This window comes from Pelophylax lessonae, assembly GCF_965119305.1.
Source record: "Pelophylax lessonae genome assembly, chromosome: 2".
Taxonomy (NCBI): domain Eukaryota; kingdom Metazoa; phylum Chordata; class Amphibia; order Anura; family Ranidae; genus Pelophylax; species Pelophylax lessonae.
Window position 1 is genome coordinate 152,344,811 of NC_138769.1, and position 72,089 is coordinate 152,416,899.

Below are 72,089 nucleotides of genomic sequence, written 5' to 3' on the forward strand. Positions count from 1 at the left end.
GAGAGTAAATGAAAGCGATCCAGCAGGCCCAAAACCTGTTTGATAAGGTCGACTGACTGCGGCGGGAAAGGGTAGGATCTTCCATACATTAAACGTGATCCACATTGTGTAGCCAACGCTGGATTATAGACTGATCATTTAGTTGCCAGTGGACAAACATACAAAATCAGCAGGGGATCAAATACTTTTTTCCCCCTCACTGTACACAGCTTAACTCCAACTTGTGGGCTTGGTGGGTTGCAGGAGTATTGTAACAAAAAGGATTTTTCTTAACCTCCATCAAGGGATGGGCCTTCCCAGACTGTGCCTTAAGCCTCTTTAGCTGAAGATGGGTGCTGTAGCCACTAGTGGCATACTTGATAATGGGATCCAAAGAGGCTTCTCAAAGGCCATGCAGAGCAGGAGCTTCTTAGACATGGGTTCTGCAGTCTAATGCCCCGTACACACGTGCAGATTGTCGGCCGAAAAGATTTGGCCGACGACCGATCGGCCGATTGTAGGCTTGTTAGTATGATGCTTCCGACAGCGCACTTTCGGCCGAACAGAATCTGTCGTGCAAGCATTAAAATTTTTGTATGCCGACACCAGAACGGCCGATTGTTCGCCAGTCAGTACAGATTTCGGCCGACAGACAGTAGATTTGCAAGACTGGGCATGCTCAGAAAAGAAAAAACACAGGGAAAGTTAACCATCACATGACATCACTTCTGCAGTCGGCTGTTGTTGGCCGACAAAATTCGTGTGCAGTCTTTTGCACTTTTCAACAGACACGACAGCCCTCGGACAAAAGACGTCCGATCGGTACGTGTGTAAGAGGCATAACACTTAAAGTGTGCCCTGCATGTGTGCTGACAGGAGACCCATTTGGAACACAATTTGGAAACCTCCAGCAGGCCATCCCAACTCTAATGTAAACGATTTGCTACAAATGTTCAGGACAAAGGGATCCATCACAGTAGTAACAAGATCACATCAAACGAAGTTTATTTTGCCAAACTTTACTCAGTCACAGCTCTAGAAAGCTTCCAACATTTTATGATTGGGTCCTTAAAGACAGCTGCATCCACGATTGGGCGCTTTTCTAAGGCAGGGCACTTCTGGATCCATTGTGGGGGCATATTACTTCTTAGAAGGGTCCTCTTCAAAATAGGCACAAGGCTAATAAGTGCTTGGGAGAACAAAGTTCTTGTCAGGGAGTTTCCAGCCTCAGTAGAGGAAGGCTAGAACAGGAGTGCGAGGAAAGGTTTTATGGTTTTAGGGGTTCTAAATGACCCAAGAGTGGAAAGAGCGCTGGTAAAAATAACAAACAGGTTGATTTTCTACTTTCAGCCTTTCACACTTGCTGCGGCCGCAGCTCATAGAAGGGGGTCTGGTGTGTCCCTGTACACCGATTCAGTTGCAAATCAGGTCCCCGATTCGAAGCCAAAGAGGCAATGGACGCTTATTAAGTGCGACCCACGGCCACCCTGAAGGTGTGTGAAAAGGCTCAATTGAGAGCCGGTCACACTCTCCTCTCATGCGAACTGGATGCAGGGAAACCTTTAAAGATTTCAGCACAGAGAGCAACAGGAGCTGACGAAGGAGCTAAGGAAGCCATTAAGGAGGACTCTAGAATTCAAAGGGCAAAGGGAAAGATTCCGGTATCGACTGCAAGCTGCACTGAATTTGCTAAGGACATCCAGTACAGCTAGATTGTCACGGATGCAAGCTCAGGGCACAAGACCAGGCTTCAGATACTCTCAAAACCTAAACAACTGGTAGCAAGTGAGGGCTGGGTGGCCAGAGGTGACCACAGTCACTGTAGGTAGGCAGCAGGAACAGACCGAAGATTGGAGTTTCAAGTGGCACTTTAATACAGGAGCAGGGAGAGGATACTACTTCAACATTGAATAGTGGGAAAGACAGCATGACACTCCACCCAGCAGATATTCAGCCAGATCAGCTCACCCACAGAGTGAGTTTTCATAGACAGGATAGGTAGCAAAACAGGTTCTGAAAAGCACCTTACGCAGAAGCCAATGCCCGAAGGTCACTTCCATGCTATTACTGCAATGTCCAAAGGCAGCACTCCAAAAACCATGTGGAGGAAAGACTGTTGGATAGCTCCAGTCGCATGCAGCCACTGTGAAACCCCCCCCCCCCCACCCCAAATCCTTCCCCAAGGCTTCTGTGATTAAATAGAGGGGAAGGATGGGCAGAGATGCTGTATGTGAGAAGACAGCACCTCTCTAATCAAAGCACCGGGAGTGTAGTGATAGCTGTGGTCCCAGCACCCCCGTAAAGCCATCAGTTGGAAATATAAGTAATAAGTCCATGAGGCGGCATGCACCTCGTTAAACTTCACTCATAGCAAGTCCGCATATTCTACAAACTGGCTGAATTCCTGGAGGTCAGTTTTAAAAAGAAAGCAAAAAAGGAGACATTTAGATAAGTTAAAAAACATTTATTAGAGCAACATTGTTACTAGTTCCAACAATACCTTTTAAGATATTGAAAATAAAGACATTGCATACAATTTTTCTATACAGCTGCAGTCAGAAAAAAAATTGGGGGGAAAAAATAAAAAATAATGAAACTGGACAAACCACAGCAACAAAAACAACTGTGGAGATGTGAAATTCTGGGCTCATGCTTATAATTCTTATGTTGAATATCAACAGTGATCCAAGTTCCACAATTTTTTTTGCACAAACTATGAATACAGGTCTTCACGGTCAGCAGAGTACACCTCACCCTCCTGCAACAAGGCGAAATTCAAGAAGTGTGAGGGGCGGTGGACTTCATGGTAAAATTCCTTGGGGTTAGCCAGTTGCAACTCATATTTCATGTTTGGATCATGCCTGACACCTAGAAGAACAAAAGGCAAAGATGAAGAAAAACAAGAAGCTCTCCATTAATCAGCACTTTAGGAATTCCTGCAGCTAGTGGGAAACACTTGTAACGGTACTAAACCAAAAACTTAAAAAAAAAAAAAAAAAAGTAAGGACATATTGAAGCTTGCCAGTCCCCCCCATTTTCACCTGGTTATCTGGCCATCCTGTATTACAATGCCCCTACTTTGGATGAAGAAACACAGAGGCAGCTCTGGACAGCAGCATTGTCAGTCTGGGAGGGAGGGTGTTAAAATGTACTAGAACATTTACATACACTAACAAACTGAAGCCAAACTCCAGCTCACACTGCAGTTAGAGCAACAGTTTCTTCCTTTTGAGATAAAGGTTTTACACCAAATAAAAGCTAATCGTTATAAGAACATCTGTCAGTTGTAAATGGTTTGTCTCAACCCTCTAATTGCTACATTTGCAGGACAGCTTGTTCTGTTGAAAAACAAACTTACTGGCTGCATCACTAGATGAGAATAATGGAAAGAAAATCTAAGATTTGGTAAGCTACAATAAAAGGTTTGTTTTTGGGTTTAATACCACTTTAACAGCATAAGCACACTGTTTTCATCAGCTCTTCTCTCTGGAACTCCCTAGAGCCCTAATCATATGCCTATGCAAACAGCATTTTTTCTCAGAACTAGTAATTGCATAGCCATAATCATCTTAATCATTGGGGTTATCAATTCGCTAAAAGGCAACTCTGCACTGCTGTTCTCTTCAGATATTAGTGACAGACCCATTCAACTCCATATAGGAGACAATACATACCCATGAAGTTGTAGTTCCAAGATGCTTGCGCAGGCACCATGAAGAATCCCAAGAAGCGATCAGATAACAGCATCTGGACTCTTTCGTAATGAGATGGCAGGTAGCCTTTTGGGTTGTTCCCTTTATCTGTGTTCTGTCTTCCCCATTCGTATCCGCTGGGGGTCAGTTTATAAGCAGTCAATGTACATGAACCTGGGGTGAAGCTGCAGGGATTAAAAATACCAGTGAGCGTAAACACCATATTTTAGTTATAAACTATGTAAAAAAAACAAAATAATACAAACCTATTTTATATATATATATATTTACATTTACAAACCAACCCAGTACTCACCTGCAGGTAATAATAATAGTTTTTTCTCCATCCCAGGCTGGGTTGTCTGCCATGACTTTCGCATGAGTGGTGACATCTTGTGGAGACAGCTGGGGAGACTCATTTGGCTGTGTGTGAACCCATCCCAGTGGTTCCATTTCCTAAAAAAGGTAGAAGAAAATAGAATCACAATGAAAAGCAGAATAAGAATACATGGAAAGAATGATGTAGCATACATCTAAGTAAACACAGGTTTACTATAGTTATGGTTGACAGAACCAATTGGAATTTTAGATGTTCTAATAAAACTAAGACTATCCGGTGTTTTGGGAACTGGTGCACACGTTTAAGCACACTTTGAAAATGTTTGTTATGTGAGGGTGGAGGCCATTTAGATGAGAAAAGTTTGGAGAAAGTGTTCTGCATTTTGTATCAGTAATGCAGCATCCATATGCTTTAACAAGCATGGGCTTTTGATCCCAATAACATCAGGTGGTGGATTCTGGTTACTTACTAAAGTAGGTGCTGCTAAACACTGCTAGGTGATGTTTCCCACAACAAATACACAAACTAAAATGTATTCTAAAACTGACCTTCAAATACTCATGCTGCGGCAGCTGATTAGGCAAGTGAACCGTTTGGTGAGTTCCCCACTGTGGAACCATCACAATGCAACGGATCTCCTTCACTTGTGGGTTATCTGGTGGACTCACTCCGTACAAGTAGCCTGCGATCTAGACACAAAATGTAAAATTAAGAACATAAATAAAATATCATGCCATATCTCCCCATTAAATTTAAAGTATAATGAGCAATAAAATGCATAAATCTTAACCAAATCTGTACAGGATTACAAGTTTACAGGAGCCATCCTTTTAGCGTTTATGTTGGTTACAAGATAATGCTGTGAGAAAATTCACAGCTTTGGTGATGATTTAATGAGCGTGAACATTTTTCTGAGCACAAAAACACTTAAGATAACTTAACCGGTTGCCGGCTGCGCACAGTATATTTACTGCGGCAGTCAGCCCCGGCCAGGCAGAGTGACGTAGATCTACGTCGCTCGCCTGTCACTCCTTTTAGAGCCAATAGCGGGCGAGCGCGCGCCCGCTGAGGCTCGTTCACAGAGGAGTGCGGGCGTGTGACCGGCGGACCCGATGTCCGCCGGTCACACTACGATCGGAGGTACAGCGGGAGAAAGACAGAGCGGCTTATGTAAACAAGCCGCCTGTCATTCTCCCCTGTGTAAAAATGCTTTTTGCAATTTTTTTTACCAAACATATGTAGCGTAAAACAATTTTTACATTTTTTTTGGGGGGAATTTCATATAAAAAAAAAGTGAAAAATATTGTTATTTTTGCAAAAATTACGCTCTTTTTTTGTTTATAGCGCATGATCAAAAAAAATCGCACAGGTGATCAAATACCACCAAAAGAAAGTTCTGTTTGTGGGAAAAAAAGGACGTGAAATTCGTTTAGGTACAACGTTGCACGACCGCGCAATTGTCCGTTAAAGTCACGCAGTAAAAATCGCAAAAAACCCCCTGGTCAGGAAGGGGGTAAAATCTTCCGGGGCTTAAGTGGTTAACCAAAGCCTCCGAGTTTTTGAACTATTAAACAAAACTATATTTAAGACTGCAATATGCACTCATGTCGTTTAATTATTAACAGCGACATTATGTAATGTGCAGTTATGTAAATTGTAGTAATGATGACATAATGCTTCATCCTCTAAAAACACAAGGAAAGGACCCACTAGAAACTGTAGGTCACTACATTAAACTGCTGGCACTCACAGAGAGCAAGCTGACTGATTCTGAAGTTACCAACAAATATGGCAAAAGATATTGAATGGCTGTGTTGAGTATCAGATCGATGTGTATGCTTCCATTTTCCCATGTAGTCTAAAAATGAACATCCTTGGCATTGGCTTAATCTGCTACAGGATGGGCTGCCCAAACCCAAGACTAAAGCTGGCCATCTACTTTTCAATCCTACTAAACTGAATCCGATCTACTATTCAGTTTAACACCTTGACGATGAGGGTTAACCACTTGCCGACTGCCGCACGACTATTTACTGCGGCAGTCTGGCTCTCCTGGGCAAACCGACGTAGGGCTACGTCGCTCGCCCAGGAGCCTCTAGGGGGGCGATCGCGCGCCGCAGGAGGCGGGATCCCGCCCCTGCTCGTTCCAGCACATCCCCGCGCGAGTGACCGGCGGCTCCGATGTTTGCCGGTCACTTGCGATCTCCCGGTGGAGAGGGAGAAAGGCAGGCGGCTAATGTAAACAAAGCCGCCTGTCATTCTCCCTGATGTAACTTCAGAGACTACACGATCCTGCTATATAGGATCGTATGTCTCTGTTACATCACTAGCCACGCCCCTTTACAGTTAGAATCACACCCCTAGGGACACACTTAACCCCTTGATCACTAATAAAGTTAACCCCTTCCCTGCCAGTGTCATTTTTACAGTAACAGTGCATATGTATAGCACTGATTACTGTAGTAATGTCATTGGTACTCCCAGAAGTGTCAAAAAGGTTAGTCAGGGGTCCGATCTGTCCACCGCAATGTCGCAGTCCCGCAAAAAAAAAAAAAAAAAAAAAAAAAAAAATCGCAGATCGCCATTACCAGTTAAAAAAAAATTAATAAAAAATGACATAAATCTTTCCCTTAGTTAGTAAACGCAATAACTTTTGCGCAAACCAATCAAAATATGCTTATTGCGATTTTTTGTTGTTACCAAAAATATGTAGCAGAAAACAAATTGGCCTAAAATGTTAAAAAATTTAGATTTTTACATTTGGGGGGGGGGGGGGGGGGAGGGGGTTGAATTTCATGTCAAAAAATGTGAAAAATATTGTTATTTTTAAATTTAAGCAATTTTATTTGTTTATAGCACAGAAAATAAAAATTGCACAGGTTATAAAAAAAAAAAAAAAAAAAAAAAAAAAAAAAACACAAAAAGAAAGCTCTGTTTGTGGGAAAAAAAGGACATCAATTTAATTTGGGTACAGCGTCGCACGACCGCGCAATAGTCCGTTAAAGTCACGCAGTGCCAAATCACCAATTTAAAAAATAGTTCTTTTTTTTTTTTTTTTGAATCCTACCCAAAATACACAGACCCTGATCTAGCAATTCGATCTTTATTTTCACACACTTGTTTGCATCTTTTTCTCCCTGCCAAAAAAAAATGTAATACCTTTCTCTACATTCAGAGAAGAAAAACAAAAAATAAAAATACAGGGGTCGACTGAACAGTAACTGATCATGGTGATAGCTAGAGACTTCAGGCCTCCTGGCTCCCGATCGTCGGGCTCACGCCGAGGGCTCCGGGTCTCCTGTTATCAATGCTGGGAATTCGCTGAGCAGCTTACTCCCTGCACAAATACAGGGATGCATACATGTTGCCTCAAGCAAGAAGACCCACTTCAGTGGTTAGGGGACTACCTAAACAATACAATAATCATCCTCCCTAAAGTGTTTACCCCAACATTTCCTATTCTTGATATGTGCCTGCTGTACCATGTACTTTTGTAACAAATTTTCCGGTTGTTTTTGTACTGCTTCCCTTGCTTGAAATCCCTGGTGTTTTTGTTAGGCCCTCTGCTTTCCTATTAGAAATGGACCAAGCCAAGCTGGATAACACACTGTGGTCAGTTCTCTAGCTGTGCTGGGAATTCAGCCTGCCCTCCACCAAAGATCAGACTTGACCTGGCCTCCACCCCCCCCCCCCCTGCAAAGCCCTTCACTGGGAAGATCAGTGTGCCGTTGCTTCTCCTCCCCCCAGCTCTTATGCAGCTTAGAACAGAGGGAATGTGATCACTTACAAAAAAGAGGGAGGGGGAGAAAAGTTAATAATGTTTTTTATTTTATACTTCTTATAATAAGGGAGAAAGTTGGTACAATACAACTAAGTACCAGAGGATTCGGATGACCCTGCTCAGAGGGAGCTTACATCCTAAGAGGGGCAAATGCTACAAAAAGGTAATACCTGAAGGATTAGGATAGAGAAAGTGGAAGTACAGATTTTAGGTGGAGGCGAGGTAGACTTCCCTGAAGAGAGGAGTTTTCAGGGATCACCCTAGAAGTAGACAGTAGGAGATAACTGTACAGATTGGGGTATGGAGTTAGAGGATGAAAGAGGCTCTGAAGGAATCCTGGAGGAATTACTAAAACTGATATCAGGCAGGCCTTAGAACTACATAGTTCCTGGTAATTCTGGAAGGGGATTGTAATGTCTGGGGTGAAGCTTAGATTTGGTCTTTTTAAACAGCAAAATGAGAATATATATATATATATATATATATATATATATATATATATATATATATATATATATATAAAGTAGGCTCTAGGACCACATAGTTATTAAAAAATAGGTAGGCATGTGATCTGTTTATCGATATACATTTTCTTCCAGGATATTAGATTATGGCAGCTCATCTGAGTACCCTCTTGTGTCTAAGGGTTGCAGATCACTCTATTTAGTAGGCCCGCAGAGCTAAACATGAAAGTTTATGTTAGTGGAAAATGGGTGAAAAGACTCCAGAAGGAGAGACAGATGTTCTTGGGTTAGAACAGATAATGGGACAATTTTTCCTAACCCACCTTCTCATTAGCATAAATAAGACCCATAGAGGATAGCCCTGTTCTGGACAAAAATAGCCATCTCATGTAGAGGAGTAACTTATTGCCATATATAAATCTCTGCCTAAAACCAATGTTGAAATTAGTATTGCTATGCAAAAAACATGAGCAATATGTTGAAATGTGGCTGCCTAGTGGTAGGGTAGACATAGCACAGCGTTTCTATCCCATTTACACATACCTGAGCTCGCAGATCTGAAATGCAAATAAATTTCTTTAGTACGTTCTTAGGCAGGATGTACGTGTAACCAGTTTCCTTAATATCATCAGATGACACATAGATGTGGTTGGTTCGCAGGTGAAGATTAGCAGCAGATATAGCTCTGCAAAATAAAAAGGAAAATTTTATAGGACACACACACACACTGCTGCTATTCAGTCACACAAACAGCAGCATCGTGATTTCTAATGTTAAAACCATGCTTCTATATTTTCAGACAAAATCTGAGTCAATAAGCATGTGATGCCAGAACACTCGTATTTTTAAGTGTGACTAAACAAAGAAGCCACATGAAAACAAAGATGAGACATAAAAAAAAAAAAAAAACACGATTGACAAGTCAATTCTGAACTGCTAGAGGTTGTACCTGACACGCCATTCTGTCTTTGAGGAGAAGGTCTGCGTCTCGTAGTTACTTGTGGTTGAAGTGATAATCTCATCTCCATGTTTGTTAACCGTGCGTGTCTGGGTAGCAGTGAGCTGCGACTGTTCCTTCGTTTGCTTCTCAATCTCAGCAATCTGTTGCCTCTGCTGGGATGGTGCAGAGATTTCCATACCCAAAATGATATCCCTGATTTCAGACTGCGTTAGGGATGCAACATTTACACTGAAAACAAAAGAGTCCTATGTTTAGGTTACACAATACAAACAGTCTGTTTTGCTGACATAAATATATACATTGTCCAGGATGTTATATTTAAAGAAATATATATAACGGACAAGTTAAACAGTAAGAATGTAAATATAATAGAGTATGGAGGAAGAATTGGAGACCGGTGGCTCCATTCCTAATTCTCTCTTGCACACTGCAGCTTGAAAAAGCTCTGTACAGCGTTTTTTTTTTTTCTTTACCTGATCTAAAAAGGCAGCCTGTTTACAATGTGTCTGTATGCACAGCATGTAAACAAGCGCTGCGTATTCTTGAGAAAAAACACCACAGAAAAATCTGCTTTACCAGTCAGTATTTTGTACGGGTATGCTCAAATGAGCATAAATATTAATGAATTTTCTCTAGGAATATATTGTGCATGCAAACACACATATACGCACAAATAAAGGGCCTGAAATTACATCCAAAAAAAAAATAAAGTAGATGCTCAAACATCCGTACCGTGTGCAAGTGGACTTTGTGCCAAGCTCCCTTGAGGTGGAACCTTCAACTACATGTACCCTTTCCCTGCATCTCGTTTACATGTTTTATGGAAACCGATATGGTGGAAAATAGGCTTACAATATTAAAGTTATATCTTACTTGTTTTTCTTTCCATAGTCAGCCAAGATCAGATCCTTTAGCTGAACTTCTACCTTGATCCATTCCTCATCAGTCAGTGTGGGCCAGATATGATGAGGTTCAGTGATTGTCGTCTTGTCTGGCTTTAGGATGACCTTTGCACGGTCATTGTTGACATGCAATGCTCTCAGAATTAGAATCAGTCGAGAGAATGCCTGCAAGGCAGATTATAGTCAATTTTAGGTAAAATTACCAAACTAATATCAGATGCCCCATTAGCAGTCTTGAAAAGTATTATGATGGTCCTTAAATACTCCACTGTTGTACATAACCCATTCTAAAACAGTCATTCCAGTTTTAAACATTTTACACATGATAATACCAGAATCACATACTGTGTATGAAGAAATGGTCTTCAGCCAGTCATCATAGAGATTGAAGAGCACCATCTGGGGCTCTGTAGCTTTAAGAATTAGATCTCCAAACTTTTCCACCTTCAGACAGGCCTGGAAAGGGAGCTGCAACTCTGAGCCTTTGATCACAATGTTTGGGAAATCAAGCAAGTGCACCTGAAATTTACACAGGAGGAAAATTAATATGCAATGATAGAAAACACCATTGAAGGAAGTTCACATGGAGGTTAAAAAACCACATTTTACCTCAAGAGGATCCAACATGCCCTTCCTGGTGACAATGATTTGTTTCGGCTGTTCCTCCACTGGCAAGGATCTAATCAAAGCAGCAACTTCTTCTGCAGTCTTCCACTTGGCCAGCTACAAAGGGGTAATTAATTGTACATGGTAAAAACATAGAACGAGCCGCATCAGCTTTATTGGAAAATTTTCACAAGGAGTCCAGCAAAGATAGAGCACGCAGTTCTTTCATTACAGGTTTACTTAAGGCAGAACTTCTCCCAAAGAGGGAAGTTCTGCTTCTTTGCCTCCTCCCCCCTCCTCTAACTTTTGGAACTTTATTTTTGCTGGATCCATTAACAGCCAAAAAAATGTCCTATTACTAAAAGTCAGCAGCTACATAGTATTTGTAGCAGACTTCATTTTTTGGTTTCAGACTGAAGAACTGCTCTAAAGTGAAACTAAACTATATCCTTATTCTCCAAAAATATTCCATACACATCCACTATTTAACAGCCCTGTAATCTTTTTATAAAAATAGTTCCCAAATATGCATTTTTATCTCCTTGTAACATCCTCTGCACTCTTAAACCGCTTCTTTTCCCCCTTACTTCTGTTTATTTGGAACAAAGAGAAAGTGCATTGTGGTCATGAGCACTCTTCTATGCAAACTACAAATCCCACAATCCATCTCAGGAACAAGCAAGATAAGGTGGCTATGTTCTGTATACAGAGGGACCATGGAGAATGAATGTTGCCACCCTTTAAAAGGATACAGATCACTGCATCGCAAAAAACACACACACACAAACAAAATGTAGAGATTTGTGGGGAGGCCGAAAGCAATGGAACGTACTTTGTTTAAAATTATAGATATCGGAACAGAGATTGGGGGGGGGGGGGGGGTCACTAAATAAACTAGCATTTGAATGCAATAGCATGCCCTCCTGTAGACTGCAGTGATGTTCAGCTGAAGATTTGTTTTGCCATCTCCTGCAACCCTATATGGTTTATTACCTTTTGTAACCTTCAATACCAAGCTACCTGGAAAGTGGGGTGTTTGAAGAAGGCATACATACCTCTGACTGGAATTAAAATATTTACTGCACATAGCATACTTCAGGTTTTAGGGCCCTCTAAAATAAGCTGTAGATCCCTGGCATGCTACTACACTGATTTACCAGTACAGTTTAACCCTTTTGCCGCCAGTGTCTTTTTTTGCACTTTCCACACATGATAAAATGGACATTTTAGGCCTGGAAAATTAAACGGCTGTAGTTCCAATTTTTTTGGTCACATTAGCTCAACAGTTTATCAGATGTATATTTTTTGGTAAACCATACACTAAAGTTAATTTAAGTTCACATAATGGTCACATATGAGCTATTTTTTAATAAATACAAGAGGGAAATTACACCAAGCAGATAAATACCCAATATGTCATACCTTAAAATTGCCTGCAACCGTGAAATTGAGTCAAACGGATACACAATACTATCCATGAATGACTGAACCCCCCCCCACCTACTAAAATCTTTATTGCCATCACACAGAGGGCTGACAATTTGTATTGTTTACAGACATAGGAGTATGTATACCCCTTATGTAAAGCCTTGGGTCTGTGGCAGCCAGAGGGTTAACTAAAACCTATGCTAAAAAAGACACAGGGGTAACATTTATGACTCCCTGAAAATACAAGTGGCACGCAAATCAGGAGGCATAGCTTCTGATCCACATACTGTGCAAAAATTTGACGCACTGTCAAACATAATAGTCAGAGCCCTACTATTTATATTTTTCTGACACTTGTTGTTTGCAAGTTAAAAATCAGTATTTTTTGCTAGTAAACTACTTAGAACCCCCAAACATTATATATCTAGATCTATCTAGAGAATAAAATTGCAGTCGTTGCAATATTTTTTGTCACATAGTATTTGCACAAGTGTCTTTCAAATGCATTTTTTTTTTTTTTTTTCTTTTTAGGAAAAAATACATTTCACAGCATTTAAAAAAAAAAAACCTAAACCATAACTTTAGCCCTAATATTATGCAGAGTAAATAGATACCAAACATGTCATGCTTGAAAACTGCGCACGCTCATGGAATGGCGATAAACATTGGTACTTAAAAATCTCCATAGGCGATACTTTAAAAATTTCTGGGGCTAGAATTATTGCTCTCGCTCTAACAATCGTGGCGATATCTCACATGTGTATTTGAACACCGTTTACAAATGTGGGCGTGAATTGCATATGCTTTCGCTTCTACGTGCGACCTCAGAGGAACTTATTACAAACCTGTCCGTTGATCCCTACTGAGCAGACAGATCGCTTATGCAGAGGGAACACAGACAGCCTGCTCTCCTTAATGGGCAGCCAGATGAAAACGAACCACCTGCCCGTTTACACCCAACTGCCACCTGATCCGATCGACAGATGGGGGATCGAAACCAATTCGTCTGTTTTGGTGGGACAGGATCGGATGTCAATGAACACATGTCCGTTGACACCTGCCACCCCATGGAGGAGACTGGAGGGTCCGAAAAACTGACAGGCAGTCCCAATCAGTCCGCCTGTGTGAAAGAGCACTAAAACATAGTTCAAAAGCAGATGCTCATCTAGATAATCTGAAATTTTAGGCTTATTTCAAACATACCTGACCCAATCGCTTCTGTCCTGCCCAAACAGAGGTATGAATAATCTTCAAGAAAAGCTGCCCAGTCCTGGGGTTGAAGATGAAAATAGCCCCATTTATGGGTTTGGTTGTTAAGTTACCTTCAAAGGTCTAAAAATGAAGAAAAAAAAAAAAAGAAATAAAACGTCATTTGTCTGATATATAAAAATGTTTTATCACTGCATTTGTGACATATGTGCTGTACCTTGTGGATTGTTACTCTGTACACATTCGTGTCATCCACAAACCAAATAATCTGATTGGAGAAGAGCTCGCCATAGTTCTGAGAAGACAGATAAGGCTCAGTGGGCTCTGATGAGTACAGCTGTAGTCCCTTACGGATGCGCTCACGCAGCACATAAAGAGCGGGGTTAGCCTTCATTATCTTGGCCATTGCTTGCTGAATAAGTGGTTTTCCACCAGGAAACCAATTCCCATAAGCACTGAAAAAAAAGAGAAGGAAAATTGTTGCTCACATAACGTACAAATTTACTAGTTCCAGCAAAAACTTCTGGGATGTGTGAATATCTATGAAGGCAACATTTGCTCACCTGTGGAGGTTATAGGCCAAGTCTATGGCAATCAGCACACCAGTAGGTGATGGGTAGATACTCATGTTATCAGTGGTATAGTCCAGAAACTTTGCACGGGCATATCGCTCAATGTCATGAGAGTCATAGTCTCCCCATCTCAACTGGATATCAATCCAGTACTTCTGTGTGGTGGTGCTGTCCATGACATCCCTAAATGAAGAACATAAAAAAAACACTAGCTGACTTTCCACATAGTAGTTTGCTAAAATCGGTATCTTATAAAAAGCAAGTAAAACAAATATGCAAAAAAAATATAACATACTTGGAGTCTGCCAATAGAGAAGGACGAGAGACATTCCACTTATAGGAAGCGAATAGCAAGATATCAGCACAAGATGAATTCATCTTATAAGACTTTCTAGGGTGGATGGTCTCCTTCTGGACAGTCTCAATCTCTAGTGCATCCAGCTCTTGGTCAAACACCTGAACCACAAAAATAGCAGAAATAAATTTAATGTCAGAAGTAATATAATAGCAATATTAATAAATCGGCACAAACAAAATTAAAAATGACTCACCTGGCACAGATCCATTACAATGCTCTCATGGATCTTTTGCCACAAGTGAGCTCTGAAAATCTGAATCAAAGAGATCTTTAATGTGGGAATTTTGCCGTGCATGAAAATGCCAGTCAAATCCAGCTGCACCTGGAAACCAACATACACCTACAAAACAAATATTTGGGGTTGTTAAAGATAAAAAAACAAACAAACACACAAACAGCAAGTTCTATATCTAATAACATACATTGGCTCGGTTGATTGTAGGGGACCACCAGAGAGTGAACCTTCTATTGGGGATCTGATTCAAACCAGACCTCTGAGCATTGGTTAGTTTTTTCCATTTCATTGACTCCTCAAAGCCGCTGGCTTTTTCCCTGGTAAAAATAAAGAAATAAATGATTAACAAACAAGCATTAAATGTATGTAACAAACAAGATCTGAATAGCACATGAAAAGGTTTTAACATAAGCTAGGGGAGGAAAAAACAGCAACAAAATGATCTTCTCAGTGAAATCTGTGCTGATCATTGGAGGAGAACATACAGAGTTCCCAGCATAGCTAGAGAACTGACCACACTGCTGTTCTACTGCTTATTGTGGTCAGTTTTTAATAGAAAAGCAGAGGGACCGGCAGGAGCCCCAGGAATTTCACACAAAGGAAGCAAAAGAACTGGATACTTTTTCATGGGTGCTCACAACCTGTGGCCCTCCAGTTGCCCTCCTCCAGCTACAATTCCCACCATGCTTCTGCCTTTGGGAGTCATGCTTGTAACTGTCAGCCTTGCAATGCCTCGTGGGACTTGTGGTCCTGGAACAGCTGGTGGGCCACAGGTTGAGCACCCATGAAGTATATGCTACAGCAGGCATGAACCAGGAATAATAAATGTTGGGTTTACATATGAACAAAAATTTTCCACAAAAACTTCTGTTGCAATGCAAAATTTAAATGCCTCTTTATTAACTTGTCAAATCTGCAATTTTTCTTCTAATTAAAAATCTACCACTGCCAACTGCAAGACTTGCTGCTGAAGCTGGCCATGCACTGTTAATTTCTTTCATCCACGCAAACGTAGATGGAGAAATCCTTTCCCCTGCCAGGACATTTAATCTGACAGCAGGATATAAATTTTGACCAGTGTACAGCCAGCTCTATAGTTTACTAGCCAGTGGGAAAAATATTTAAAGAGGTTGTAAACTCAATTGTTTTTTTTTTTCACCCTGAAAGAGAAACAGATAATGAGCTAGTATGCATCGCATACTAGCTCATTATGCAATACTTACCTTAGAACGAGCCTCCGCCGTGCCTCCCGGTCACCTCTATGACGGGCGACATGTTCAGTCGCCCGTCTTCCGGGATCGCGGGATACAGCCATCTGATTGGCTGGAGCCGCGGGGACGTCACTCCCGCGGGAGCCGACGGTCACGGCACGGGACTCTGAAGGAACGGCACCAGCGGCTGTTCCTTCAGAGTGCATGCGCCAGTGACGTCACTGGCTGCATATAAGGTAAATATCTCCTAAACGGTACATGTTTAGGAGATATTTACAGTACCTATTAGGTAAGCCTCATCATAGGCTTACCTATAGGTACAACTTGCAGAGGAGGGTTTATTTCCTCTTTAAAAACAGCAGCTTTAATAGATACTGTTAAAGAAAAAAAATGTAGATCTTCTTACCAGAATAGACCTTCCCATGTGGGGAAGTATGTGCCTTTGAACAATGTGTGCTCCAAAATCCCCTCCACTCCTCCAAGTGCCTGGATCATATCTGTACGGTAGTTATTCAAATTCCAAAGCTTTCCATCATGGCGTTGATGTGTCCACCAGAAAGGATTCTGTTTCAGTACCTGGGGGGGAAAAAAGGGCAATTCACAGAAGCACGAACTATATAGGGAATGATGTTAATCAAAACAAATGATTTTTAGTACCTGATACTGTTTGAAGTCTGTACGGACTCTCCAGCCCTTGTCATAAGCCAGGGTGTGCCTGTCCTTCTGAAACAGGGTGTTGATTCGTGGAATGCCTCTATCCCATGAATCCTCCAAGTCTTCCAATGTAAGACGCCTGAAACAAAGCATACATAAATGTAAAAAAAAAAAAAAAATAATGTGTTATATGTTAAACAACTTGGACATCAAAAGGGGCAAGCTTTACGATATTCACCTGTTCTGAGCAATGGCCTCCTGCCTTTTCAGAGCGTATTCTGCCCAGACTCGCTGAGAGTCAATGAACTCGCTCTCCCATGGCTGAATGTAGCGATACAAGTTAGGGATCAGCTGATCCTCCTCATGACTCATACCTGAGCGGAAGTGGGTGATGCCAACATCGGTCTGCTTTGACCACCTGTTACAAAAAATAAATGCGGTTACAAAGAACCAAACAATCCGTAATATTCTACATATTCCTGTAAGTGTATGAGCAACCTGGCATATTATTAAACAAGCTACACAAACCAATGAGATTTCAGTTTTGGAAATTTTACACCGATTACAAAATATTACCTGAGGTCAGACTGTGGGATAAGCACGTGTCCCATAGATAACATCCCTAAACCACCAAGCTCTTTCGGTGTGTAGAAGACCACAGGAGGGAAACGACTGGGCATCTTAGAGTTCAGACCAATCTTAATTCTGGTTTGGATTTTGTTTTCACATTTCACCAACAGATCAAGCAACTCCTGCGTGTTTACCACAGCCTCACGGAAATAAGTCATCAGGCCTATTAAGGCCGTATTCCACTTGTTCACAATCTGGGCAAATAAACAAAATGATTACCTTTGATGCAAACATTGATAAAATAACTAATAAAATCTTAGTATGTGTATGAGCAATCTAGCTGAGCCAAATCTTATAAAGAAAGTGGAGCTAAGCCTACATAGCAGATAAACATTAAAGAGTGAATAAGCACTGGCTGAAAATATCTGGATATACCATAAATTACAACCCACCTTAGTAAATGTAGTGGATCCTGAAGCCATCAGAATTTGACGAACTCTGTTGTGGAATCTCTGCATGGACTCATCATCCACTCGCAGAAAACACTGAGCTGTACGTTCTTTGGTCACCTAAAAAAGCAAGATAATTAGCCGATTAGTCTATATCAAGTGCTGCAAAGAGCCATGAAAGCAATTACTTTCTACAACAACCACAGAATGTAAAACCCATTAAAAGCTGAAGTCCAATTTTGCAGCTAGCAGTTTATGCCCAAGAATACCACCCAAAACCTAAATTTACAAAGACTTACACAAGCCTACAGTCACTATTTTATTTCAATAAATCTAAAGCTGACAGAAAAAAAAAAAAAAAAAAGAAGAGTTGAGCAATGCTCAAATTATACATCTGTTAGGGCTGTTTTGGCTAGCTGCCTAAATTGGAATCTGTTGATTTTAGGATTTTAGGTCTTCATTTTCCTTTAAATGCTCATTCACACGAAAATAGATTCGTTTCCTGTGCGGGACAGTGCTCTGTACTGGGTTTGTGGGCAGAGCCTTGTGTGTTACAAGTGCAGGGCACAGTTTTTTTTTTCCCCACTAGCTTATTGACATGTCAAAAAAAAAAAAATGCATGCTCTAACGCACCACACTCGGGGACTCTGTTCTAGTGTGAACAGGAAAAATTAAATTTTTTTTGTTCTGTGTCTCATTGAAAAGAACTGCATTTTTCTAGTGCAGAAAAACTGAGGGTCTTTGCATATACCCTGTTCCAAATTATATTTTTCTCATTTACCTAAATAATTGATGTAAATAACAGTCAGTATAATTCACATGTTATCAACTATTAAGAGTACAATTCAAATTTTATTGAACAAACCTAATGAGAACAGTATTTTTTTTTAAACAAAAAACTTACAATGCACTGTTCCAAATTATTACGCACAGTAAGTTTCAAAACACTTTATAGGTTGTAAAGAACTGACAAATGTTATTTGGGTTGTTTGCAGCATATTTGCTAAAATCAAAAGCCATTTAGCAGCTTCACAAGTCTTGCATCCATTGAACTTTGAAAATTGAAGTTTTTGGAGTTTCTGCTTGAATTTGTTTGCAAGATGTCAGAATAGCCTCCCAGAGCTGCTGTTTGGATGTAAACTGCCTCCCACCCTCAGATCTTTTGCTTGAGGATGCTCCAAAGGTTCTCAATAGGATTGAGGTCAGGGGAGGATGGAGGCCACACCATGACTTTCTCTCCTTTTATCCCAAAGGCAGCCATTGATGCAGAGGTATTCTTTGCAGCATGAGATGGTGCATTGTCATGCATGAAGATATTATAGAAAGCATAGTTCTTCCTTTTGTACCAGGGAAGAAAGTGGTCAGTCAAACTCCACATACTTTGCAGAGGTCATCTTTACACCTTCGGGGACCCTAAAGGGGCTGACCATGACCAGCTCTATTCCCATGATTCCGACCCAAAACATGACTGCACCACCGCCTTGCTGACGTCGCAGCCTTGTTGAAACAGGGTGGCCATCCACTACTCCATCCATCTGGACCATCCAGGGTTGCACGGCACTCATCAGTGAACAGGACTGTTTGAAAATGAGTCTTCATGTATTTTTCTGCCCAATGCAGCCATTTCTGCTTGTGAGCATTGGTTAGTGGTGGCCGAATAGAATGTTTATGCACAGTTGCAAGACTCTGGAGGACCCTACACCTTGATGTCCGTGGGACTCCAGAGGCACCAGCAGCTTCAAATATCTGTTTGCTGCTATGTAATGGTATTTTAGCAGCTGCTCTCTTGATCTGATGCATGGATCTGGCAGAAATCTTCCTCAATGTGCCTTTATCTGCACAAACCCATCTGTGCTCTGAATCAGCCACAAATCTCTTAATAGTGCGACGATCGCGCTTAAGTTTTCGTGAAATATCGAATGTTTATATACCTCGTCCAAGGAATTGAACCATTTCACTCTTTTCGGAAGCAGAGAGATCCTTTTTCTTACCCATATTGCATGAAAATGGTGCTCTTCTTAATAATGTGAAACACCCTCCTTTTAGTAGTTTTTCCTTAAATTGGGCTCACCTGGCAATCTAATTATCACAGGTGTCCGAGATTGTTTCAGTGATCAAAAGAGCCCTGAGACACAATGCCACCCATGAGTTAAACTGAAAACAAAATATTTAATCTTTGTGAGTCCCGGTTCACACTATTGCAATGCAGGAACACTGCGAATATACTGCGTGTTCCTGCATCGCATCCGCAGCTCAGGCAGTTCACACTGCTATATGCGATATGCTGGGGGTGTCAATTCAAAGTTAACACCACCATCAGATCGCATATCTCAGTGCGATCTGACAGTTCGCACAGGAATTGGATCGCACTGATGTGAACCACCATGCGATCCGATTCTGCTGCGGACCAAAAAAAGGTCCTGTGCATGTTCACTGCGATTGCGGTGCAAATTCAGCCATAATAAATGTATGGCTGAACTCGCACCGCACAAACCTCCCATGTGATTTTAGGAGCAGTGTGCTCCAAATCATATGCGAGGTCTGTGATCAAAATAGTGTGAACCGGCACTTACACTTAAAAAGAATTTGCATAATATTTGGAACAGGGTGTATATTGTAAATGAGCACTAAAACAAAATGACTAAAGAGAAGCATGATCTTAACACTGGTCCTTATTACATTCACCATGTATAACAAACCTCATTCTGCAGGTTCCAGACTCCGTCTTTATGAGTGAATTCCTCATAGCTTGTACGGCACTTGGGCAGAATTCGGCACTCAAAGCCGCACATGTTAAAAAGCAAGTTGGGGTTGTCTTTACTGTACACAGACACAAAGCTGTTTTCCCATTGTACAGTAGTGACAGAACGAGGAAGACGGTTTTTAATGTCCCAAAACACAGCACGGCCACTAAGACGAGATTAAAATAGTTTGGTTAGTCTGCCAGCAGAATACCTATATACACACACGTTAAACGATGTTCAATATAATAGGTTTAGGAAAATGAACAGCCCTATTAGAAAAAATAAATTAAATTTTTAATGTATACACAAGATTTTAAAAGGCTCTTGTAGATGTACGTTTTCTTGCATTTGGAGTGCAATTTCCCCACTTGCCGACCACCGACCGCAGATATACTGCGGCAGGCTGGCTTGGCTGCACGAACCACTGTATCTGTACGGTGGTTCGCGAGGGTGTGCACTCGTGCCCCCATTAGCCAGCGGGGAAGCTGATTCATGGAGTCGGCGGCCGCGATTGCCGCTGGGCATCTGCGATCACTGCCCATTGAGAGAGAAGAGCAGTGTGCTGTTGTAAACACAGCAGACTGTTGTTCTCTCAGGAATCGGCACAGAGTGCCTGTGATCCTCCTATTTAGGATCACAGGTCTGTGTTGATTCCACACTAAACCCTTTGACCGCCCCAAAGTTAACCCCTTCCCTGCCAGTGTCATTATTACAGTAACAGTGCATATTTTTGGCACTGATTAATGTAGTAATGTCACTGATCCCCCCCCCAAAAATGTCAGTTAGGGGTCGGATCTGTCCACCGCAACTCGCAGTCCTGCTAAAAATCGCCATTACTAAATAAAAAATGACAAATCTTTCCCCTAGTTTGTAGACACGATAACTTTTGCACAAACCAATCAAAATATGCTTGCACAGAGGATATATATTTTTTTTTTTACCAAAAATATGTAGAATACAAACTGGCCTAAAAGGATAAAAAAAAAATTTTGATTTTTAAATATTTTTTTTTATTGGGAATGTTCTATAGCAGAATGTGAAAAATAATATTTTTTCAGAATGGCCGCTCTTTTTTTGTTATAGCGCAAAAAATAAAAACCGCAGGAGGTGCTCAAATACCACCAAAAGAAAGCTCTATTTGTGGAGAATAAAAAGGACATTTTTAGTTGGGTATAGCATCGCACACCTGCGCAATTGTCCGTTAACGTAACGCAGTGCTGAATCACAAAAAATGGCCTGGTCATTAAGGGGGTAAAACCTCCTGGTCCAGAAGTGGTTAAACACAATTCTGCAGATTTCCATTCACTTTTGATGTTGTGTGGTGAAGAAGCTGTATTTGTCCTGCTTTGTGTCGCTTTGGCTGCAGCAGGTATGTTAGTGGTGCAGGCAAAGTGGGTCGAGTGCAACCTTTAGGTGTATAAAATGCTGTTGACTAGCGATGTGTTGGAATGCAAAATGAAGCATTTGTCAACACTACATATCTACATGAGCCCTGAAAATGGTACACAGCTAATGAAAATGGGTTATTTTTTTTTTTTTTGCTGGAAAACGCACATAACCACAATAATGGCTTTTTATCTGGTAAGCAAGATCTAGGCTACTTACAGATTAACATCATGCTTCATAAGTCTCATTCTGGCATCTCTAGGCCAACACTTTTTATTGTTGTACCCTACAATGTTCTCATTATTGGGATCTGGATGCTCTGTAAGGTATCTCTGAATAAGATCTCGAGCATCATCTGCTGAAAATCTACAAGAAACAAAACATAACAGCATGATCAGACATGAATTGTTCAGAAAATGTGCTTGTTGAACTGCTCAGTTGCAACGTACCTGAAAAAAATGTGGATGCGATCAATGTATCTGCAATACAGGCGGATGGGGTGAGCAGCTTCTGTGGCCACATCTTGAAAACTCAAGAAATCATTTGGCATTTGAGGTGGACCAGCCATCTCACTGGCCCTGTGCAAACCTAGGACTAACAGATCCATCACCAAACCATAGTACTGAACAATGAAAGAAGCAAACTGGAGTCCTCGAATAATGCCATAGGAGTTTGTGTGATTCATGTCCTACAAGAGGGGTAAACATTTGAGAAGTGAGAATATGCTTGCAATACAAGTTACCTATAACAATTTTTTTTTAATAGGGTCGCGACACTAAGGCACCCAGAGACATTGCCGGTGTCCCTGTATGTCAGATTACATGTAAATTCTATTCCTGCTCACAGCACATACACTGTGCACCAACTCAACTATATCATCTATTACATTTTGCCTTCACATACTTACTTTGTAATTTATCACAACATTGTTTTTGGCTGTCATGTAATCAGCAATGTTGTGATCGACAATTAGACGCAAAAGACGATTCAGCAGAGTCAAATCGATCTTTTCATACATCTTCTCAAACCGAGACTCAAGCATTACATTGCATTCTCCTTCAGTGGTGTCCCACACATCTTGTAGGTTGTTGATTCCTGCAATATATAAAATATGAGGTAATATTTCCAGCAAATTACATTTCAATTAAGCAAACACCTGTGCTTTTTTATGCCTCTTGGGGACTCATACAGAAAGAGGTCTACATTGAAATCTCCCATTTTACCTATGTAGCATTCTACGGAGCACTAGGGAATCTTGGACTGCATTTCTATCATGGCATCCCCAGATTCCCCTCTTCTCCCTAAATAAAGGCTAATTTGTTGGAGACTTCTGTACATAATAGGAGGAAGCTCAAGAAGAGTCAGCAGATGCTAAAATGTCACTACAAATGCTATAAAAGTCCAAAAAAAGTTCCTACTAACAATGGGACTTTTGGTTTATCAAGTGATCAGGACCACATCTAACTTTTCAAATGAATGGCAGCAATTTCAGTTGCAAATATTACTGAACTTGAAAATCTCAAGCTAAAAATGAGCTTTAGGCCCCATTCACACTAGTGCGACTTGTCCCGCGATTTTGGACCGCAAAAATCACATGACAAGTCGTTTTCCATTATTTTCAATGAGCCCCATTCATATCAGTGCGTTTTGAAGTCACACCGACTTCAAAGTAGTTCCTGCACTACTTTGCCACGATTTTAATGCGTTTTGAGGCATATAGCCTTGCCATTGCTTTCAAAATCGCGTCAAAATCACAGCAAAACCGCTGTAAAATTGCGTCGCATAAGTGTGAAAGGGGCCTTAGTCGTATTATCATCAGACAGAGAGCCAACAGAAGCATTGAAGTATAAACTGGGGCAGTGCAACAGAGAATTTAATTTGTGACTGAAAGGCACATTTCGAAGATGCAATATCATGAAAAACAAACAAAAAAAAAAAAAAACCACCATTCTCATTGTTAAATGCTCCCTAGGTATTACACAGTCCTACAAGAAAATACATGATTAACCTATAATAAATATTAACTATATTATACTAGTAATACCCCATTAAAATTAGCCAGAATCTGGACCAGCATCTATTTTCAGCTTGTTCAGTTAAAGTGGAAACTTTACCCATAACTTCATAAAAATAATGTTCTTTAGCAAGGAGCATACATGCCAAAATATCAATTATGCTACAAAGATTAATGTGTGCTGGAAATTGCTTCCAGCATTGCTTCCGTTTCTTCTTGCTGGAGGCTGCCAATTTGCTGAAGCCCTATGCCCCAGCAGTGAATCATAAAGCGGAACTAAATCCATTGATTGAACGATTTCAAGAAACCGTTACATTCCTGGAATCCCGGGATTGCTGTCAAACCATCAAATGGCTGGAGTCATAACTGATGACATGCGCAGCACCATGGCAGTTGCAGATCAAACAGAAACAGCTTCCTTAGCTGTAAAGGATAACCGGGGTTAAACTTTAAAGCTGTCAGCAGATCAGCTGCTACAAACTCAACAGTGCCTAAAAATAGGGTGCAAAAATGATGTGTGGAACAGGGTAAATCAGCGTATTACTGCATTTAAACCATATAGACACTTATTTAAAAACTTAATGTTTTACATATCTATAGCTGCAAAAGGGACCAGCCTGAAGTGATCTAGCAGGACCTAATTTTTTTGACTAAAAATTCCACTTTAAGCTTTAAAAATGAAAGATATTCGTTGGCTACATTGCACATCTCCTTGAGATCCTGGCCATTCCAGTTTTGATTAATTCCTTCCACTGTAGCTTTCCTTTAACTGCTCAGATTGATGGATAATTGAATTGGGTTTACTGCTATTGCCCAGTTAGGAATTATCAGATTTAGGGCAAGATTAAATGTAACTTAAGACTTGATGAAGTTTAAGTTTTAGGGTACAGATAAAATAAAAGATTGTTAGGATAATATTAAGATATGGCTGCACATATTTGCATGTACATCTGGAAGTTTTGTACAGATGTAGCAATCAAGCTTAACCACTTGCCGCCAAATCACGTACCTGTACCTCATTTGGACTTCAAGTGGTTGTACCGGAGTTAGGCCAGCTACAGGCATCACCCCTGGTACCGTTTTTAGAGCCAGCAGTAGCTCGATTGTTATCACAAGCAGCAGGAGGGGACAGTTTCCCCCCTCTCTAGTAATTCTAGCACTAGACCTCCTCTGTTAAAAATGTAACCCAAATTCTAAGCAGCTTGGCACATTTTTGACATTTCATTCTAGTTAATGTCAATCAAAACCTTATACATTTTTACAATACAAGTTTTGAAAAATTTCAGTAGCTTTCTTAACCACTTCAATACAGGGCACTTTCAGGCCAATTTTCCCCTTTTAGCGCTGTTGCAATTTGAATGACAATTGCGCGGTCATGCAACACTGTACCGACACCAAATTTATGTCATTTTCCCCCCACAAAATAGAGCTTTCGTTTGGTGGTATTTGATCACCTCTGGGTTTTTTCCTTTTTGCTAAATAAAAGACCGAAAAGTTTGAAAAAAAAATATGTTTTTTCCTGCACTGATGAGACTGCACGGACAGGCACTGATGAGGAGGCACTGATGGGGTGGCACTTCTAGGTAGCACTGATATGCAGCATTGGTGGGCACTGATAGGCGGCACTGGTGGGCAATAATGGGCACTGGTGGGCAATAATGGGCACTGGTGGGCAACACTGATAGATGGCAATGGTGGGCAGCACTGATAGGGAGGGCACTGGCGGGCAGCACTGATGGGGAGGGCAATGGGGGGACTCCCTGAGCCCTGATTCAGGGAGATCGGAGGGGATCGGAGATGCAGGGAGTCAGACTGACACCTCGCATCACCGATTGCCGCTCTGCGGCGTGTTATCCTGCCGCCGTCATATGAAGTCTGGTCAGGATAATACAACCACAATCCCGCCGTCAATCTGCTATAGGGCAGGCGGGATGTGGTTAAAGTGCTCCTATTGCAGAAAGTAGAGTCTATAGTTTACCTTGGCACCACTTGTATACAAGCAAAGGAGGGGGTTCTGTGTCTGCGGGTTTGATCCAAGGAGGGAAAAGTCGCCTCTTGTCCGCTTCATACCACAGATATTGATCCAGGTAAGCATCAGTGATCTTCTCGAGAGGCTCAACATCATAGACAGGGACTAGGTGACTATAAAGATCCATGAACTCAATTCCCACCTAAAAATTTGAAAACAATTAAATAAAAATTTCAAAAAAAAATATAAAATTTTGCAATTTACAAATGTCAAAAACAAAAAATATAAACTAGAGGAGGTATGAAATTGCCCATTACCTCCTTGAAAGCTCTTTGAGTGAGCAAGTGACGCTTGATTCTGGACAAAGCTTCGTGGGGATTGTCATACGCTTGTTCAATCAGTCCCAACTCTTCTCTTTGAGACTGGTTTAAACGGGACTTCACACTAATCAAGAAGAATCAGGTTTGAATAGACATAAAAAAAAATACGGTACAATCACCTACAACTGTTCAGTTTAAAACACGAACAATGTATTTTATCTGCAAAAGTAACGTTTGGAGCTTCCAATAAACGCTTTACAATTAAGCTTACACCACTAATTGGCCACTGTGTTTCTACACATCCGCTCATTGCAACAGATTGCTAATTAGGACACTTGTGTTAATGTAAGGGCCACCTAATTACCTGTACGCTTCCTTCAGTCTCTCAAGAGCCAGGATGAGCAGTTTAGTATCATGTTTGTAGGAAAGAGGAGGGAATGGTATAGGAGAGAACCTTCTGCTTTCCAGCCAGTGCACTGTGGTGGTGTATACTGCTACAGCCTCTTCAGCAGTGATGTAGGGCCCATCCTAAAATCCATGAGAGGCAGTTAAGCAAGAAGCAAAATAAACTCAGTTTTCAGTACAAAGGATCAGATTTTTTTGTTTTTTTTGTTTTTTAGATCAGAAGTTTTAGCAATTCCTGCTCACCTTTAGGTAGTTGTGTTGTCTCTCTTGCTCAGCTTTCAGGTACAAACGAGTCAGACGGCCTAAGTTCTTTTTACACACTGTTTTGTCCACAGTTGCACCACGGCGAATACGCTCTCTGTTGTAATGGGCTGTGTTTGTCCACCAATCAGCCTTTGCTTTTACATACCGGAGAATCATGTTCTCAATGGGTGTAGGAAGACCTGGTACCTTAAAAAGGAAAAAAAAAAATAAAATAAAAAAAAATAATAAGTCGTTTAAATTAGTGATAACCAGATATCGGTTTTTCGTTGCCGATACCGATATTTTGGCCATTGCATATCGGTATCGGCCGATATTTTCGTACATTTAAAAAAAAAAAAAAAAAAGATTTTTATCACTTGACCGGTACTGTTGTAGAGGGATCTGGGGGTCTACAGACCCTAAACCCCTCCTCTGCACTTAAAAGCATTCAAAACGCCAAGTTTGGCTGTTTTGAATGCGGTCATTTTTTTTAATCTAGCACCAGTACCCGGAAGTGATATCATGACATCACTTCATTGCTTATATCTTTAATTTGTACATATGTGAGTGGCATATTCAATAACATTTGTAAACAGAATTATGCTATGTGACATCATTTTACCCTCAAATAAGCAATATTTGGAATATCGGCCAGTTCCGGGGCCGATACAGGTCCCTCTCAAAAAATTAGCATATTGTGATAAAGTTCGTGATTTTCTGTAATGTACTGATAAACATTAAACTTTCATATATTTTAGATTCAGTACACAAAACTGAAGTAGTGCAAGCCTTTTATTGTTTTAATATTGATGATTTTGGCATACAGCTCATGAAAAACCAAAATTCCTATCTCAAAAAATTAGCATATCATGAAAAGGTTCTCTAAACGAGCTATTAACCTAATCATCTGAATCAACTAATTAACTCTAAACACCTGCAAAAGATTCGAGGCTTTTAAAAACTCCCAGCCTGGTTCATTACTCAAAACCGCAATCATGGGTAAGACTGCCGACCTGACTGCTGTCCAGAAGGCCATCATTGACACCCTCAAGCAAGAGGGTAAGACACAGAAAGAAATTTCTGAACGAATAGGCTGTTCCCAGGGTGCTGTATCAAGGCACCTCAGTGGGAAGTCTATGGGAAGGAAAAAGTGTGGCAGAAAACGCTGCACAACGAGAAGAGGTGACCGGACCCTGAGGAAGATTGTGGAGAAGGACCGATTCCAGACCTTGGGGGACCTGTGGAAGCAGTGGACTGAGTCTGGAGTAGAAACATCTAGAGCCACCGTGTACAGGCGTGTGCAGGAAATGGGCTACAGGTGCCGCATTCCCCAGGTCAAGCCACTTTTGAACCAGAAACAGAGGCAGAAGCGCCTGACCTGGGCTACAGAGAAGCAGCACTGGACTGTTGCTCAGTGGTCCAAAGTACTTTTTTCGGATGAAAGCAAATTTTGCATGTCATTCGGAAATCAAGGTGCCAGAGTCTGGAAGAAGACTGGGGAGAGGGAAACGCCAAAATGCCTGAAGTCCAGTGTCAAGTACCCACAGTCAGTGATGGTCTGGGGTGCCATGTCAGCTGCTGGTGTTGGTCCACTGTGTTTTATCAAGGGCAGGGTCAATGCAGCTAGCTATCAGGAGATTTTGGAGCACTTCATGCTTCCATCTGCTGAAAAGCTTTATGGAGATGAAGATTTCATTTTTCAGCACGACCTGGCACCTGCTCACAGTGCCAAAACCACTGGTAAATGGTTTACTGACCATGGTATTACTGTGCTCAATTGGCCTGCCAACTCTCCTGACCTGAACCCCATAGAGAATCTGTGGGATGTTGTGAAGAGAAAGTTGAGAGACGCAAGACCCAACACTCTGGATGAGCTCAAGGCCGCTATCGAAGCATCTTGGGCCTCCATAACACCTCAGCAGTGCCACAGGCTGATTGCCTCCATGCCACGCCGCATTGAAGCAGTCATTTCTGCAAAAGGATTCCCGACCAAGTATTGAGTGCATAACTGAACATAAATTATTTGAAGGTTGACTTTTTTTGTATTAAAAACATTTTTTTTATTGGTCGGATGAAATATGCTAATCTTTTGAGATAGGAATTTTGGTTTTTCATGAGCTGTATGCCAAAATCATCAATATTAAAACAATAAAAGGCTTGCACTACTTCAGTTGTGTGTAATGAATCTAAAATATATGAAAGTCTAATGTTTATCAGTGCATTACAGAAAATAATGAACTTTATCACAATATGCTAATTTTTTGAGAGGGACCTGTATATCAGCAAAAGTCAATATCGGCCTTGCCGATAATCGGTCGATCCCTAGTTTAAATAATGCATAATAATGGATTCTCATTTCCTCATTGAGGACGTCCATTAAGACGAAACGCAAGTCTGGCAGAGGAAACAGCAGTGACGTCATTACGTCCACCGGGCTGTAGCCGAATGTATTAACAGCCTGCCTGTCTTTACTGGAATCTTGGGAGTAACTTTTTGCATAAATAAATCATTGATTTTATACTACATTGCGCAATGAAAGCTCTCCTCTTGTCATTTTACACTACACTATCCAGGTTCGAGCATCTAGCTGTAACTATAGAAGCCATTACCAGAGGATATTGCCAGCCATATACACCTGGAGTGAGGGGTACATTCACTAAGGCATGGACAAATCTAATTGAGGTCTAATTTTCTGGTAAGAGGCCAATCTTTCCTATATTCGGGGGAGCACTGATGTGTGAACACTTGAGAATAAGGAATATTTGTGTACCTGAGGACTATCACATTTGGATTTGATCGATTTCTTCCTTCTTACAATATTTTTGTGTGTGTGATATAGCAATTACAAAGTGGTATCACTGATTAAGAATTTATGGCACATAGCATTAAGTTTTTGATAACTCCCTGTACTGTTTATTCTCTTTGGAGTATTACACAATTTGTATGGATTGTAGACAGCGCAACATTTTCTGCTTTTTATACTAAAATATTTCAAGCAAATTATCAAGAACATTTTCTGCACTCACCTTCCAGGGAATGTTTGCCTTCCAGCATCTCCAGGCTTCACTCAAGTGTTGCAGGATAGTCCTTGCTTTATTCTGCTTGATACCCTCTGGCATCATGTCCAAAATGTCATGCATGACAGCTGCTCTCAGCTCCAGATCAAAGTGAGATTCCACTCTCTGCTTCGTCACAGTTTTTGCTACCCCCTTGGAATGACGACCTGAGAAAAGGAGACGAGCATGCATAAGCACAGAACACAAATACAATTCCTGTAAATACACAGAGCTGCAGTGAAAGGCAACTTATTACCAACCTTCAAACTGTCTAGCCAGAAGATTTCCAAGCCACCTCTCCAGTAACGGGGTGATGCCGCGCATAAAGAAAAGCCAAACTCTCCACCCAGCTGCCCAAAAGCCACAACCTGGTCCTTTTCCCACTGGACCCTAATTCAGGGTGAAAGGAAGAATTGAGGGAAGAAGAAAAATAAAAATTTGCTTACAGTCCTTGACACAAATCAAAATAAATTCAAGCGTAACGTGCACTTACTGTGTTAAACCTGTAATAGATTAAGTGTTTCAAGTCTTTGCACATTCGGATCTGTCTCATAAGTTTGTACTTGTATCTGTACATGCCAGTCAGTTGGCCCACATGGGCAAAGATGTACTGAAGTCCATCTGACAACTTAAAAAACACAATAGTTACTCTAGACTGCCATACTACTTCTTAGATGGTTTATAGTCTTTTTTTTAGTACATGCACATAGATTTTGGCAAATGTGGTCATTCAAAAGAAAACAAAAAAACCCAACAACAGGGGGGGAAAAAAATTGTAAACTGCTTAAGTGGACCACTAATCTACCTGGAAGGCATCCACGTTGCCAAGCCTATACTGCACATGACTATCCACCACCAGTTTGGTCAGACGAAGAACCTCTCGGCACAAATGAAAGGCATTGCCAAACCGAGACTTCTTACGCTCCTGCAAGGAGATAAAAGGAGAATGGTTAAATAAATTATTCAGTACCTTGATCAGAAATACTGTTTTATAGGGCAAAAAGGCAATCAAGTAAACAGGAAACCAGTGCTACATTGAACACAAACAGCTATTGCTGATTTAAAAAAAAAAAAAAAAAAATGCTAGCTGCCTGGCAGCAATTATACTTTGACAGCATCACATTCTGAGTTTCAGGGGATATACCCTCTCCCTAAGAGCTCAGACCTGCTGTGGATTGGTGTCCAGGTCCTCGTACTAAAAACTTTTCTGTTCCTCTCCTGTGCGGACGCTAGCACTAATTTAAAGGCCTGCAACTTGAGAGTACATTTTAATTTACTTTGACAATAATAAAATTGTGCTTTAGGTGATGCATAAGGGCTGATGTGCCCTTCTTTTTCTATCCATCTTTCTATCCAGTACACTTTTATTTGACCTGATGTTTATTTTCATATTTTTGTGGCCATTTACAATTAACGTATTTGGTTACTTTTAAATTAGAGTGTTTAACTTTTAAATGCCCTTTTCCACCAGGTAACTTGTTTAACTTAGAATGTGAGCCAGAGGTTTTATTTTTGGCCTTTTGAAACGTACTGTTATGTTTGGGAATAGATTTTGCAGTGTGTTTGCATACAATAAAAATTGGAGCTGTATGGGTGAACTATAGATTTATCAGCATCCACATCCCAAAAATCTATATAAAAAAAAAAAAAAAAAAAAAAAAAAGAAGAATACAATGCATAAATGGGACATCTAACTAATCTTAAAAATGCTTCCTCCCCCCTTCTACCAACTATTGACTGACTAACCTATGTAAGCAAGTTCTGTATACTTTTTCAGGCTGCTTTGGCTCACCTGTGTCTGCCAGTGGTGGCTGTAGGGAAGAGGAAAGAGCGACAACAGATATGTCATAGTAAGCCTATGGGGGACGTCACCACTCCTAGGCATAACCACTTGTTATCTATTGCGCCCTCTTCTTCCCTGTAGCCAGCACTGGCTGAAACAGGAGAGATCATGTGAGTAGACTAACTAAACTGGCCTGAAAATAGGTATGTATACAGATATTTCTTACATTGGTTGGTCACACAAGGTGTTAGGAGGGGAGAGCAATTTTTTAAAGATTAGTTAAGTTTAGCATGGAATTCTACTCTAAATAAATGAATATCACTATTATACATAGAATAATCCTCAACTGCATAAAATCTAGCAAATGAGATGTTGTGTTCACGCATACCAAGCTATTTTTCCCACTAAGCATTTAGTGTTTAACCTCCTCCATAAAAAGAGGAGTTATCCAGAAGTTGTGCTATCATACACAAGCTGCAGAAATGAGGAACACAAATTCAAAGCTTAATATTAAATATTCATTAAGAAATTAATAATCCCTCTGTAATACCATAAAAAAAACAGAGCTCAAATTGGGAGCAGGAGATCCAGACCTCAAGGCCAATTAGGATCTGATGTGGTACCATGAGCTGACAGGGAAAAATAGTCAGGACTATGCATGGAGGATGTTCTGGAGCAAGAAGTGTTGTGACTGCAGTGCAACTCCAGGATTTGGTTATGATGTTTGGTAGCTGTATGTATGGATTTATAAGCATAGCTTAACAGTTACATAATCTTTGCCAGACAATTTATAGACGTGAATAAAAATGAGTACTTCGCTACTTGCCTTAAGCTAAAAAAATGTTTCTGCAAAGCAGAAGAATTCTTAAATCTTCAAGATCTAAAGGTAGCCTTGATCTATACCTTGTGATTGTTTAAAGTTGCCGTGTAAAGCCGACATTTTTTGTGTACTGATATGCAGAACAATGTATGTAGTCATACCTTGGTGGTGAGTGTTTTTACAGGTTTCAGATTGAAATTATAGTCCAAATGAAGGTAATTCAAGTTCTTTCTGTGGATCAGCAAGTTCAGCATGTTGTAGCCTTGGCGACAAACCTGAAGTCCAACCTCCACCCAGTCCAGCTTAGTGGATTGGAAAAACTTTGTAGCTTTGAATGAGCGGAATAGATACCTGGACAAACCGATAAACTGTTTAGATATCAGACAAAATAGTGAAAAGAAAAAAAAAAAGCCACCAGACACTCAGGGAACTCACCTCTTCTTCTGGGCCTTAGGTGGTCTATGTTTAAGAGCATTAAGGACATAGTACTTCAGCAGTTTCTGGTAGGAGACACGAACTTTAACAGGCTGACCAGCTGGACAATGCTCCCGGTACCTTTAACAAATCAGATGTGACTACTTAAGAAACGAAAAATATAAAAAATTTAGTACTTAAAAGCGTCTGAATGCTGCGACAGCACTTACCAGTTCTTTACCAGAGGTATATCAACAGCCCTTCGCGTTCTACCAGACCTCAGGTTGAACGGTCGAGGCGCCCAAAGCAGGGCTATGCCATTGGCTGTGTTGTCTGAATAAAGAGGGGTTTCCTTGAGGAATGGCTCCACATATTCTGGTAACTCAAACTCTTCATCATCATCTGGTAAAGGCTCCTGACTCTAAAGAGGATAGAATTACATTATGTTACAATAAAGGATACTGAATACAAGTCCATTCAGTAAGAATACATAATTAAGAGTCTAAAAGACCTTTCTTTATGGATACAGCCACAGTGTAGGTATACCAGTAAAATTTGATGGCGATAGAACTCAGAAATTTACCAAGTTACAACTCACTTGTTTCAATAAATAAAACTGAGAAAGTTTCACATATGATTTATTGGATGGGATATATTAGATGGGAAAACAAAGGCTGTCATTATAAAAAATCAAATTGCATTTTAGGAGGCATTATCAAACTCTAGAAAATGCTTAAGGGTCCACAAACTCTACTGCGTTCAAATAAGACATGTCCCATGAACAGGAAACGTGAATTGCATCAAGACAAATTGCAGAAATCATAACTAGAATATAAATAGCAGTTCCCTAAGCAATTAAATTCTCTCATCTTTACTCAGTTTCACATCAATGCTTGTAAATTGTATTTTAACATAATATAGAACTCACCTTTACAGAATGTCTGTGTGATATGGGGTTGATAAGCGGATCAAAATAAAAAGCTGGGAGATCAGGATCCTCTGTTTTAATGAAAACCACATTTGGTGTATGATACCTGTAAGACGATGTCAAATTGTGGTGAGTTGGCAATCTAATCACTGTATATAGTGTATCAAAATATCTGGCTCTATTCCTTACCATGTCAGATGTACATGATGAGGGAGATTGTTGTACAGATACGGAAATGCGATTTTATACTCTGTGCGAATTGGCTGACGAATAATGATTTTGTTAATATCATTGAACTCATTCCAATCTTCATCCCTGAGAAAAAGAAAGGTTCTTGGTGAAATCAAAAGGATAAATGTTGGATAATAAAGCGAAGTTGAGAATATGTTTGAAACTTACTGCAAATTTATATCACGAACCAATGGCTCAAATTTTGGTCCACCTGGAATTGCCATGTTTAAAGCCTTAGAGGTGAAAAAAGCTTTCAAATCAAATAGGTAAAAGTAGTTGTCATCAACTAGATCTGTGAGCAGCTGATTGGCCAGTCGGTACAGTGTAGACATCATAGGAAGTGTGAACTGCCAACGTTGGTATGTTGTCCCATTTACATACCTAAAAGGAAATCACATGATTGGATCTACGCCATATTTTCTTTTACTTGAAATAACTTGTACAACAACAATCACAAAGAAGAACTCTAAAGATTTAGTTAATGTTGATATTACAAAGTTGAGCGCGAGAAGGCTTACTTTCGATTGTCTCTTAAGGGCTGGTGATCATAAAACCAGTCCATGACTGGAGCGTCTTCTTCATTGTCCAGCTCCAGCTGGATAGCCTCCAGGGGCTCCACATCAAGAATGTTATCAGCATAATCCAGAGGGGGTTCTTCATCATCAAAGGGGGGGAATCTCATCCTCTTGAAATGACGTCTGTCTCGCTTTTCTCTCCTCATCATGATCCACATTGACCTGTTTGAAGAGTTGTATGTATGTAACACAGTGACAAAGACTAAAGTAAGAACACTTCATCCTGACAAACATAAAATAATCTAGCAAGTATGCAAAATGCGGCCAGAGCTTATAGGGTAAGAGCAGCCTTACTCATGGGAATTAGAGATCTGCTCTACTTCCAAAGCATTAGCAGCAGGTTGTTAACTAAAGCACGTGCAGCTTAATGCAGGGCTCAACAAACCCCGGGCGCCAGGTCGCATTTGCGACTAGAATTAGCGACCTGGCGCCTGGGGTGCCCTGCAGGAGGTGTCCTGACCCTTTTGCGCCCCACCTCCTCCCCAAGTGCACGGACTTCCGCGCCGTCCGAAAATTGAGGCCCCGGCTTTTCGGCCTTCTTCTGTGAGATGAGAGAGGCTGGGGAACTGGCGCCCTCTTGTGGTGGCCGGGAGTAATGACTGTTTCCGCTGCCTGTTAATGCATTCCCATCTCCTTCCTAAGAGGAGATGAGAGGGAAGTTTTTGCAGGCTTCATCTCCCTGTCTAGTTACCTTTGCTTAAAATGTAAGTGGATAGGGAGTGTGGTTATTATTATTAATTTATTTTTTAAATTTAAAAAAATAAATAAAAACATTTTCTTTTTTTTTCCAATTATTATTAAAAAAAATTAATTTATATATATATATATATATATATATATATATATATATATATATATATATATATATATATATATATATATATATATATATATATATATATATATATATATATATATATATAGTCTATTTTTTTTTCCCTCAATCGCCATGCCACAGCCGAAGGCCCCTTTCCCACGGGCTGTCTGATCAGGTCCGCCTGTCAGTTTTTTAGGCAGACCTGATCGGACCCTTGATTCTTCTCTATGGAGCGGTAATCTGCCGCCATCTGATCCTGTCCCCCAAAAACAGACGGATGGTGGTTCTATTTTCTATCCACCCCGTGGATCGGATCAGATGGCATCGGATGGAAAGAGACAGACAGTCTGTTTCCATCCAATTGCGCTATAGAGGAGAGTGGGGTTCTAGTCGTATTTATGTGTAAATGTAGTATCCGTTTTATTAAATAAAGCTTGGTTGTTCCTAACTTTTTTAGCTGGCTCCTAGATTTCAGGCAAATTTGTCAAGCCCTGGCTTAATGCATAGTATATTACAGCTTCTTCACTTTAATATTTCTAAATTAGTGTTAAAGTGTACAGTACGTATGGCGAAAATGTTTTAAGGTTTTAGAATACTAAAGGGTTAAAATCCCTGCAAGTTTTTTTGCGGCTTCTGTACCATTGGGGGGAGCTGCGACAGAGGAAACGTCACAACTTGAGGGGGAACTCCCCTATTAGTTGTCTCTGGAACAGGTGTCTCCTATGGAAGATTGCAGCTTACCGCCTTTGACAATAGTCAATTGTCATCAGGACAGAGTTGTGAATCACCCCAATGGTGGCACAGTCAGCAATAAAAATTTGCCAGACTGACCAACTCTTTCGCACAGCACTCAAAAAAAAAAAAAAAAAAAAAAAAAAGTTTTAACTAGTGAAACTTAAAAAAAAAAAAAAAATTAATATTATATATATATATATATATATACACACATACATACATACACACAAACACACATATATATATATACATACAGCTGACAGTTATGCAGTGGTTCACACCTGCAGCAGCTTTCAGTAAGCCCTGCCACACTTGTGTAAGCTGCAACACTACCAGGAAGTGACAACGCTTTGCCTGACATTTGGTCAAATGCAGATATGTGCAGGGACCTCTGAGTGCCTGCACCTCATGTCCTTCAGCGGCTTTTTCCACAGACAATATTATAAGGCTACCACTAAAAACATAATAAAATTCTGAGCAGTGCATATTACCAACAATCCAAAAAACAAACATTGGGAGGAACAGAGTACAGTTTTTATTTATTACCCCCATTGTGCTATGTAAACAGGTTCTATAACCCAAGGGATCTCGTTGACGAAAGAAATGGCTCCAGTAATATGATACAACACTGGCACATCTCTAATCTGCTCCCAAGGCATGGGCATGTTTTCAAGTAATTTCAGCACTGCGTGTGGCATGTACTTCAGAGCTCTGAAAAACAAATGCACAACAATCTTTATAACATAACCGAAATGGAATTTGGCAACAGATACATAGGTAACTATAGGACTATCTGACATCGAAAGAGCTCATAACTAATTAAATGTGACCTTACCCAAGGTAGACTCTCTTATCATGACGGAACTTCCTGTTTGTCATGTCACCATGGTCACGGATGATTTTGCGCACGTGCTCTGGGGGCATGTCCTCTTTCTGAGCATCCACAAAGCCAAATTTCCTTTTCTCTGCATAACGTTTGGCCTGCAGCTGCTGCCATTTCCGAGCTAATGGGGGGAAAAAAAAAAAAATTATATTAGCAAACTTGCTTTTATAAACAGTATAAAGAAATAATACTGAGAAAATCCTGGCATTAACCTTTTCGCTGCCAGGCCCTGTGCTCCAGTTTTAAACTCTGATGGCTGGACATTTTTGCAATTTTTCCGTTGCAAATTTTAAAAAATTCATGCTAAATTCCTACTAAATATAAAAAATTAACCTGTATTGAGTTAATAACAAATATTTGTAACTTTTTAAATTGTGCCTTTTTGGGCAATCGTGAAAATAGAATAATGGAGGGTCCGATCGGGTCCGTCTGAAAACTGACAGGCAGACCCAATCAGTCTGCCCATGTAAAGGGGGCATTATTAGGTTTGTTTTTTGTTTAACAGACACAATTTTATTTTTACTTTTTTTTTTTTTTAAGAGGGGGTCTTGCAGAGACATCAGGGGTGACCCCCTAATGTCTCTTTTGTGAGACAGAGTAAGGGACTAAAGAAAGTCCCTTTCTGTGCAGCCTCAGCTGCACTGTAGGTGAATGAGATCTGCATAGAGACTCCTGTTCATTCACAAACTAAAACATAGTAAAGTGTTTACTATTCTTCAGTAAAGAATGAACAGAAGTGATCAGTACCAATCGCTGTGTTAATTCAATAAAGAAAGGGGCTGGTAAACACATGGTTATCAGCCCCTCCCCCCCCACTTGCCATCCTGACACTCACCAATCTCTCAGGCAGCAGCTACAGTCAGCAGGAGGGGGTGAATGCAATTGGCGGTGGGAGAGGCAGAGGGGGGGGGGGGGGGGGGGCAGACACGACAAGTGCATGACCCAGCCACAAAGATCGGTGTTGGCAGAGGAGAGGGGGGGGGGTTGAGCAGCTGATGCTGGGGGTGAGTAAATGTGCAGATGTCAGTGGCAGAGAAAGAGGAGGGGGGGGGGGGGGTTGGGGGCATTTTAGCAGCCAGTGCAGCAAGTTGGGTGGAGGGACAGAGAGCAGTCAGGCAGCAACGGTGGGTGGGGGAGTCACGTTGTAGGTGAATAGCTCTGATCAGCAAAGTGCAATCCACTGATCAGAGATATTGTTTTTTTCAGCAGTGTCTGCTGAACAACTCTGATAAGTTTATGGTCACTGAAGTGACCAGAGGTTCAAAGCAAAGGAAGAATGTAGGTCTGTTCTGTGTACGGACCTGGCAAGCTGGAAGCAGTTCAGTATGTCCGTACCCCGTACGGACCTGGCAGTGAAATGGTTAAAAGTGGGTTTAAAGCTTTTTTTTTCCCCCCCCTCAAAACAATAACCATGTTTTACTTACCAGCACTGTGCACTAGTTTTGCACAAATCAGCCCCTTGAACCTCCTCTCCTGGGGTCCCATGAAGACAATCCTGGCTCCTCCTCTTCTCAGAGTGCCCCCATAGCAAGCTGCTTGCTAAGGGGGCACTGGTGCAGGCTCAATCCTGAGCCGGGCTCTGTGCGTCTATGGACACACACACAGCCTAGTCCCACCCTTGCTTCACAGGATTTAAATAACAGCAGCAGAGCCACTAGCTCTTGCTGCCGCTGAGTCCCCAGTGAGAAGAGAAAATGGGGAGAAGAGTTGCTGCAGACGGGCACAGTGCCGGAATAGAAAACGGGCTCCCATAAGCATTTAAGCGGGGCTTGGGGGAACAACTTTTGAAAGATGCTTTGTCTCAACAAAGAATGCATTAAGGTAAAAACCCTTTTGCCTTTATAACCAGTTCAATTACCTTGTATATTGAAAATTCTTATACATGCACCGACCTAGAAAAAAGTATGCAAAACATGATTTTACATTTTACTAGAACCTCTCACTAGCTGCATGCTTGCTCGGCAGATGTTTCCTTTATGTATAGAAGCAATAACGACAGTCTAAACATTTAATTGACCGGTAGTGTAGTGAGATAAGCCAAATATAAAGTAATTCACCTTTCTCCTGTAACTTTTCTTCAGACATGTAGTCTGGCGCTACTGGTGGTGGGCCAGGCATGGGGGGAACCCCAGGTCTGTATGGAAAGACCCCAGCCATGGTGTTTCAAGCTGGAAAACAAAAAGAAATTTGAACATGAGCATTACAAACATTACATGGTACATCATAATCTTTGTGGTGAAGTAGGCTATTTACTGGCACTTAAAGTTGCAGTAAAGTCCTTTCATTGAAGGTACTGTAGGTTTACAGTACCTGTACAGTAAATATCTCCTCATACCTACTGAAGGTACTTTAGTAGCAGCCAGTGATGTCACTGGCACATGCGCACTGTGTTCTGAATCTGTGATGCAGGCCATTTAAACAGCTAAAGCCTGCAAACCTAGAAGGAAGACAGGGTGAAAATGGACCACTGGGAAGCAGTGGCTGTGCGCTGCTGGAGGGCTTACTTTAAAAAGTATAATGTGCCAGCATGCCGTGCATACCAGCATATTATGACATTATCCTGCAGGAGACCAATTTTTTTTTTTGGTCAGTTTACTACTGCCTTCAAACATTTCTGTTCTCTGCTCTTTCCTACTATAACTTTACACTAATGTATGCAATGATGAATAAACCTATAGTCACAGAAATGACTAGATCTGTCTACATGAAAAATGTCTGTCTGTCATTTAACATTCCTATATAGATTTCTTTATGTGCACTGCAGCACATTTTAACACACAAATAGCACTTTATGTTGGAGTTAAAAAAACAAGAAATAATACACATCAAAAAAAGCACAATGCATGTGCTTGAATCAAGACAAGATATGTCCAGGAATCATAAAAGATACAAAACAAATAGGCATATTAAAGAGGAAGTAAACCCTCCTCAGGAAGTTGTACCTATAGGTAAGCCTATATTAAGGCTTACCTATAGGTACTGTAAATATCTCCTAAACATGTACCGTTTAGGAGATATTTACCTTTAATGCAGCCAGTGACGTCACTGGCGCATGCGCTCTGAAGGAACGGCAGATCGTGCCGTTCCTTCAGAGCCCCGTGCCGTGACCGTCGGCTCCCGCGCGCGTGCGCGAGTTGACGTCACCGCGGCTCCGGCCAATCAGATGGCCGGATGCCGCGATCCCGGAAGACGGGCGACTATACATGTCGCCCGTCATACAGGTAAGCGGACGGCACGGCGGGGGCTCGTTCTAAGGTAAGTATTTCATAATGAGCTAGTATGCGATGCATACTAGCTCATTATGGGTTTCTCTTTCAGGTTGTAAAGAAGATAAAAAAAAAATTTCTTGGTGTACAACCTCTTTAAGATGCCCTTCACAAACTATTATTCATGAGGTCCAATGCGGTACTAGCTCAGCAAATGAGTCTAAATACCTATAAGATGAACACATTATTTACATAATGGTTTCTTTCCCTGCAGAACTTTAGATTACATGGCTGTTCAGTACTAGAAGAATCTATAGAATGTATTGTGTCTGGTAGACACAATCACAGTGACTCACAAACACACAATACTTTGGGTGGATGCTGCTTATTGAATGGTTATAACATAGAAAGTTAGGAGTTTAAAGAGGATCTCCACTTGGAAAAAACAAAAGTAAAGATAGCAGCTACAAATCTTGTAGCTGTTGACTTTTAATAACAGGACACTCACCTGCCCAGGGATCAAGGGCTAGTTTTTTTACTTGCCTTCAGGTTCCCAACGCTGGCATCTTAACTATAGGCAGCCAGCTGCTCAATGCGCATGTGCGAGCCACGCTTTGTGAATGGTCTCGCAGTCTTGTGGGACCTACGATCAGTGTTAATTTCGTCAACGAAAACGGTTTTGTCACCGGCATTTTTCAACTGACGAAAACGAGACGCAAAGTATAGCACATTTTCGTCAAATGACGACAACTATGGCAAAAATCAAATCCATTTTCGTTAACGAACGAAAACTAAACGAGAATGTGAGGCAGTGACGTTTACCCAACTTTCGGTTTTCACAGAGCTCCGCCTGCTTCTGCTCCCAGTAAGCGACTGTGTGGCGTGCCCCGTGACATCCGACGTGATGACTACTACAAGAGTAGAGACCAGTCACCTCACCAAAGCACTGCAGCACTACAGCCAGAGCCAGGCCAGACTCCGTCACAATCACATCATCATCACACGGCAGACGACCAGGCAGTGGCACCCACCACCACATCCAGAGCAGAGCACCCACTGAGTGAGTTACAACAGCAAGGCCAGCTATTACTGCCTACCCCGAGTCCCCTCAGACCACTTGCATCCGCCATCCAGGACTGTGTGTGCGTGCATAGGCCGCTGAGTCCCGCCCGGCCCATCCTGTTCAACTTAAGTTCAGAGCCAGACCAGAGACCACCCTTAAACCTGAGACCCCCATCCAGCACTGAGCAGCAATGTGCTGTGTGCACTGACTGCAGGCAGCAGCATTACAGGCCTCCTCTCTGACCATGACCGCAGGCATCTGGCCATCCCTTAGACCTGAGACCAGCACTGTGTGCACTGCAGCAGCATTTCAGGCCTCCTCTGCATGATAGCACTTAACTCCACTTTTGTATAAAGAGACAACTTGGAGTGGAGTGAGAGAGAGAGAGAGAATGTAAAATCAGAATAACTAGAATTTTTCCCCCTAATTTAACCCCACAGATACAGAAAACCTCAAATGATGGACCAAGTCAAGCCAGTGCACCACAGCAAAACTATTTACACTGCTCTTTTAGGTGCTTCAAAATACAAAATTGACTCTAAGGAACAACAGGCCAGGGAAAAGGCCATAGCAAGACACTATGGGCGCTCCGGATTACCAGTCAGAACGATTGAAGATGAGGACTTTGTTAGCATGATGGAGACAGTAGATAGAAAGCTGACTGGTCCAAAGAAAACTAAAATAAGCAATCTGATTGACAAACAATATGTAGATGAAAAACAAAATTCAAAAAGAGACTGCTGCTCAGAGAGTATTGATTTGCACTGATTAGTGGACCAAAAAAGGACTTTGAACAAGTAGCCCACCCACACACTGAACAGTCAATTAAAACATGTGTGGACAAATGTTTCCAAGAGTGGGACATGCCAAAGAGGAAGATCCTTACAGTGATAGACAACGGGAGCAATATGGTGGCAGCATTTAAACAAACCGCAGCAGCAGAACCACCTAGGTCTGGTGAGGAAGACTGCCCCATGACGGAAAGTGACTCTGAGGCTGAGCCATTAGAGTGCTCTTGTTCAGGCTGTGTGCTTAAAAAACTGTATTAAACTCAGTAACATGTTACACTCTAATTATGGCTATAACATGTCACTAAAGGTGGACTTATCCTTTAGAGCCCCATTCAGACTAGCGCGACTTGTCAGCCTGACAAGTCGCGCTCCATTGAGAAGTACAGGAGCCGTTCTAATAGGAGCGACACAAGTCGCTCCAACTTAGAAAAAGGGTCCTGTACTACTTTGGGGCGACCTTGGAGTGACTTGCATAGACTTCCATTATGTGAAGTCCCTGCAAGTAACTCCGAAGTCATGGTGCACGGGACTGACAAGTCGCCTCCCCAAGTCGTGCAGAGTCGTGTCGCGCTAGTCTGAATGAGCTCTTAACCACTTGCCGACTGCCGTCAGTATATTTACTGCGGCAGTCAGCCCCTCACAGGCAAAGCGACGTAGGTCTACGTCACTAGCCTGTGAGGCTCTGGGGAGCGAGCGCGCACAGCCGAATGCACGCTCCCGCTCGGTCACGGACCCGCCCCCCCGGGAGTGTGCCCAGCAGACCCGATGTCCGCCAGGCACTCGCGATCGTCCGTTACATCGGGAGAAAGGCAGGCGGCTAATGTAAACAAAGCCGCCTGTCATTCTCCCCTGTGTAAGAATGGCGATCATACAGTTCTACTATGTAGGACCGTTGATCTCTGTTCTTACAGCTCAAGCCACAGCCAATCACAGTTAGAATCACGCCCCTAGGGACACACTTAACCCCTCCCTCTCAAAAAAAGTTAACCCCTTCACTTCCAGTGTCATTTTTACAGTAACAGTGCATATATATAGCACTGATTACTGTAGTAATATCACTGGTAACCCCAAAAGTGTCAAAAATGTCAGTCAAGGGTCCGATCTGTCCGCCGCAATGTGGCAGTCCTGCAAAAAAAAATTGCAGATTGCCAGCATTACTCGTTTAAAAAAAAAAAAAAAAACAAAAATGACAAAAATCTTTCCCGTAGTTAGTAAACGCAATAACTTTTGCGCAAACCAATCAAAATACGCTTTTTGCAATTTTTTTTTTACCAAAAATATGTAGCATAAAACAAATTGGCCTAAAATGTTAAAAAATTTTGATTTTATAAAAAAAAAATGTGAAAAATATTGTTATTTTTGCAAAATTGACATTTTTTTTTGTTTATAGCGCATGATCAAAAAATAGCATTGGTGATCAAATACCACCAAAAGAAAGCTCTGTTTATGGGAAAAAAAACGTCAAATTCATTTAGGTACAGCGTCGCACGACCGCGCAATTGTCCGTTAAAGTCACGCAGTGCCGATTCGCAAAATAGGCCCTGGTCAGGAAGGGGGTAAAATCTTCCGGGGCTTAAGTGGTTAAACCCAAAAACATGTAAATGTTACACAAGGCGGTAACCGGCTCTCCTCTCCTCATCAGTGTGAGGAAATGAATGCCAATTACGGGCTTGTGTTTACATCCTGATCAGCTGTGATTGGACACAGCTGATCATGTGGTAAAAGGCCACTGCGAATTGCCCTTTACCTCACTCTGATCAGCTGTGTCCAAAGGACCCAGCGATCACAGAGCGTACCCCAGTGGGCAAGATCAGGCGAGGACATCATATGACGCCCTCCCAGAACTGGCCGACCTCACTGTAGCTGTCATCCAACTATAGCCTGGTCAGAAAGTGGTTAAAAACACATGGGACTGCCAATCGTTCTTAAATGGAGTAGGAACACATAGTGCAAACGCTCCATACAATTTCTTTGCCATTAAATTTTAGAAATGGTGTAGGAACCTTTTTCCTGCATGAAACAAGGGCTGCTGCGCTTGCATTCATACAAACGAATGGGCCACCATGCCCTCGCAGAGCTGCAATAGTGTGAACCAGGCCTGAACAAGAGAGATCATTCAAGTACTTATTGGAGTATAATATAAATAAAATGTATATTGATATACACACACACAGCTAATAACCACATGCAATTAGAGCACAACACTGATCACTGTAATGGAAAATAAGGATGGTAGAGTTCCAGCACTCTTATATGAAAAAGAAAAGTCTAAGTGATGAAGATAACTGAACACCAACAGTGCACCTAGGAGGAGGAGGGGGCAGGGTGAGAACACATGAAGATCCGACCTCACAGCGAGCAAACAGCGCCCTCTATATGGAGCTCCGAGCTGAGGCCTAGCCGAGCACCGTGTTCTCCTCCCTCAGAGCGCTGTATTACACCCACTCCGTACAATAACATAGGACGTGATACACTCATACTGGGCCGCTTTCAGGTTCTCCCGCACTGTAGGCCTCAGCTCAGAGCCCGCGCTGGGCAAACACCTTAAGCGCCCCCAAGCCGCCCCACCAGCCAGCTTTCCCTGCGGGTATCACACACCTGGCTCTCCGGCCTCGCCTCCCCTCCTCTCGTTTCGTCTCTCCCGCTTGCCAGGCCCAGCTTCCTCCCAGGACACAGCGACGGCGGAGAAACGCACCACACACGACCAACCTACGACCCGGAAGTGCAAGGCAGCGACTGGCCTCTCGTTACACCAATGAAATCACGGCACTCACCAAATGTGGAAGTGACGAATGTACTCAGGGCGTGGCCAGTGTGTTATAGGGTTAGGATGTCTATGCAGTGTGCTATGGCAAGTGAAAAGCAAGCAAACGTGATGTTTCGTTGTAGTTTTGTAACAGGATCAGTAATGCTGGGAGTAGTAACACACAAGGGGGTTTTAAAAACTACTTTTGATAAATTAGAGGGAAGGTTATAACCTCAGTCAGTGTTTTTGTCATCTGTGTTCCATACTTGCCAACTGTCCCTTTTTTCCTGGGACAGTCCCTGCAAATAGGAGCCTGTCCCAGGTAATTTATATTGTCCCTGGAAGCGCCTGTTATTCGAGCTGCCCATAAATGTTACGCAGAAGTAGTGCAGCGGAATGGGAGACTTATTCCAACTCTGCTACTGTGGCCTTAAGTTTGAAATTTGCTTTTTAATTTCCTGTAATTCTCTCTAAATGGGAGTAGACCCTATAATCTGATAAGTAGGCAAGATTAATTATGCAGAGTGGGCGGAGCTTCGGGGAAATGGGTGTGGTAATTGATAGCAGTGCTGCAAAGTGTCCCTGGAATTTTTTTTTAAATGTTGGCAAGTATGGTGTTCCATAGGGGAGATTTCCCTTTACTTCCTGTTACATAGCCAAAACAGGAACTGAAAGGAAATTCCTCCAAAGTGAGACAATCCAGGGGTGTCCCCATTGGAGGTTTTCCCTTCTATTACTGTTATGGTGTTGGTCCAAAGTTTGAGATTTTCTTTCACTTTTGAGGATAACAGTAAATTGGACAAAAAGAGAGTAACTTTTGGCCCAGGGGGGGCAAGTACAGCCCAGAGATCCATGGTGTCGCTGTTTGGCCCTCCTCCCACTCTTCCTTTTCCCTGCCTTCTCCTGACCCCCAATCCAAGGCTGAAGCTTCGCTCCATGTACTTTCTTTTCCAATAATTTTTAAAAAAAAGATTTAGACCAACAGTGAGTACTAACTTGTACAAATAATGGTTATACAAAGGTAGTACAATGGGGATTATCAACAGCCATCGTATTCTGATCATACCAACTAAACTATATTATATTGACTGCCCATGAACTTCTCCACCCACAAGGGCAAGATGGATCCAGGTACTTTCTGATCACAGGACAGATCAGGCTGGACAGCACCTGCTACATCGGCTCCAGGTTCCCTTTTTACTCCTCTTCACCAGGAAGCCTTTGGGTATATCTGCGGCAGAGGCAGAACTAGAAACATCAGGGCCCCAGGGCAAAAAAACATAAAGGACCCCAACGACCCAAGTCCAGGGCCCTTCCCTCCATGCCTGGTGCACTTATTACAGTCCTGCAGTGGGACCATTTTTACAGCCCCGCAGCGGATCCCCTTCCTGCCCTTACATTAGAATCCCCCCTTACATCAGTGTTTCGAGAACACCCTTTACATCAGAGTTCCCCTTTACAGTACATCAGAGTCTGCAGGGTTTGCCTTACAGGGCAAGGGGGAACTCTGCGGATCCTGAAGTAAAGGGGAACTCTGCGGATCCTGATGTAAAAGGGGAACTCTGCAGACATTCATGTAAAGGGTAGCTCTGCAGATCCTGATGTAAAGGGGAGCTCTGCGGAAAGTATTGTAAAGGGGAACTCTGTGGACCCTAATGTAAAGGGGAGCTCTGCGGACCATGATGTAAAGGGGAACTCTACAGACCATGATGTAAAGGGGAGCTCTGTGGACCATGATATAAAGGGGAGCTCTGTGGACCATGATGTAAAGGGGAGCTCTGTGGACCCTGAAGTAAAGGGGTGCTCTGCGGATCCTGATGTAAAGGGAAACTCTGCAGACCCTAATGTAAAGGAGAACTCTGCTGACACTAATGTAAAGGAGAACTCTGCAGACCCTAATATAAAGGGGAACTCTGCGTACCCTGATGTAAGGGGGAACTCTGTGGACCCTGATGTAAAGGGGAACTCTTCAGACCCAGATGTAAAGGGGAACTCTGCAGACCCTGATGTAAAGGGGAATTCTGACTGCACAATAATTAAGATGCAACTGCTTTAACAAATGGTCCCACATTGCATGTACATTATGTACTTTGTTCCTAAGTTACTTTACAAAATAGGATGACATATTAGCAACCACAAACATTATGTCTAAGTTTACACAGGTGGTTGAAGGGCATAAAAAACAGGCAGTTGATTTGTGGTTTTTACTGCCCACTCACCGCCCCTCTACAAGTTGACATGGAAGCCATTCAGGGCTGTTTACGTTGTCGGGGCTGTAATGTCTTGCCTATTAGTGGTGTGACATTTTTACCTCGGCATGTCAAGTTTACCAAGCAACATTCATTTTCAAATGGCGATGTAACTGCTTGCCAAATGGAAGTTAGGGGCAGATTTAATATTTGTACGCATTTTGCATAATGAATTAGAATATCAGCACCTCTTAGTTCTGCAACATGTGTGAGGCTAAATAACTTGCAAAAAAGGTGCAGCTTCTCCCAGCAGCAAGGGATGACGCCCTCATTTCTAAGACATCGCTGTTCTTGCCGATGGGAGCATGCTTCACTCAGTCAGGCCTGAGTATATTATACACAGGCAGAGTTACCTACAGAAGATAAAGCACAGGGAGCTGGCCATACACTAATACAGTGTTTCTTAACCTTTATTCAGTCAAGGCACCCTTTAAAATTATGGAGAGTCTCGAGGCACCCTCCAAAACTCTGGACAGTCTTCAGGCACCCCATTCTAAAATGTAAAAAATGATTCTAATAGTTGTACATAATGCAGCAACATCAATACACGTAGCATACCCAGCGTTAGAGGTGATTTATTCTTTCGGAAAAAATACACTGGTACTGACTAGTATTTCAATGTTTCTCTTCTTCCTTAGTTTTTCTCCATCGCTTAGCTAATGATACCCCAAAGCTGATGGAGAGAGGCAAGGGATGGTCAAACAAGGATGATATGCAAGCAACTAACATCCTTCTTACCAACTGATGATGTCATTGAGTGTTATGAGGTTGGCAGCTAGAAGGTTGTAATGGTGCACAATGAAAACTTCTGGATTTGTGTAACTTAACGGCAGCTTTATCCACCAACCAAATTTTATACAATGAACATCTCCTGCATACTTTCAGCATAGCTATCTGCCTTTATCTCGTACAGGCAGGGAATTACTTGAGAGCAGGAAGAATCAATGGACTACCAGAGTGCTTGCCAGCGCCTTAGTAGCTCATTGAGACCTACAAGCCATCAGTCGCAATGGCTGATGGAACTTGTAGGCGTTCATTCACAGGAAACTGAATCGATGAAGTGGCCCTGCCGTCACTGGGAGGAGGGGGGGGGGGGCTTTAGGAGCTAGAACATGTTACATGTTCCACCCTAAAAAGGGGTAGAACATGTAACATGTTCTGAAAGTAAACTTATACTTTAACCACTTAAGCCCCGGAAGATTTTACCCCCATTCCGACCAGGGTTTTTTTTGCGATTCGGCACTGCGTGACTTTAACGGACAATTGCGCCATCATGCGACGCTGTACCTAAACAAATTTGACCCACAAACAGAGCTTTCTTTTGGTGGTATTTGATCACCTATGCGATTTTTACTTTTTGCACTATAAACAAAAAAAGAGCATCAATTTTGCAAAAATAACAATATTTTTCACATTTTTTTATATGAAATTCCCCCAAAAAAAATGTAAAAATCAAAATTTTTTAACATTTTCGGCCAATTTGTTTTATGCTACATATGTTTGGTAAAAAAAATTGCAAAAAGCGTACTTTGATTGGTTTGCGCAAAAGTTATCGCGTTTACTAACAAAGGGAAAGATTTTTGTAATTTTTGTTGTTTTTTTTTAACACGTAATGGTGGCGATCTGCGATTTTTTTGCGGTACTGCGACATTGCGGCGGACAGATCGGACCCTTGACTGACACTTTTGGGGTTACCAGTGACATTTCTACAGTAATCAGTGCTATACATATGCACTGTTACTGTAAAATTACACTGGCAGTGAAGGGGTTAACTTTTTTTGAGCGGGAGGGGTTATGTGTGTCCCTAGGGGCGTGCTTCTAACTGTGATTGGCTGTGGCTTGAGCTGTATGAACAGTGATCAACGGTTCTACATAGTAGAACCGTATGATCACCATTCATACACAGGGGAGAATGACAGGCGGCTTGTTTACATTAGCCGCCTGCCTTTCTCCCTCTCCACCGACGATCGTGAGTGACCGGTGGACGATCAGGTCCGCCGGTCACACGCGCGCGGGGGGGTCCGTGACCACGCAGGAGCGCGCCTCCGGCAGCGTGCACTCACTCCCGAGACCCTCACAGGCTAGCGACGTAGTACTACGTCGCTCTGCCTGTGAGGGGCTGACCGCAGCAGTAAATAGTCGTTCGGCGGTCGGCAAGTGGTTAAAGGATCAGGATGGACATTTTTTTCTGGAATGATCGAATCATTCGAAGTCAAGAAAGTGCATTTATTCCAAAATCAAATGTTAAAGTACTGTATAACTAAAAGTACATTTTAGTACATTTTTTTTATTTAGTTTGTTTGAGTGGAGAGGGATTAGAACACCTGTTAGTTTTTATTGAGGTATGCGCCCCATTAGGGAGATTCACTCTCTTTATTTGTCCTGTTTACCATTATCATTGAAAGTAAAAGAAAATCCAGAATTTTGGGTTGTCCCCAGACATAGAAGGGAAATCTTCTAAGGAGGACACTAGTGCAGATGTGCAGTTAATGAACCAACAGGATTTATAACCATTACTGTATTCAAAAAAAAAAAAAGTTTGCCTAAAGTTCTACTTTAAAAGCAAACTCTATTTTGAAGTAATTTTCAATTACATTCATCAAGTCATTGAATGTACTGAGAAATTTCATATGAATGTTCATACTGATGTCCATTCAAAAATCTACTAGTGTATTGCCAGCTTAACTCAACTGCTTGTGCATAAATTCCTCATGCCTGTCCCATACATTTTTTTGTGTTCTAGAAGAAAAAGTTAGTAGGCTGAAATAATGCGGCTGTGTAGAAGTCACAAAACTACAGCTAAGGCATGATGCATCCATTTCTCTCTTTTAAAGCTGTGATATGTGCTGCTCATAAAAAATACCCTTATCACCTCCACCTGCATGTTTTCTCTATATTATATATTGCCTGTTTTATGACCATCTTCATTGGTGATCAGTATATCATCCATTTACATTTACAACGAAGAAGTAATTACTTAGGTTGGTGGTCATTGGGAAGAATGCTTCTTACATTAATGGCCGTTGGAAAGAATGCTCTTTATATTAATGGTCGGTGGGAAGAATGGTGCTTACATTGGTGGTCATTGGGAATAATGCTCTTTTTATTGGAGGTCAGTGGGAAGAATGATTGTTACCTTGGTTGACAGTGGGAAGAATGATTGTTATATTGGTCGGCAGTGGGAAGAATGCTCCTTGCCTTGGTGATCATTGGGAAGAATACTCCTTACTGTCACAGATCAGCTGAGGAGCTGATCTGCGTCTTACTGTTTGCATATGTTTTTTACCTTTTGCTGCTGTAGGTCTGCTGGCACCTGTGGTTCCACAAGCTTGTGTTCTGCTCTTGCTGCACTGACTTAGCAGCTATGTGTGTCACCCGCTTCACCTGTTGGTTAATATACCTTCCTACATGCTACTTCCTGTCCAGCCTCCCAGGTGTCTCCCTATTAAAATCCCACTCAGACCAGTTTCTGGTTGCTTGAGCAACACTTGTCCTGGGCCCCTTCCATGCAATCATTCCTTACCTGACTTCTTGTGGACTGATCCAACTCAGCTAGTTCTCCTGATTACGTTTGTCTGACTTTGGCTCATTATCCGGCTCTTCTTTTGCTCCATCCATCTGTGCCTGTACTGTGTCTTTGGGTACCTCCTCGTGAGCAGGGTGAACAGGGTCGTGACTTGGGGTCAGCACAAAGCTAAGTCCAAACTCTCGTGAGGGGGTCCCTGGCAGAACACCGGCTGGCCCTTAGATTCCACGCCCTGGGGGGTTCCCGTGTCACCTGCTCACCTGTGGGCTCACAACACTAGTACCGTGACACTTACAATGGTGATCATTGGGGAGAATGCTCTCTACATTAGTGGTTATTTGGAAGAATGCTCTTTATATTGATGGTCAGTGGGAAACATGGTCCTTACATTGGTGGTCTTTGGGAAGAATGCTCTTTTTATTGAAGGTCAGTGGGAAGAATGATTGTTACATTGGTTGACAGTGGGAAGAATGCTCCTTACATTGGTGATCATTAGGAAGAATGCTCCTTACTATGGTGATCATTGGAAAAAATGCTCTCTACATTAGTGGCCATTGGGAAGAATGCTGTTTACATTGTTGGTCAGTGAGATGAATGTGCCTTACATTGTGACTCAGTGGGATGTATGTTCCTTACATTGTTGGTCAGTGGGAAGAATGTTCCTTACATTACTGGTCATTGGGAAGATTGCTGATTATATTGGAGGAAGGCTTCTTACATTGGTGGTCAGTGGAAAGATGCCTCTTTTCATTGGCGGTTATTGGGAAAAAAATGCTTCTTACTATGGTGGGTATTGGAAAGAATGCTCCGTACATTGATGGTCATTAGGGATGATCGAACTTTTGAAAAGTTTGGTTCGACCAGAACACCCGAACTTCCCGAAAGTTCGGGTCCGGATTCCAGAACCCCATTGAAATCAATGGGACCCGAACTTCGGTAATCAAAAAACACAATTTTGAAGCCCTGAAACCCAATAAATGTCACTAAAAAGTGCCTAGGGTTCTGGGTCATGCCCCAGGGACTATTAATCGCACACAAAAAAATTGTCGTTTTTGATAGAGAGCCAATTATTGAAAAAATTATTGGACAAAAAAAATGAGATTTCTTTGGATTTAGTGTCTGGGGGGTCTAAAAGGTGTACCTGTGAAGTTTCAGCTCTGTAGCATGTCCAGAACCAGAAAAAAAAAAATGTTTTTCCTAGAATTGCAGTAGAGCAGGGATAGGGCTCCGCTACTTTCACACCTGGCCGTTTTTTGTTGCAGTTGTTTATTGGGCTTTTTTGTGGACGTCTTTGGAGGCAGGCATGACATCTGAACTTCTGTGTAGGGGTATATATACACACACACATATATGTATATATACACATACACACATATAGGTGTGAAAGTAGCAGAACCCTATGCCTGCGCTAATGAAATTATTTGCAGGGATGTGGCTCCGCTCCTATCACACCTATATGTGTGATATAGTGTGATAGAAGTTCAGATGTCATGCCTGCCTCCAAAGACGCCCAAAAAATGCCCAAAAAAACACCTGCAACAAAAACGCCCAGGTTTGTTGTTGCAGGCGTTTTTTTGGGCATTTTTTGGGTGTCTTTGGAGGCAGGCATAACATCTGAACTTCTGTATAGGGGTATATATACACACACACACATATATTTATATATACACATACACACATATAGGTGTGATAGGAGCGGAGCCACATCCCTGCAAATAATTTCATTAGCGCAGGCATAGGGTTCCGCTACTTTCACACCTATATGTGTGTGTGTGTGTATATGTACATATATGTGTGTGTGTATATATATACGATTTTTACCGCGATTTACAGGCGTTTTTTGTGCAGGCGTTTTTTGATTGAATAGATACTAATGGAAAACGCCTGTAATCTGCCCAAAAAGAAGCTCATGTACTTTTTTGAGCGTTGGGCGTTTTGTATACAGCGTCAAAACGCTCAGATGTGAACAGGGGCCATTGAAATGAATAGGATTTGTCTTGTTGGGCGTTTTGAGAGCTGATCCTAGAGCAGAAAAACTCCCCAAAAACGCCCCAAAACGCCTACATGTGAACGGAGCCTTAAGAATTAGTATTCATAAATATCCAAACATTGAAATGAAGAAAAAAAAATCTAACAAAAACAAATATATTAAACAAAATAAATAAAAGATTAAAATAAAATGTATTGCTCTAATGATAGTATCATCTCTTTTTCAAGGAAACAGCTGCTACAACTTGGTGGTTATAGGCTAGAGGAGATGGTAAGAGGCTGCGGACATGGTACAGAGGGGGAGATGGTCAGAGGCTGCAGACATGGTACAGAGGGGGAGATGGTCAGAGGCTGCAGACATGGTACAGGGGGGAGATGGTCAGAGGCTGCAGACATGGTACAGGGGGGAGATGACTGAGGCTGCAGACATGGTACAGAGGGGGAGATGGTCAGAGGCTGCAGGCACTGTACAGGGGGGAGATGTCTGAGGCTGCAGACATGGTACAGGGGGGGGGGGGAGATGGTCAGAGTCTGCGGGCATGGTACAGGGGGGAGATGTCTGAGGCTGCAGACATGGTACAGAGGGGGAGATGGACAGAGGCTGCGGACATGGTACAGGGGGAGGTGGTTAGAGGCTGCAGACATGGTGCAGGGGGGGAGATGGTCAGAGGCTGCGGGCATGGTACAGGGGGGAGATGTCTGAGGCTGCAGACATGGTACAGAGGGGGAGATGGTCAGAGGCTGCGGGCATGGTACAGGGGGGAGATGTCTGAGGCTGCAGACAGGGTACAGAGGGGGAGATGGTCAGAGGCTGCGGGCATGGTACAGGGGGGAGATGTCTGAGGCTGCAGACATGGTACAGGGGGGGAGATGGTCAGAGGCTGCGGGCATTGTACAGGGGGGAGATGTCTGAGGCTGCAGCCATGGTACAGAGGGGGAGATGGTCAGAGGCTGCGGACATGGTACAGGGGGAGGTGGTTAGAGGCTGCAGACATGGTACAGGGGGAGATGGTTACTTCTGTATAGGGGTATATATACACACACACATATATGTATATATACACATACACACATATAGGTGTGTGATAGGAGCGGAGCCACATCCCTGCAAATAATTTCATTAGCGCAGGCATAGGGTTCCGCTACTTTCACACCTATATGTGTGTGTGTGTGTATATGTACATATATGTGTGTGTATATATATACCCCTACACAGAAGTTCAGATGTCATGCCTGCCTCCAAAGACATCCTCAAAAAAGCCCAATAAACGCCTGCAACAAAAACGGCCAGGTGTGAAAGTAGCGGAGCCCTATCCCTGCTCTACTGCAATTCTAAGACAAACAATCTTTTTTCTATGGCGGTCACCCTGACACTTAACACTTTCCCTACAGAAACTAGATTATTGAATCTAACTATAGTGGAAAATAGTACCCTAACTACACTAGATATCCCTTTCCTCACACTAATAATTGCTAAATGACACTTTTGAAGCAGGAGTAACAGAACTGCTTCCACTCTCTTCCACAGCCCTGTATTACAGTGCTAGAGATTTGGCGGGGCTATGTTATATACTGGGGGGCGTATTCACTACTGATTGGCCTCTGGACCCCCAGTCACTCCAATCACATTCCTAGCATCCTCCTGCCCCCTCAATTGGCTTTTACTGATGGTTCTGGTCCAATCACGGGCTTTTAAAGCCCAGTTCCTGTCCCATTGCATTTTGGTCGGTTCTGGTTGCCGAATTCCGAAATTTTTCCACAAACAAAAAGTTCGGAATTCGGCCGAATTTCGAACAGTCAATGTTCGGGTCGAACCGATGGTCGACCCCGAACCGTTCGATCATCCCTAATGGTCATTTGGAAGAATGCTCTTTAGAATAGTCATCAGTAAGTATAATGCTTCTTACACCGGTAATCATTGGGGAAAAATGCCCCTTCCATAATTGGTTATTGAGAAGAATGCTCCTTAAATTAGTGGTCATTGGAAAGAGTGCTCTTTACATTGGTGGTTGTCAGAATTATTAATAATAATTAATAATATCTCGCTGCCTCCATTATGTCAGAATGTTTATACTGCTCTGAATATAACAGTGTCTATTTATGGTTAATAATAAGCAAAGATCTGTGCGAAAGGAGAATCTCAACTTATTCCATAAATCAATATGTAGCGAGTTCTTTTTATTGATTAATTTATTTTTAAAAGCATATACCAATCTTAGTGAAAACAGTCTACAGTACGGAATATATAAAAGTTTTATTCACGAGACATGTAATCACGATAAATGATCAAACTTGAGATGACACAAAAAGATATAACTTCACAAAAATACACACTTCAAACAATAAATGCAATGTGATTGGTAGCTCAATAATGAAAGTAAAACTGAAACAAAGTGAAAGTGAAACTAAAGCAAGATTATGTTTTTCCCAGATGTAGTAGAAACCATAAATGAATATTCTATATAATCAGACCACAATTGTCTGCGAATCACACGGTCGAAAGTCATTCCACTGCAGATGAAGTGAGAATAAGCCATGCAAAACGGAAGACTAAATTCGCAGTAAAACATTTAAGGAAGTACATAAACAATATTGAATAATAATCAAATAATTAGCAAGGCATATTTACCATGTTTAAAATGGCCGCTAAGCTTACAATGGTAGTTACCAGGTTCCTTAAGATGGCTGCATTTCCAAGATGGTGGCCAATTAGGGAGGAGCTTCATTTGGCGTCCCTCAAAGGTTCAGATACATGGTGTATTGAAATGGAATCTGTGTAGATGAGTCTGTGCATAGCTGTAGTAGTGTGTATGTTGTATGTGTGATGTATGTTGGGCAAGATGTGATGTGTCATGTGTCTCTCTCATCTGGGCTTTTATATGGTATAGAACAAAGGACTATTAAAATTACCATAAGTTAAACCCAGAGGGAGTAACATGATCATCATTGGTTGGAACATCTTATTCATTAACTGGTGATGTCATAGGGTGACACCTCTTGGTCAACCAGTATATTAAAATTAAATAAGATTTCTTCATTTAAGACTATTATAAAACAACATAAAAATGTAACCATGCTTTCATCTACTAAATGTCCATTTAATATCCATCATGTATCTGAATAAGGAATTAATCTTGATAACACCATTCCAATATTTAATATAGCTTATTTAAAATATATTGGATTTTACTTTTTAAACCTAAGACTTCAATTACCGTAGTAGTCAGCAAAAATGGCAGTATTGCATTGCTCTTAGGTTCAGTATGACAGCATTATTTGCCTACAAATAAACTTCGAACCTTTATATTGACCCAGAGCTTACAATCCAGACTTTCTAAATTAAACATCTGGCAAGGCCAGAAAAGTTTTTATGATTCTTTACCACTTACAAGGATTAACATGAAGTCTTTCTCGACATACAGAGATGAGTCATCAAAATCAGTAAAGTGAGAATTTAGCAAAATATGAAACAATTCTAATATATAACGGTCTTCTACATATCTATGTATGTTAGTTATATATATATATTTCAGTGTTAATATTATGTTACATATAACATTATAACATATCTGTAAATTTTAGTTTTACATAGGTCTAAACACAGACTAAGGTTTATGGTTCCAAACAGAGATAAGATTACCTTGGAAGAGTGTCTTAAACTTTATCTTAAAGAAAGTCAACAGACTATTTATTTATTACCTTAGGTCAACACAGCATGTCTAGAGTAAAACTTGTTGAATATGCACTTTTAAAGGAGGCTTGAACTTTCAACAACCTTTAACAAAATGGATGTCATTGCTAATTCTATACAGATCAAAATATGACATTTCATTTCTATTTATTAAATTTAACATCACCAAATAACCCTGACATGGTCATTGAGAAAAATGATTCTTACATTGGTGGTCATTGGAAAGAATCTTCCTTACATTTGTGGTCAATGTAAAGAATACTTACTACATTAGTGGTCATTGGAAAGAATACTTACTACATTAGTGGTCTTTGGGAAGAATGCCCTTTACATTGGTGGTCAGTGGGAAGAAGTCTTCTTTCACTGGTGGTCAGTGGCAAGAATCCCTCTTTTATTAGTGGCCATTGGAAAGAATGCACAGTACATTAGTGGTCAATAAGAATAATGATCCTTATATTGGTGGTTATTGGAAAGAATGCATCTTACATTGGTGCATAGGGTGGGCATCACACCTGTTGATAACACAAGTAAAAATGTATGAAAATGCACACAGAAAGCTAAGAATATAGCCTTAAAGTGTATGTAAACCATTTTTTTTAGTATGATAGATTACAAAATGATTAGGGCCTGAGGCTTTTTTTGCTATCAGTCTCCCATTCAAGGTGAATTACCTTCACTTGCTGTCCAAAGGCAAAACAGAAATCCCTTTTTAGACAGTTGCTACTGAACGTAATATACCCATTGAAAGATATCACCTTACCTCCTGCTCCAGTGACAGTGTGTTTTTCCCATCAATTTCAGTACCTGTGACAATGGCACCTTCCAAAATCAGATGTTTATTAAAATGTTCCCTATCTTGTAGGGTTACAGGTTCATTACAAATCTTGCAAAATCAGATGTTTGTTACACATTTTTCCTCTCATAAAGACATTTTTAAGTCAAATGTTCCCTCTGTTGTTGGATTGCAGGTTTAATACACAAACGACATCAGTATTGGGTCCTTTAGTGACCATTGAGAGGAACTACAAAACCCAGGAGGGTACCAGGTATACAACACACCCTAAAATGCCAGACACCAGTAATGCCTATAGCTCTTCATGGACTTCTAGAGAAAAGGTAATTATTACACATGTTGTTAAATTTTATTATATTTGTTGTAGGGATAGGGCCACTTTAAAGGGTATACAAAGGCATTTTTTGTTTGTATAGAGTAAGGGAGTGTTAGGCTCTTTGTCATATCTTTTCTGCTATCTGTGTCCCTCAGCTGATGAGATTGCTTGCTATCAGTTGATGGGGCAGAGCTTCATCAGCCTTTGGAAGGATCCCAACAACAACATTGTACCACAGGAGACCACCATTTTAGAGAGACACAAGTTTAGCTTAGTGTATGTTGGGTGGTTAGGAAGTGAAAACAGAGGACTTTTTATCTAGGCTCGAACTTGTCCATGTGGTGAGCAGAGTCCTTTCTTTTTTCCTCTAGTGCCAGCAGTATTATGATCGTCAACCTGTGCAGCATTGTCTTGTGAGTCCAGGCTGGGTTATGGTTTACCCCCAGGGAGTGAGTCAATGACAGCCTGGGCTCACAGGAGAAGTCAAGCATTATTTAATCTGGAAGACTGTCCAGTAAGTAGTTTTGCATGAAAAAATCTTAGTCATGCACAAGAAAAGCAGGGCAAACCTTTTAATAGCTATAATTTACCTCTCTTTTTTTGGTTTAAAGCGTAACTCCACTTTTGTTGAGAAAAAAAAAAACATTCCCCTCTGGATGATCTAAGTACATTGCAAGGATTTTAACAAACTTTGTTGCAGATTCCTACCTTTTGTTTTTCTGAAGAAATCCCTGCGTGTTTCTCTGTCCTCATCTGGGAAAGTGAATCTAATAGGAGTGGTTTCATAAATATCAATCAACTGCTGCACCTTCAGGACACTAATGAGGAAATCTGCTGGGCCTGCATCCCTATAGGTCCTATTGGGGGTAGCTCAGCAAAAATTACATTTTTTTCCAGGGAATGACACAAATCTGACTTGTATCTAAGTGCAGGCTTCTGGAAAAATCGGTGAGCCAATCACAAAAGCAGGAAATTATGTTTCTTGAGGGCATTCCGTACACATGTACACAGCCTCCTGGTAGCCATACTCCATTGCATTTTCAGAAAATTACAGCGGCTGCAGATTGAAAAGAAAAGGTAATTTTTTAATAAAATTCAATTACAATGTGACTTGAGTCGCAATTGTATACGCTGTATTTTTTCTTTATTTGCTATTTTTTCCCTTGAAAGTGGAGTTACCCTTTGATTATTGACTCTTCATGTATGTCTGTGGAAAGTCCAGCAGGGGGCAGATGGCACCAGTATTGCTGCTGTTTCAGTGCAGTAGAAAATCAGTGCAGCGTTATATGCAATTTTGCTGTTCTAAGCACTTTTGCTGTAGATGAACATCAAAATTAAAAGTATAGAAAACATGGCAACATATGAAGAGTGCTATTATCTATCTGTAACTAGACTTTTGCTAACTGACTGCATTGTGTTCATATTTAACATTTCTTACAGCGCAATGATGACTTTTACAGCTTTAAGCTTTACAAGAAGTAAACCCTCCTCTGCAACTTGTACCTATAGGTAAGCCTATATTAAGGCTTACCTATAGGTACTGTAAATATCTCCTAAACATGTACTGTTTAGGAGACATTTGCTTTGCATGCAGCCAGTGACATCACTGGTGCATGCGCTCTGAAGGAACGACCGCTCGTGCCGTTCCTTCAGAGCCCCGTGCCGTTACTGTCGGCTCCCGCGCGCATGCACGGGAATTACTTCATCGCGGCTCCAGCCAATCAGATGGCAGGATGCCACAAACCCGGAAGAAGGGCAACACAACATGTCACCCATGAGAGAGGTGAGCGGTCAGCACTTCGGGACTTCGTTCTTAGGTAAGTATTTCATAATGAGCTAGTATGCGATGCATAATAGCTCATTATGTGTTTTTCTTTCAGGTGTTCGTTTTTTTAAAAAAAAAATTCTGAGGTTTACAACCTCTTTAAGCTTTAGAGACATTTCTACATTTCAGCTGTAGGTTAATTCATTTTTTTAAGTATATAAATATATAATTTTCTTGCTTTTTTTTTGAAGACAAAGAAAAAGATAACAATTTAACAAAATACTCTTTTTTCCAGTTTGACCAGTGACAATTCTATGTTACCTAGAAATTTGTACAAAGTATGGTAACGTTACTTGTAAGTAAATCAATACTTTTTTTTTTTAACAAATGCTACTAAAAAAAATGTTAAAGTATTAAAAATTTAAAAAAATAGCTAAGGACAGCAGAAAGAGAAAGGAATTAAATACGTTTTAGTTGGAAATAACCAGGGGTATATAAAAGGTTAAGTAGGAAAAATATTTATTTAAAAAAATCTACACTTTTTTTTTCTACTTTTAGGTCTGCTTCAGCAATTTCTTTATTAAAGAAGTATAGCCGATGCTTTTTTGGCTATACTTCTCCTATGGATCACAGGAGTGTAGTATGATTTTTTTTATTTCTCTGCATTCTCAAACTTCTCTTTTACAAAAGAATAATGGAAACCTTTGCTTTGTAATTACCGTATGTGTTCCTGACAGCTGCAGTTAAAAGTATATATAAAGCCAAAACCTCTTTTTTTGTTTTGGGGTAGAGAGGGAAAGTATTTAAACCACTGCTAGGCTTTTATTTTTGTGTCCTCACTGGGAAATCCACTCATACATGTTCAGAAGACCATTATCTCTGGTACATCAAGTGATGGAAAATTCAAAATTTTATACAGCTAAATAAGCTGTCTCTGGAATAAGAACTAGGGGGAATCTTCCAAAAGGGACGTTTGTTCTGCTAATAAATAAGAGGAGAATTAATTTTACTTCACATTGTACAAATTACCTCACTTCCTTTTGTGCCTATGGGACAAAAAGTAAAGGGAAATCTGCCTAATGGAACAGAATAAATACAAAAAACAGCATGCCATGGGTCTTAATTATTCCCTACTCTATCCAAAACTGAAAAAAAAGTTTTTGCTTTTTCTCACTGGACTTTAGATAAAAAAAATGTAAGGCGACAGGTTTTTTTTTTATGTGGGAGTGACAGAAAAGTAGTAGAATATTGGAAGAAGATGCTGGTGGCAGCAGAAGGTGTGACAAGCCCAGATAGAAAGAATAACTTGCCACAAATTTGTGACCGTGTTGAATTGCAAGTCTGTTAACTTGCTGCACATTTCCACTGGCAAGCTGTACACTCGCAGAGCACTTGTACTTTGTACTTTGCACATTGTAGCAAATTTAGCAAGAGCAAATTTGCAGTGGTGAGTCTACAACAAGAGCTTTGCAAGTCACAGTGACCCCTGTGGGGGGCTGACTATTCCACAACATAACCAGAACTTACAGCAGACTTGCAGAATGTTTGCTAGTTATGCAATACGGACTTGCTAAAATTGTGCAACAAACTTGTGAAGCCTGGCAAGTCTAGCAATACCTTAGCAAGTCATTTTCAAACTTGCAGCTCAATTTCTTATTGACTAGGGGGGACAGCTCTGATTTTTAAGCGGGGGGGGGGGGGGGTCGCAAAATGGCAGGAGAAACAGTACAGTTCCAACTTAAGTTGAACACTAAGGACCTACTCAAATTCGTTTTGTAGGGATGAGCTTTGAGTTTGAGTCGAAGGTAAGTTTGACTCGAACATTGCTTGTTTGATCGTTCGTCGAATGACGAACAAATGTGCTTCTTCGTGGGAAATTAGAGTTTCCCATAATGCACTGCACGTGCGCCACGCATGCAGCGTGTTAAGTGATTGGCCAAAGCATGCACCCTGACCTCATGCTTTGGCCAATCAAATGATCTCTGCCATTATTGGACTAAAGGCAGGCTGCCTTTAGCCAATCATGGCTTAGGGGCCAAGTACACGCCCCACACTACATAAAGGCTGCTTGTGCAGCCGCAACGTGTAGTGTCATTGTGCGGGCGATGAGACAGGGACAGGCACGCGATTAAGGCAGGGAGAGAGTCGTTTTTTGGAGTTTGTAAGACAGGGCAGAGACATTGCTAGCAGTGTAGGGAGGACCAGATACGTGTGTGAGGTAGGGAGAGATTTCTTTCTTAACCTCCGATACCAGTCAGAGTATTGTTCATCGGTCAGTTGTGGAACATTCTATAATGTTCACAGACCTATTTGATTATAGATCACTTCAGATATCAGTCAGAGTATTTATTGGTCAGTTGTGGAACATTCTATAATATTCACAGACCTATTTGATTATAGATCACTTCATGTATCAGTCAGAGTATTCATTGGTCAGTTGTGGAACATTGTATATTATTCACAGACCTATTTGATTATAGATCACTTCAGAGTATTCATTGGTCAGTTGTGGAACATTCTATAATGTTCACAGACCTATTTGATTATTGATCACTTCAGATATCAGTCAGAGTATTCATTGGTCAGTTGTGGAACATTCTATAATATTTACAGACCTTTTTGATTATAGATCACTTCAGATATCAGTCAGAGTATTCATTAGTCAGTTGTGGAACATTCTATAATCATCACAGACCTATAGGGTTATAGATCACTTCAGATATCAGTCAGAGTATTCAATGGTCAGTTGTGGAACATTCTATAATATTCACAGACCTATTTGATTTTAGATCACTTCAGATATCAGTCAGAGTATTCATTGGTCAGTTGTGGAACATTATATAAGCATCACAGATCATCCATATATAGGATTATAGATTACATCAGATATCAGTGAGAGTATTGTTTATCCGTCACTTGCGTACATCTATAACCACCACAGCCCATCTATAGGGCTATCAATTACATCATATCAGGTCATTGAGTATCTATTGGTCAGTTGCGTATACCCTATATTGATCTGCATCAACATCATGTCCAAAAGGCCGGCAAGCAGAGGCCGACAGTCACAGGCCACGAAAAGAGGGCAAGCAGCCTCTGTGTCAGTGGCGGAGCTAGACTTTTAAAACAGGGGTGGCAAAGGGGTGGCTAGGTATTATTTTGGGGGGTCAATATACAAAGTGTAATTTAGTGTCAGATTCGTCCACCGCAATGTCGCAGTCCCTCTAATGATCGCTGCCATTACTAGTAAAGACAGGATACAGGTGGTGGTGATCAGAGGATACAGACAGGATACAGGTTTGCCCCCAATGATTATTGCAGAGTGCCACAGCAATGCCCCCAATGATTATTGCAGAGTGAGACAGCCTTGCCCCCAATGATTATTGCAGAGTGCGACAGCAATGCCCCAATGATTATTGCAGAGTGCGACAGCAATGCCCCCAATGATTATTGCAGAGTGCGACAGCAATGCCCCCAATGATTATTGCAGAGTGAGACAGCAATGCCCCCAATGATTATTGCAGTGAGACAGCAATGCCCCCAATGATTATTGCAGTGAGACAGCAATGCCCCCAATGATTATTGCAGTGAGACAGCAATGCCCCCAATGATTATTGCAGAGTGAGACAGCAATGCCCCCAATGATTATTGCAGTGAGACAGCAATGCCCCCAATGATTATTGCAGAGTGAGACAGCCTTGCCCCCAATGATTATTGCAGAGTGAGACAGCAATGCCCCCAATGATTATTGCAGAGTGCGACAGCAATGCCCCCAATGATTATTGCAGAGTGAGACAGCAATGCCCCCAATGATTATTGCAGAGTGAGACAGCAATGCCCCAAATGATTATTGCAGTGAGACAGCAATGCCCCCAATGATTATTGCAGTGAGACAGCAATGCCCCCAATGATTATTGCAGAGTGAGACAGCCTTGCCCCCAATGATTATTGCAGTGAGACAGCACTGCCCCCAATGATTATTGCAGAGTGAGACAGCCTTGCCCCCAATGATTATTGCAGAGGGAGATAGCAATGCCCCCAATGATTATTGCAGTGAGACAGCAATGCCCCCAATGATTACTGCAGAGTGAGACAGCAATGCCCCCAATGATTATTGCAGAGTGAGACAGCAATGCCCCCAATGATTATTGCAGAGTGCCACAGCAATGCCCCCAATTATTATTGCAGAGTGAGACAGCAATGCCCCCAATGATTATTGCAGAGTGAGACAGCCTTGCCCCCAATGATTATTTCAGAGTGAGACAGCAATGCCCCCAATGATTATTGCAGAGTGCGACAGCAATTCCCCCAATGATTATTGCAGAGTGAGACAGCAATGCCCCCAATGATTATTGCAGAGTGAGACAGCAATGCCCCCAATGATTATTGCAGAGTGCCACAGCAATGCCCCCAATGATTATTGCAGAGTGAGACAGCAATGCCCCCAATGATTATTGCAGAGTGAGACAGCAATGCCCCCAATGATTATTGCAGTGAGACAGCAATGCCCCCAATGATTATTGCAGTGAGACAGCCTTGCCCCCAATGATTATTGCAGTGAGACAGCAATGCCCCCAATGATTATTGCAGAGTGAGACAGCAATGCCCCCAATGATTATTGCAGAGTGAGACAGCAATGCCCCCCAATGATTATTGCAGAGTGAGACAGCAATGCCCCCAATGATTATTGCAGAGTGAGACAGCAATGCCCCCAATGATTATTGCAGTGAGACAGCAATGCCCCCAATGATTATTGCAGAGTGAGACAGCAATGCCCCCAATGATTATTGCAGAGTGAGACAGCAATGCCCCCCAATGATTATTGCAGAGTGAGACAGCCTTGCCCCCAATGATTATTGCAGAGTGAGACAGCAATGCCCCCAATGATTATTGCAGAGTGAGACAGCAATGCCCCCAATGATTATTGCAGTGAGACAGCAATGCCCCCAATGATTATTGCAGAGTGAGACAGCAATGCCCCCAATGATTATTGCAGAGTGAGACAGCAATGCCCCCCAATGATTATTGCAGAGTGAGACAGCCTTGCCCCCAATGATTATTGCAGAGTGCGACAGCAATGCCCCCAATGATTATTGCAGAGTGAGACAGCAATGCCCCCAATGATTATTGCAGTGAGACAGCAATGCCCCCAATGATTATTGCAGAGTGAGACAGCAATGCCCCCAATGATTATTGCAGAGTGAGACAGCAATGCCCCCAATGATTATTGCAGAGTGAGACAGCAATGCCCCCAATGATTATTGCAGAGTGCCACAGCAATGCCCCCAATGATTATTGCAGAGTGAGACAGCAATGCCCCCAATGATTATTGCAGAGTGAGACAGCCTTGCCCCCAATGATTATTGCAGAGTGAGACAGCAATGCCCCCAATGATTATTGCAGAGTGCGACAGCAATGCCCCCAATGATTATTGCAGAGTGCGACAGCAATCCCCCCAATGATTATTGCAGAGTGAGACAGCAATGCCCCCAATGATTATTGCAGAGTAAGACAGCAATGCCCCCAATGATTATTGCAGAGTGAGACAGCAATGCCCCCAATGATTATTGCAGAGTGCCACAGCAATGCCCCCAATTATTATTGCAGAGTGAGACAGCCTTGCCCCCAATGATTATTGCAGAGTGCCACAGCCACAGCATTTGCCCGCAATCATTGCAGAGTGACAGCGTCCCCCCCCCCCCCCGTGAGACCGGCTTACTTACCTCATGGACGGACGGTCATCACAGCAGCTTCTCATCGGTCCGCGGCTCCCTGCATCTTCTCAGTCCTCCCGCCGGCGCCTCCTCGACCAATGGCACGGCGTTTGCCATTCGGCCAATCAGGAAGCGGGAGGACCCGCTCCCTGATTGGCCGGAGGAGGATCCATGTGACAATAGCGAATTTTCATTCGCTATTGTCACAGAATGGGCGGGCTCGGCTTCGGGACGCACTGCTCTGCTGCTCCCTGACCCTGGCCGCCAGCTTAGAGGGATCAGCTGGTTCTGCGAACCGGCTGATCCCACCACTGCCTGTGATTCCTCTGCTGCCAGCCAGGATCGGGGTGGCAACAGGGGTGGCAGGGACTTTTTCTGGGGTGTCAATTGACACCCCAGCTAACCCTCTGGCTCCGCCACTGCTCTGTGTCCATTGTGAAAAGTGGTGGTCACAGTCGACATAGTGACCCCTCTGCAGGCGGGGCACGCCCATCCTTTATTTACGGTGCAGCCCGTGCTATTGAGCCACAAAATGTGGAAGAGTTGGTGGAGTGGATCAATAAGCCATCCTCATCCTCCTCTTCCTCTGACACCCATGCTCCCAGTAGTTTGCCTTCCACCGCAGCTGCCAAAGGGGCCTGTACCACAGGCTCCTTCTCCACAGCTACTCCTTCAGTCACCCCACCATCATGCACGGAGGAGTCACCTGAACTATTCGATCATAGTGTCAGTGACATGCTCCTGGAGGATGCGGAGCAATTTGAAAGCTGTGATGTTGGTTCCCAGGTTTATGAAGGGAATAACGTGAGCCTAGAGAGAGGAGGTGATAATGACGGACAAGAAACCAGCAGTCATGTTGCCACAGCTGAAACATAGTGCCAGGTTTGCTCCAGTGATGAGGAGGGAGGGGATGATGAGGTCACTGACTGTACTTGGGTGCCTGACAGGATAGAGGATGAGGAGGAGGAGAGGGAGGAGGAGGAGGATGCACAACTCTAACAAGGCAGGATGTGCTCCAGGGGCCGCCATGGCAGTAGCCAACCTATTGCGTCACAGCACAGAGCTCCACATGTGCAGGGTGCTGCAAAATCCCAGCGGACTTCAAAAAGTTCATTAGTGTGGGCTTTTTCAGCATCTGTGCAGTAGACCACCGCATTGCTGTTTGCAACATCTGTCTAAAGCGGATCAAGCGTGGCCAGAACACCAGCCGCTTGGGCACCACATGCTTGACAAGGCATATGAGGACCTGCCATGCAGTCCGTTGGCAACAGCACCTGAAAGAGGCACCAGATCAAAACAAGCATACATCACCTTGCTCCTCATCTGCGATCTCTAACCCTACTATACCTCATGCCTTCTCAAATACCAGCATTGAGAGGGATGATGGTATAGCAACGAGTGGCACAGAGACTTGCACCCAATCTGCTAGCAGTACACCACTGCTTGATTTGAGCAGCAGGCAAATTTCACAACCCCAGTATTTGAACTGTACAAAGAAATACTTTCCCAGGCATCCACATGCTCAGCGTCTTAATGCTAGCTTGGCCAAATTGCTAGCATTACAGTTGCTGCTTTTTCATTTGGTAGACTCGGCTCCTTTTTGCAAATTTGTGGAATGTGCTGAACCACAGTGGCAGGTCCCAAAAAGGCATTTCTTTTTGCGTAAGGCCATTCCGGTTCTCTACCGTCATGTGGAAGGTAGTGGTTTGGCCTCGTTGGACAGAGCGGTCAGCAGGAAGGTGCACATTTACTGCTGACTCTTGGACAGGGACGTTACATTTCTGTCATCGCACACTGGGTAACTCTGCTGGCAGCTGGGAAGTATGCAGGACAGGGTTCTGTGTTGCAGCTTGTTTTGCCACCACGCTTCCAAAAAGCTGGTGCTGGTTCTGCCACATCTGGCTACTCCACCACCACCTCCTCCTCCTCCATGTCCTCTTCTGCTCAATTGTCCTCTGTAGCAGCAGTGCTCCCTAAGCGTTCAAGGGGCTAAGCAAGCAGTCAGGCTAAAAGAGGCCATGCTGTGCTTCATTTGGTCTGTCTAGGGGATAGGAGTCACAACGGTGCAGAGATTCTGTCAGCTCTGCAGGGGCAGTCTCAGAGATGGTTGACACCACGACAGCTTGAGCCAGGAACGGTTGTATGCGATAATAATGGCACCAACCTTCTCTCCGCCCTCCGACAGGGACACTTGACACATGTGCCATGCTTGGCACATGTTCTGAATCTGGTGGTGCAGCGTTTCTTGAGCAGATACCCGGGCTTCCAAGATCTCCTGAGGCAGGCCAGGAAAGTCTGTGGCCATTTCCGCCATTCGTTCAATGCCAGTGCTCGCTTATCTGACATTCAACAGGAATTCAACCTGCCCACCAACCGCCTCATTTGTGTCATGCCCACCAGGTGGAACTCATCATTGGCAATGCTGCAGCGGCTGCACACGCAGCAGAGGGCCATCAATGAATACCTGTGTGAGTATGGCACAAGGGCAGGGTCAGGGAAGCTTGTTTTTTCTTTCGCCACGCCAGTGGCTTTTGATTAAGGATGCATGCATCGTCCTGTCACTATTTGAGGAGGCCACAAGGATGGTGAGCCGGGACGATGCATGCATCATTGACACTATCCTGCTAGTCTACCTGCTGGAGCACAAGCTGCATGGAATCATGGACAGGGCATTTGAGACAGAACAGCGGGAGGAAGAGAAGGACTTCCTTTCCTCACAAGGCCCCCTTTATGCAGATATCATTCCTGCAGGGCCACAAAACACACAGGAAGAAGAGGAGGAGAAGGATGAGGATTTCGGCAGCCTGGATGTAGAGGAAGAGGAAAGCATACAGCAGTCTTCAAGGAATGGTTTTGGATTCCCCAGAAACCACAGGAGTTGTACGTGGTTGGGGAGAGGTTGTTGCTCCTGCTGACAATGTCATCATTAGTGATCCAGAGGACTCAGAAGCTCATGCCTCCTCCAACTTGCATTGCATGGTTTCCCTGATTAGGCAAAGCTTGCAAAAGGACCCGAGGATTCGTGCTATCAAGGAGAGGGATAATTACGGTACTGGTTGGCAACCCTTCTTTATCCACGTTACAAGGGTAAAGTTGCAGAGCTCATCTGCCTTCGCCTTCGCAGAGGGAGTAGAGGATGAAACATCTTGAGGAGGCCTTAAAAAAAAAATTTGTGTACCGCCTTTCCAGACACTGAGAGGTCAACATTCTCCGGATGTGTTTCTAAGGCATCGTTCAGCCAAAGGGGGAGCGGTGGAGAAGGCGGACGGCTGACCAATGCCTTTAAACAGTTCTTTTATCCTCAGCAGCACCCTGGGCTGTTAGGTTTAACTGGTTGCCGACCGCCGCACGACTATTTACTGCGGCGGTCAGCCCCGGCCAGGGAGAAACTTAACATAAATAAATCACCGGGACCGGATGGCTTGCACCCGAGGGTTCTTAAAGAGCTCAGCCAGGTGATTGCCAGACCATTATTCTTGATCTTTAAGGATAGTTTACAGACGGGTATGGTGCCAGCTGATTGGAAAAAAGCCAAGGTGGTACCAATATTTAAAAAGGGGCCGAGGTGTATCCCGGGTAACTATAGGCCGGTCAGCCTAACATCTGTAGTCTGCAAGATTTTGGAGGGGATGTTAAGGGACCACATACAAGACTTTAGTAATGAAAACTGTATTATTTGTAGTAATCAGCATGGATTTATGAAAAATCGTTCATGCCAAACCAATCTATTAACCTTCTACGATGAAGTGAGCTGCCACCTAGATAAAGGAAAGCCTGTGGATGTGGTGTATCTGGACTTTGCAAAGGCCTTTGACACCGTTCCCCACAAACGCTTACTGTACAAACTAAGGAAGGTAGGTATGGACCATAAGGTGAGTACCTGGATAGAGAACTGGCTCCAGGGGAGAGTCCAGAGGGTGATGATTAATGGGGAGTACTCGGATTGGGCGGTTGTGGAAAGTGGGGTCCCCCAGGGTTCTGTCCTGGGACCAATCCTGTTTAATTTATTCATAAATGATCTAGAGGAGGGGATATCTAGTACAATCTCAGTATTTGCCGATGATACTAAACTAAGCTTGCCAATATCTTCTATGCGGGATGTGGAAACCTTACAAGCGGACCTGAACAAAATAACGGGGCGGGCAACTACATGGCAGATGAGGTTTAATGTTGAAAAATGTAAAGTAATGCACTTGGGGGCCAGAAACCAGAAAGCAAGCTACTCACTAGGGGGGGAACCTCTAGGGGGGATTTATAAAAAAGGGGATTCACTCCAGAAATAAAGAGATTATTCTCCCGCTCTACAAGACTCTGGTCCGGCCACATCTGGAGTATGCTGTCCAGTTCTGGGCACCGGTCCTCAGGAAGGATGTGCTGGAATTGGAAAGAGTCCAGAGAAGGGCAACAAAAATAATTAGGGGAATGGAGGACATCAGCTATGAGGAAAGACTACAAGCACTGAACCTATTCTCTCTGGGGAAGAGACGATTGAGGGGGGATATGATATCAATGTACAAATACTGTACTGGCGACCCTAGCATAAGGAACAAACTATTCAGAGTAAGGGAATACAATAAGACACGTGGCCACTCACTAAAACTAGAGGAAAGGCGGTTTAACCTTAAAATGCGTAAGGGGTTCTTCACTGTAAGAGCGGTAAGGATGTGGAATTCTCTTCCACAAGCAGTCGTATCAGCAGGAAGCATTGATAGTTTCAAAAAACTATTAGATGGGCACCTTAGAGACCACAACATACAGGGGTATACAATGTACGGTTAAAAGCAAACACACACACACATCATAGGTTGAACTGGATGGACTGATGTCTTTTTTCAACCTCACTAACTATGTAACTATGTAAAGTGACATAGATGTACGTCGCTTGCCTGTCACTTCCTTGTGAGCCAATAGCGGGCGAGCGCGCGCCCTTGGAGGCGCGCGCACGCCGCGGCTCGTTCACAGGGAAGTCAGTGCGTGTGACCGGCGGACCCGATGTCCGCCGGTCACTCGCCGATCGTCGGTGCAGAGGGAGAAAGTCAGGCGGCTGATGTAAACAAGCCGCCTGTCATTCTCCCCTGTGTAGAAACAGTGATCATACGGTTCTACTATGTAGGACCGTTGATCACTGTTCCTACACTAGTAGCCACAGCCAATCACAGTAAAAAGCATGCCCCTAGGGACACACTTAACCCCTCCCTCCCCGATAAAGTTAACCCCTTCCCTGCCAGTGTCATTTTGCAGTAACAGTGCATATGTATAGCACTGATTACTGCAGTAATGTCACTGGTAACACCAAAAGTGTCAAAAATGTCAGTCAAGGGTCCGATCTGTCCGCCGCAATGTCACAGTACCGCAAAAAAATCACAGATCGCCGCCATTACGGATTGATTTTTACATTTTTTTGGGGGGGAATTTCATATAAAAAAAATGTGAAAAATATTGTTATTTTTGCTAAATTTACGCTCTTTTTTTTGTTTATAGCGCAAAAAGTAAAAATCGCACAGGTGATCAAATACCACCAAAAGAAAGCTCTGTTTGTGGGAAAAAAAGGACGTCAAATTTGTTTAGGTACAGCGTCGCACGACCGCGCAATTGTCCGTTAAAGTCATGCAGTAAAAAATCGCAAAAAAACCCCTGGTCAGGAAGGGGGTAAAATCTTCCCTGGCTTAAGTGGTTAAGCAACCATCAGCAGCGTCTCCATCATATGGGGCATGATTATCTAGGCACAAGAGCAGACTTGGAGACCTTTCCAGCTGCGCATCCACTGGCTTACTGAGTCTTGAGGATGGACCACTGGCCAGAACTTGCTCAATATGCAATGGAGCTACTGGCCTGTCCTGCTTCCAGCGTGCTTTCTGAACGGACATTCAGTGCTGCTGGAGGTTTTGTGATGGACAAAAGAGTGCATCTGTCCACAGACTCTGTTGACCAGCTGACTTTTATCAAAATGAACCTGGATCAACAAGAGCTATCAGGCCCCTGATGCTGATGTAACTGATTAAATTTGCTAGGGGTCTGCCATCCCTTGAAGACTGCATATGCTGCCTATCCTATTCCTCTACCTTTATTCTGCTAGCTTCCAACAATGTTTTTAGTTTAGGTCACTACCACCCCCCCCCAAGGCCTAATTTTTCTGCACTTGTATGACAGGTGCATACAATTTAAATGTCGTATGTCATTTTTAACACAGCAGGCCCTGTCCCTTTGCCCTGCTAACTGTGAGGGTTTACGGTGTTCAGGCACCACCAACACCAAAGGTCCAATTTCTGGCACCTGTGTAGTACATGCAATTTCAAATTTGCATGAAATTCTTACCAGCAGGTCCCATTCCTGCTCCCAGCAAGAGTAACTGCGAGGGCTTGGTTACACTGTTCAGGCACCACCTACGGTAAAGACCCAATTTTTGGCACTTGTATAACACATGCAATTTCAAATTTGTATGGAATTCTTACCAGCAGGCCCCGTTCCTGCTCCCAGCAATAGTAACTGCGAGGCCTTGGTTACGGTTTTCAGACACCACCAACAGTAAAGACCCAATTTTTGGTACCTGTATGACAAGTGCATGCGATTTCAAATTTGTATGGATTTTTTACCAGCAGGGCCTGTTCCTGCGCCCAGCAAGAGTAACTGCGAGGGGTTACGGTGTTCAGGCACCACCAACAAACAAGGTCCAATTTTTCTGCACCCGTATGACAAGTACATGCGATTTGAAATTTGTATGTATATTTGTATATGACATTTTTTGCTTTAGAAATGTCAGTATTGCTGCAGCAGGCTACATACATCGTAGAGATGCACTACATTACAGGCACATTCAGGGGACCCCCCAGGCATAATATTTGAAGGAATTTTTCATTTTTATAGTTTCACTTTAAGCCTCATTAAAATCAGTGCTCCTTTAAAAACAATTGTTTTTAAAAACTTTTTTTTCATTGCTACATGTTCCCCAGGTCAGGACCCGGACCCCTATACACTTTTTTGGGGCAATAACTTGCATTTAGGCCTTCTAAATGAGGAAGTTTGATTTTCAAGGTTCGAGTCCCATAGACTTCAATGGGATTTGTTTGTTCGAACAAACTTTTCCTCTGTTCGCGGTGTTCTGGTGCGAACCGAGCCAGGGGGTGTTCGGCTCATCACTATCGTTTTGTTATCTTCCCCCTTGAATACATCCTTAGCTATATTTAAAGATTTCTTTATTTTATTTTTGATCATTTTGGCTTATAGCTAGTGAAAACCCAAAATTCAATATCTCAGAAAATAAAATATTACATAAGACCAATAAAAAAGGTATTTTTAATACAGAAATGTTGGCTTACTTAAAAGTATGAAAAAAACACAAATAGTGGGGGTGGTCCAGATAGGAACCCCCCCACCAAAAAACCAACTAAGGATACTCAAGCAATGAAGTAATGAAAAAAAGTAAATTTTATTAAGGCACGTGTGCCTATAGGTAAAAAATAAGACACAATGTAGGGCAATGGAGAGACACACTGCAATAACACTGTT

General features: G+C 42.2%; 1 protein-coding gene across 1 annotated transcript; it reads right to left on the bottom strand.

Annotated features, from left to right (window-relative positions):
* Window positions 1-2,428: 2,428 nt before the first annotated feature.
* PRPF8 (pre-mRNA processing factor 8) lies at window positions 2,429-44,550 on the bottom strand. Its single transcript, XM_082247702.1, has 43 exons — window positions 44,393-44,550; window positions 38,792-38,902; window positions 36,687-36,855; window positions 36,398-36,562; window positions 34,243-34,461; window positions 33,893-34,105; window positions 33,683-33,808; window positions 33,494-33,599; window positions 32,796-32,986; window positions 32,587-32,706; window positions 32,313-32,502; window positions 30,354-30,473; window positions 30,042-30,176; window positions 29,809-29,938; window positions 29,519-29,715; window positions 26,493-26,699; window positions 26,209-26,372; window positions 25,842-25,968; window positions 25,534-25,726; window positions 22,449-22,636; window positions 21,991-22,229; window positions 21,761-21,907; window positions 20,111-20,321; window positions 17,415-17,531; window positions 16,969-17,216; window positions 16,631-16,810; window positions 16,396-16,531; window positions 16,145-16,314; window positions 14,715-14,844; window positions 14,486-14,632; window positions 14,230-14,390; window positions 13,926-14,117; window positions 13,580-13,817; window positions 13,357-13,485; window positions 10,729-10,842; window positions 10,465-10,638; window positions 10,091-10,284; window positions 9,206-9,445; window positions 8,800-8,941; window positions 4,560-4,700; window positions 3,988-4,127; window positions 3,654-3,856; window positions 2,429-2,847 (listed from the first exon to the last, which is right to left on the bottom strand). Exons 2-43 carry the CDS (start codon window positions 38,889-38,891, stop codon window positions 2,693-2,695), a joined length of 7,008 nt encoding a protein of 2,335 aa, XP_082103828.1. The 5' UTR covers window positions 38,892-38,902; window positions 44,393-44,550; the 3' UTR covers window positions 2,429-2,692.
* Between the last annotated feature and the right edge of the window lie 27,539 nt (window positions 44,551-72,089).

Bases quoted from the DNA above. Each gene is read 5' to 3' on its own strand.
- PRPF8 (XM_082247702.1), bottom strand. From the start codon at position 38,891: ATGGCTGGGGTCTTTCCATACAGACCTGGGGTTCCCCCCATGCCTGGC. The intron at 14,118-14,229 runs GTATGTTATATT...TTCTTCATTTAG, and splicing joins TCTCTATTGGCAGACTCCAA to GGATGTCATGGACAGCACCA. The intron at 4,128-4,559 runs GTCAGTTTTAGA...TACCTTTTTTAG, and splicing joins CGCAGCATGAGTATTTGAAG to GAAATGGAACCACTGGGATG.